The 61496-nt window shown below is 38.6% G+C and overlaps 4 protein-coding genes across 4 annotated transcripts in view; 2 read left to right on the top strand and 2 right to left on the bottom strand.

Moving 5' to 3' along the window:
* The window catches only part of LOC141655269 (RNA polymerase II C-terminal domain phosphatase-like 4), a 1227-nt gene extending 1085 nt beyond the window's left edge, over positions 1 to 142 (bottom strand). Inside the window, exon 1 of the mRNA XM_074462356.1 lies at positions 1 to 142. This exon is cut by the window's left edge and continues 1085 nt beyond it. Coding sequence (XP_074318457.1) covers positions 1 to 142 — 142 coding nt within the window.
* A 2781-nt stretch (positions 143 to 2923) lies between these two features.
* Positions 2924 to 4339, bottom strand: LOC141655268 (F-box protein CPR1-like). Its single transcript, XM_074462355.1, has one exon. The coding sequence runs from the start codon at positions 4337 to 4339 to the stop codon at positions 2924 to 2926; it is 1416 nt and encodes a 471-aa protein (XP_074318456.1).
* Positions 4340 to 29556: 25217 nt separating this feature from the next.
* LOC141656080 (TATA-box-binding protein 2-like) lies at positions 29557 to 30231 on the top strand. The gene has a single exon (XM_074463010.1). The coding sequence runs from the start codon at positions 29557 to 29559 to the stop codon at positions 30148 to 30150; it is 594 nt and encodes a 197-aa protein (XP_074319111.1). The 3' UTR covers positions 30151 to 30231.
* Positions 30232 to 31079: 848 nt separating this feature from the next.
* Positions 31080 to 61253, top strand: LOC141657320 (putative late blight resistance protein homolog R1A-3). The gene is made up of 3 exons (XM_074464499.1): positions 31080 to 31196; positions 56024 to 59390; positions 59679 to 61253. The coding sequence occupies exons 2-3, from the start codon at positions 57553 to 57555 to the stop codon at positions 60811 to 60813; spliced, it is 2973 nt and encodes a 990-aa protein (XP_074320600.1). The 5' UTR covers positions 31080 to 31196; positions 56024 to 57552; the 3' UTR covers positions 60814 to 61253.
* Positions 61254 to 61496: the final 243 nt, after the last annotated feature.

The raw sequence follows: 61496 nt of genomic DNA, 5'->3' as shown, positions 1-61496 counted from the left end.
AATCGTTGAGGATCCACAAATGCGGACACGGTCGAGGATCGCGGGGTTTCATTATTCTTCTCATTACCCTTTGATTTTGATGGTAATTAGAGCTATTAGCACCATAACCACAATCTTGATTTTGCAAAGCAATAGCCGCCATGTTCTCCAACTAAACTATCTTTAAGCTAACAAGTTTGACTGATGGAGATTAGTTAATACTTTTAGAGAGGGAGGATTTATTATCTTGAGAAAGTTAAAAATTATGAGACGTCGAATATGAGAAAACTAGTTCCTTTAATTTGGAGATGTTTATATACACAAATTAGAGGAGCAGTAAGAAGTTTCCGAGTAATTGTGGGTGAAGAAGTCGGAGTCGGAGTAGGAATAGGAGTTGTACAAAAAATTGGAAAGTCTTAAGGATTAGCTAAGAGGCGATTATGAAATTCCACTACTAGGTCTTTTACGACAAAGAAATTGATCAATAATAACTTTTATTTATGTTGTAACAGAGCCGTCCTGTTATCCAATAGTAAGTGAAATCCCTAAGACTTTCTTTACATTATTGACAACAACAAATTAAAGACAAATCCGTATATGATAACTAAGAAAAGCATCCAAACAAGCATACATAACTTGATCATCATCAAGCGCCTCTTTACTCCATTCACTCATTGTCACCTCCTTACGCTTCTCAACTTCCCACCCCAACACCGCCTTTGTCACCTCTTTTAACCCGGCATTCACCTTCACCACCCCCCTATCAGCCGCCATTCGACTAACATCAGCAGTTTTCGCCACGTGAAGCCCATAGTCCTTAGCCAGGAGCTTGGCATCCGACATGATTCCAACCCCGGAAAACGTCCAATTAGGGTCATCTAGGAAGTTTCGAAGCGAGTCTGGAATCGTATGGGAACGTTGTAGTTGGTATATGAGGCAATTGTGAGATACACATAGTTGGAGGATTGATACCGGTTTATGTGATTCAGTGTCTAGACCTACGATTGTGGGTTGATGAGTGGATTGAATGCGGTTGATCCAAGACGTGACTACGGTTGACGATGTCGTCACGGTTGTGTTTATGTTGTGGTCGAGATAGGTTACGTTGTAGGTGGTGGCTGTGGGGGTTGTGGCTAGTTTAACTATGCTTGTTTTTGGCGTAGTCGCCATAAGAGAACAACTTTTAAGAGTTTAAGAGTTTAGAGTTAGAGATCTTCGTATCGGATCTTATATGATTAGAAATTATTGCAAATCACGATTATTATAATAACAAGGGATGGAAACATGGAAAGTTTTTATGATGAATCATTGTATTTAATTAATTAAATTTCTATTGAATAGCATAGATAACATGCAATTTTTTTTTTGTAAAGCATGCTTTTTAGATTGTATTGTATGGACTACTTATTAATTAAAGGAATAGTTTCCTAAAATCCACTTTCAATTTAAGTTCTAAATCTACAATTCTTAATGGGTAGTATAATTAAGAAATTAAAAAAGTTAATATTTCGTTATAATAGGCAAGTAGTAAAAAAAAGGAAAAAAGACAACTATAAACTAAATTAATAATATGTTTAAAATACACCAATGGTGGAGTCTAGTAGTTAAAATTTAGGTGAAACCCCTAAGGGTCTCATGTTCAAGTCTCACAAAGAGCAATTTTATGGGGTAAAATGGCCTTAGGTTATGCCTTATAGTCTATAGACTTCAAGTTTGTCACCCCTTATATAGGGTGGTTAACCTGATGTACATAAGTAAAATGGTGTGAGATTATGCCTTATAAACTTCTTGCTTCAGACGACCACTTTTCGTCTAAATTTCAGACGAGCATATGTGACCATTTTATGGTTAAATGTACACAAGAATGATATAGTCAGAAAATGCTTACAAAATTTCATATTACTATATATATTTAGGACAATTAATTTGATCCGTGCGTCCATGCCCGTTAGCAAGCCGTGCTACACGTAAATATGTAACACATGCTTTGCTCATTATTCACGCTTTCGCATATCCTGGACAATTAATTTGTCAACGAGTTATTGTTAAGTAATATCCTATTATCTCTTTAAAAAGAGCCCGGTCCATTTTTATCTTTCACCTAAATTTGGGTGAGACGATCTCTTAATAAGTTACTAAAAGATAAATATTATTCTCTTCGTCTCGGTGAATGAGGCAATCTTAAAATAGAAAGGACAACAACTAACTGAGACATCATAATATGGAAATGGACAACAAATGATCGGGACAGAGGGAATATCTCTTTAAAAAGAGCATGTCGATCCTTATCTTAGACGATCTCTTAATAAGTTATTAAAAGATAAATCTTCCGTACCATTTATTAATTTTTTGCGTCCATTTTCTTGTTAATCATGAGAATAACGATTCTTTGATTTCGTATCAGGATGTACTCTTAAGTGCTATGTGAAAATAAGAAGATACTTTGTAGCAGACATAAATCGGACACGAAACCGATTAAATTAAGTATATACCTGTTGGAAGGACTAACTAATCGTGTGAATATGGTGAAAATCATGCTGGTATGACTAAGGCTTTGCTGAGAATAAACAACTAAAACAGACAACTCACCTTACTTCAAGAATTAAGCTTAATATAAAACGGTTTTTTCCCTAATCAACTAACATGCTTAAATACTTGATGTGTTGGTGCACATAATGCTCCAATTCAGAACAAGCAACTAATTATCAGCTAATTCATATGTAAACTTTGTAAAGTCTACTTGTTATAGTATAATAACTCGACAAGTTCTTAATAGATAGCACAAAAAACAAAGGATGAGCTTTCAAGGTTCAGAGACTTAAATTTCTATTAGGAAATATATTATACCTCCAAACCTCACCCTTTATTATTAATTATTAATTAATTATCTCGAAACCTTAAAACAGCCTTACCATGAGTTTTGATCTTGGCCATCACACTTCACTCATTTTAACTTCTTATTCTTGTTTTTGCTCTTCTTCTTCTCCATCTTCTCGATCTTCTTCAACTTCTTCTTCTCCGCTCTTTCCTTTTTCAAAAGCCACGATTCCTTTACCAGGCTCTCTTCAGTTTCATCAACTTCATCGCCTTTTACTTGTTTATCTTTCCCTCGTTCCAATCCACCCCTTTGTCGTTCTAGCATATCGCCTTTTCTTACAACTTCTTGTCTTTGCCTTGCACCCGGAACACTAATCAAGCCCCCTACAAATGCAACCCTAGCATCCGAAATCGCGACATCTTTCTCAATCTCAATTATCTCAATTATATTCCCCTCTTGATAATTATACCAAATTACCCCATACCCTTCATGTAACATTAAAACAAGAGGCTTATTTGTCAAATAATATAGTACCCTAAAATTGTTTACTATGAAATTCCTTTCAATTGGCAAAGTAAACAATTTTGTCCAAGAATTTTGTTTGCCATAATTCTTCAAAATCCAAAAAGATGGATACTTACAACCATGATCAATAACCAAAGCACTTAAACATCCTTTCAAAATACATGCATCAATAACCTCATAAACTTCTTGAATTTCATACCCTTCTTCCAATTCATACACTTCTTTTTCAACTTCAAACCCTAGTTCACAACATGGTAACTTTATTTCACCCCATTCCTCGTCATGAAGGTCGAAAGTGATAACGACATTTTTATCCCTTTCTCCAACAAAGTGTAGTGAATTGTTCAATTCACCACAAAATATCCATTGGTTTATGGATATAGGTGGTTCTACATACACGGGTGGTTCTAAACGTGCCCATGACCCGGTTTTTGAGTTATAAATCAATCCTTCGGGTTGCGGGTCACGGTCGGACGTTAGAATAAAGATGTAAAGTAGTTTATAAGCCTCACTTATATGATCATAACCAAATCCTGGAGTCATAAGACATCTCCTTTGTAAATAATCCAAATTATTTTGTCCTCCAAGTGTCCTACTAAACACATTCTGTGCAAACGGAAGGATTTTCGGGTAACGGGGCATATTCGGGTTAACAACAAAGTAATTGTTAAGAGTCTTACCACTTCCAATACAAAGTAATCCGTCGTGAGACCCGACAATTTTGGTACCCGTGTTGCTTGCGAATGGAGGCAAGACTAGGGGAGTAACGCGATGAGGAGACGTATCGTCTAGAAAATTGTCCATGATGTACAAGGACGATCCCGATGACACGAGTAACGAAAGATTCGACTCGTTTTTGTTGAAAAAATCATGATGAAATCGAACAAACTTGGGATTTTCAATGTGGGATCTCCAAGCCTTGCTTACACACTTACATCGACCGAGACATTTAGCAGGTAATCGAGTGAGAATGTCATTGACGATAACGTCGTGTGGGATGTCGTTTGTTGTCGCCATTGTTGTTGATTTTGTTAGGGTATTTCAGTCGCACTTGTGCGGCTTAACTATTGAGAGGAATCCATTGCGTTAAGGGTTTCAATGCTAGTGTTTTACATTACGTACTATATAGGAGTGTAGAAGTATATTATATGATACGGCAGCTTGTTATTTTATTTTATGTAATTATTACGATTTCTTATTTGTGAATTAAAAGACTTTTTTATAATAAAATATTGTGGAATAGTCTAGTGAAAAATCTTTTGGGCTAGATTTAATTTTAGAATGTGAAGTGAAAAGAATTTTCGTTATTGTTTTTTTCAAACAACTTTACAAAACATTTAGGAGTATTTTTTCATTGGTGAATTGTGTGTTAGTTGGAAATTACGTTAAACAATACAAAAGATATTATTTGTATTGCGTTTCTATATCTAGAATATTTTTTCCCTATTTTTTTATTGGAAACATTCTCATACTCAAATACTATTATGGTATGTTTGGAAACCTTGAATTCGAATTAAATTCCGTAATTGAGACATTTCAAATGTTTGGGAATCCCTAGAATTTGGAATTGGAATTGACTCAATTCCTTATCAATTCCAAGCTAGTTAAAATTTGGGGTTCTCAAATATCTACCATATAGTAGTCATTTCAATTCCAACACTTCTTACGTTTATTTTGTGACGGAAATTTCTTCGCCATATTTTTATTTATGATATTTTTTCCAATCGCAAATATTTTCCGAGACAATATTTTTTTTTTCAAATATAAAACATCCAATGACCTCGACCCATATCCGTCTCGCCCAAGTTCAGTTTCAATTCCAAATCCATGGGCTTCCCAAACGCAATATTGGTATTGGATTTGGAATTAAATTCAAACATTTGAATTACTATAATTGAAATCATGAAAATGAAATCAATTTCGCGTTTCCAAAAACTACCTGGTTAATATAAGATGTGAGAAGGCTGCGGAGGTAGGATGTTGTAATACTCGGATAATTTGGGACCCACAAAGGACCTAGGGACACGTGAGGGAACCCACATGTACTCGGAAGTAAAGGATGACTCCTCCTACGAGACCAAGTAAGACCTAAACTAGACCTAGTAGACTTCCAGTGGACCGAGTAGAACTCTAGGTGGACCAAGTGAGTTGGCATTTAGCCGAGTAAGGGTATACTCGACCGAGTGAGTGCCACTCGGTCGAGTGAACCGGTCACTCGGTCGAGTGGTGCTGAGTTGTACCCGAGAAAGGATATTTCGGGATTTCATCCTATCCCAACCCTATCCCCTTCATTCTTCTTCTTCTCCTTTCTTACTCTAAAAATACTCTCCCCTCTCTATAAAATGCTCCAAATGCCCTTCCCTTGGCCTTCAAGCTTGGATTAATGGAGGAACACCTCTCCTAATTCCCGATCTACCTTTGTAAGTAGAAATCTCACATTTTTCCTCTTCGCTTTATGAGCAATCTCGAGTTAGGGTTTACTAAGAAAGATTAATTAGTATTTAGTTATGTAAAGTGAGTAATTACTGACTAATAATAAGGGATTTTATGTTGTATTATAGTATAGAGTGGTTTGTAATAGTTATTACATGATTTATGTAGGATGAGATGGTTTTATGAGATGGATACTTGGTGATTTCGATTAGCTTGTGGATTATGCAAAAAAGTAGGTTATCCTACTCGGTTTCAATATTGTGTATGCATATTTAGGTCTCTTTCCTCACTAGTACATTCATAAGTCGATTAGTGTGTATGTGGGATTGAATTCATGAATTTGGTCATATGTTAAATGTTGTTCTTCCATTAATCCTATATGGTTGTGGTTTTATTGTATTTGAGGTCTTTGGTGGTGGTACTTGATTGTTGAGGAGACGTAAGACGGTTGGGAAACCGTCTTGTGCTCGGGCCGCCCCTTGGAACTTCCCACTCCAAGGGGGATGTTCACATTAATGACTTGAGTCATGAAGGGACTCGTGTGGTTGAGACACGACGTCTGGCAGGAGATCCGGATGGCTTCCGGACCCGGTACGTCGTCTAGCGTGTCCCAGTACCTTTGTGTGAAGTGTGGTTTCGTGGGCGTGTTCCTAGCACCGGTGGTTTTGGGTACGTCTGGGCGTGTCCCGGTACCGGATGGTGATTGCATAGTCGAGTCTCATTCACATAATTATGTCGCGTCTACACTTATCGAGTCATGTCTTATATTTGTGTATTGAAACTGACGTTTGTTGTGTCCGTGTAAATGTCACCTATTTTCGGGGTGGCCTGTGTCGATCCATATGATATTTCCGATCATATGGGGAGCAGTTGTTTACAAGTTAGCTTTTGTAGCATGCGGGATAAGGGACGAGCCGTGATGACATTCGAGTCGAGTATAGTTGATTAGACTAGTTTAGTAGTTATGAGTTGTATTATTCGTTTTATTTATTCATTTATGTCTATGTAATCCACTAAATACTTATTTATGCTAATTGATTCTCAATTGCGACTCCGATTTCACTATCTCGGGACGAAACCGAGAAGGTAACATCTCCCAATTACCTTGGCCGGGTAAGAAGGGAGTGTTACAATGTAGGGGTCTGTAGGGGTTTAGGGGATACTCCTGTTGGAGCTTGTGTCCTCCACAATTAGTGTGATAACATTTATAAATCTCTTATAGGTTCACAAGGGTATACTTTGTATTTTATCAGTTGATTAACGATTACCTAATAACGGTTGGCTTGCTAGAAAGTTTGACGTTATTATCATACTGATGGCGGTGATCAACTGGTCCCTAAAAGTCATACCTAAAGGATGTGTTTGAGAGATGTGATTATGGAAATGTAATCACATTGATGCCTTATATGACTAAAAGGTTAGTCCATGTATTTGACTAAACAGTTAGTCAATGTGTTGATGAGACGATTATTTAATACAATTAAATAATATTAGCTGAGACGAATTAACTGTCAAATTCGTAAATTGAATATAAACAATTATATTTAATTAATGTATATAATGTTAGCTTGAACGAATTAAGATGTTAATTCGTAATTAAATGTAATCGGTTATATTTAATTAGCTAATTATAAATATGCGATATTTATAGTTAAAGTATATATTATACGATATTGTCATAATAAATTATTACAGACCGGCATTAATAAATCGACTGCAAGCTGTTGTGTGTAGACTTATTAATACGGAATAAAATAAATGACAATTTATAAATTATACACTTTATATACATTTTGTAAACTACCAAAATAAGAAGATTTAATCTCATTATTTTTGGTAGGTGGAAAAACCGAAAATAAGAAGATAATTCCTCTTATTTTTCGGTTGGATGAGCCGAAAATTAGAAAAGAAAAATCTACCCTATTTCTCTCCTAATACACGGTTTTATAAGGGGAGAGGTAGATCATTTTCTAACCTAATTTTAACCTAGCATTCTCTCATCAAACAAAAACACAAAACCCTAAATTAATTAGTAAAATTTGGGGATCTCATTCTAGCAATTTGAGGGGCATTTCTCGGAGCATCTTGGGTGCAACTAATAGGCGAATATCATTTTGATATTGTTCTTAGGCCATTATTGCTAGGACCGAAAGTTGATTCTTCATCCTTATTCTATTTTGTTTATGAAATTCATTTATGACTAGTTTTCATAGATTATAATTTCGTTATAATCCTTATTTTTAAGGGAAGTATACCGATATTTCCTACAAGTGGTATCAGAGTCAAGGCCACGAAATTATTTTTAATGATTTGCATAAATGAATTTAAACAAAAATTTTAAAAAATTTCGGCCGAGTAAAATTTTTCTGCCGAGGAATTTTTTTTTTTGTGCCGGATTGTTTTTCGGTTTTTGATGTTTATATTTCCATTTTGATTCATTCATTTTGTTGTTTTAATAAGTTAAAATGATTATATGATGAATTTGTAGATGTTTGATTTAATGAGGATTAAATTAAAATGTAAATGGAAATTGTTTCATTGTTGATAAATTGTTTTTGCTATATAGTTTTGGCATAGAAGTTAATTTAATCATGTTCAAATCAATTGTGATGAATCATATATACGGATAATCGATTTTGTCATAATTTGGATATTCATTTTAAGAGGTTAAATTGAATTATGAAGTTTGAATCCATGTTTAAATTAATAGATGATGTTTATGTCAATCATGTTATATTAGCAACATTAAACTTTTTGTCCACATAATTTTTTTTTTTCGAGAAAAGTAAGCATAAAACGGCTGTTAGCCGTGAGCTTTTTTTTTAAAAAAAAAATTGTTTTTGTTTTTAGGTCAAAATTGCCGAGAGCACAAGGAAAAAAAACAAACTGTTTTTTTGGTTTTTGCTGTTTTGCCGAGAGCACAAGGAAGAAGAAAAAAAAATATTTTTCCTGTTTTTCCGTGAGCAGCTCTACAAAAAAAAAAAAAAATTGTTTCGGTTTTTTTGAAGAAATGCCGAGAAAAAAAAAAGGTTTCTGTTTTTGTTTTTTTTGTTGTAATTTGGCCAATGATAATTATGCATTACTTTTATAATGTATAATTGTTTGTTGTGAAAAAGTTCACAATTTTAAGATACCCAAATTATTTTAAAGAGCTTTAAAATATTGATGGATTAATTCATATTACAAGATTAATGTGAATTAAGATTAAAATTATTGTGAGGAATTGTCACATAATTTGATCATTTAAATAGGTGGTTTGGATGAATTACTCTACATAATTAAGGAATTATGTCTTGAATGTTTAATTTATTAGTTGATGCATTTTTATTTAGTTGAATGAATCGTTGAATGGTTTTATTTACGTATTTTTGCAATCAGTTGTAATTTGTAATACCTAGTGTGACCTTAGTTAAATTATGTTTTCGTAATGATGGAAACATAATTTTTAATGTAATTTGAGATCTCGTATCTCCGTTTGGTTTTCTTTTATATTATGGTTTTGAAATTAGAATGTAAATAGGTTTATTATGTATTTTTGAATTGTAATTTTTGAGAAGACTACAGAGGGAGATTGGATTGCTCACTCCCGCTACATGGACCAAGATGGAACATCAAGACAAGCTTCTCGGGTCCAAGGATGGATTCCAAAGTTGTATTTATGTTCATTTTGGTAGATAGGCCACACTAGGACTTTATTTTGTTTTACGTTTTACCATTCTTATTGCTTTTCATTCACATGATAGTTAGTGCATCATATTCCGCCTAAACCAAACCACCTACTAAAATGTATGAAAATTGACTCATATAGGTTGAATGTTAGTTTTCATAGACATACAGATGTCACACTTTTTAAAGCCATCACCTTAGTTTATTCATTCACGCATGCTAGATATTAGTTCACTTAAAATGAATTAAAATAAAGTTGATGGGATCTTCCTCTAAAACTGAAATTGAGACTAGTCTTTATAGGCCAAACAACTATGAATCCCTTCTTCGTCGGTAGGCATATAGGACCTTACTCTCCATATGACCCCTTCTACGTTGGGTAAGTAGTATGTGTTGACTTAGTTTACCTCAACATTATAATCCGAAGAGTTTCTCGTGATTATGATGGACTAAAGATAGAATTTACAGAAATTTATCGACCAAGAATTCTAACAGTAGAATTAGCCAAAAGGTTGGCTTATCAATTTACAGATAATTGAGTCTTGGGATCATTTATATAATTCTTGAGGGAGGTCAATTGTATAAATGCTTGAGTCTTCGCGTTATAACAGTATTGCATTAGACTTAAATCATAACGATGAGTATGCTTATTATATTTTATTCTTCTTTTTCGCAGTGTAGAATACGTTTATTTTGATAATACTGTTAAAACAAATGGCTGGAAATAACGAAATCCCAATGCCAAGTGTCACACTTGGACGCGAGTCCTGGCTGAAAGCTTTCATGGACCACATGAATCAGTTCACACGTCTGAAAAATGACGGGTCCAACTTTGCGGACTGGGAGGCATCATTGCGGAATGCTGCTATTGCTGACGGTAAGCTCAAGTACTTAACTGAGCTAATACTGGTAAACCCAGGCCCCAATGCAGGAGTTAACGAGTCACTTGCTTATAGTGACTTCGTCATGGAAGCGGGTGCGATAAAGAACGTACTCATCTTTGCAATGGAAACCAATTTGCAGAGACGCTTCATTGCCCAAGGTGCAAACAAGATTTTCACCACGCTCACTAAAGAGTTCTCAAAAGCACCGAGAATCGTTACTTATGAGCATACCTGTCGCTTCTTTGATGCGAAACTCCAGAAGGGCCAACCGGTTAGCCCACACATTCTTAACATGATTGAGAATGTCGAGAAATTGGAGGCACTTGATTGCAAAATCAGTGAGAGTATAGTCATTGACCGTATGCTTCATTCACTTCATGATGGTTTTGCCCTTTCCAGGGCAAATTACTACATGAATGACATGAAGAAAAGTCCTCATAAGCTACACTCACTTCTAGTACAGACCGAGAATGATATGAAATTGAGTGGGAGCATGAAGCAAGATGTTCTCATGATTTCCAACAAGAATAAGGGTAAGGGCAAAACTCTTGGCGACCTAACTGTAGGTAAGCCAAAGTTTAGGAAGCCAGGAAACGGTAAGAGTGGGCCTGGTGAGACTAGTGGATCACAAGGCAAGGCAAAGAGCAAGGGCGGTGACATTGAGTGCCACCATTGTCACAAGACTGGACATTGGAGGAGGAACTGTCCCGTGTACCGTGAGGACATAAAAGCAGGCAGCGTCACTCCTGTTGGTATGTCATCTTATATTCATATAATTGAGATTAACCATGCAAGTTTCGGAACTTGGGTACTTGATACTGGTTGTGGTTCTCATCTGTGTAATCATTTGCAGGGCCTAAAAAACATCACACCTCTCGGAAAGGGTGATGTGGACCTGCGAGTCGGGAATGGAGCTAGAGTTGCTGCAGTCTCAAAGGGAATATACGTAATCCAACTTCCTAGTGGTTTTGAGTTATATTTATATAACTGTTACTATGTACCCAGTTTGTCTAAGAACATTATTTTTGTTTCCCTACTTGATAAAGACGGTTTTCCATTTTCAATAAAGGATAATAGTTGTATTTTCTCTTTCAATGAAATAATTTATGGCAAAGTAGTTTCCATGAATGGAATTTACATCTTAGATCAAACTACAGATATATTACACGTGAATAATAAGAAATTAAAGGTTGGTGACAAAGATTAAACCTATCTATGGCATTGTCGAATGGGACACATAAATGAAAAACGTGTAAAGAAACTCGTCGAGAATGAGACTATTCCCGCATTCGATTTTTCTACATATGGAACATGTGAATCATGTCTCATTGGCAAAATGACTCGAATTTCCTTCAAAGGTGTTGGAATGCGCTCTAGTGACCTATTAGGACTCATACATACTGACGTATGTGGACCTATGTCAATTACCGCTAGAGATGGCTATAGATATTTTATCACTTTCACGGACGATTTGAGTAGATACGGATATGTCTACTTAATGAAGCATAAAAGTGAGTCCTTTGAGAAATTCAAGGAATACCATAATAAGGTTGAGAACCAACTGGGTAGAAAGGTTAAAGCAGTCCGTTCAGATCGGGGTGGCGAATATCTTTCAAATGAGTTTGATCAACACCTTAAAGACTGTAGAATCGTTTTACAGTTAACTCCACCTGGAACACCTCAATTAAATGGTGTGTCCGAACGGAGAAATCGAACTTTACTTGATATGGTTCGATCCATGATGAGTCACACGGTAGTACCTGATTCATTATGGGGTTTTGCTCTTTTGTCAGCTGCTCTTATACTTAACCGAAATCTGACTAAAGCTGTCGACAAGACTCCATATGAAATGTGGAAGGGAACGGTACCCAACTTGTCCTTTATTCGGGTTTGGGGTTGCGAGGCTTATGTCAAGTGGAGACACGAGGATAAGCTCGGCCCGCGATCGGTCAAGACATACTTTATTGGTTATCCAAAAGGAATGTTTGGTCATTACTTCTATTCGCCTACCGAACATCGAAGAAAAGTCCTCATAAGCTACACTCACTTCTCGTACAGACCGAGAAGGATATGAAATTGAGTGGGAGCATAAAGCAAGATGTTCTTATGATTTCCAACAAGAATAAGGGTAAGGGCAAAGCTCCTGGCGACCTAACTGTAGGTAAGCCAAAGTTTAAGAAGCCAGGAAACGGTAAGAGTGGGCCTGGTGAGACTAGTGGCTCACAAGGCAAGGCAAAGAGTAAGGGCGGTGACATTGAGTGCCACCATTGTCACAAGACTGGACATTGGAGGAGGAACTGTCCCGTGTACCGTGAGGACATAAAAGCAGGGAGAGTCACTCATGTTGGTATGTCATCTTATATTCATATAATTCAGATTAACCATGTAAGTTTCGGAACTTGGGTACTTGATACTGGTTGTGGTTCTCATCTGTGTAATCATTTGCAGGGCCTAAAAAACATCACACCTCTCGGAAAGGGTGATGTGGACCTGCGAGTCGGGAATGGAGCTAGAGTTGCTGCAGTCTCAAAGGGAACATACGTAATCCAACTCCCTAGTGGTTTTGAGTTATATTTATATAACTGTTACTATGTACCCAGTTTGTCTAAGAACATTATTTTTGTTTTCGTACTTGATAAAGACGGTTTTCCATTTTCAATAAAGGATAATAGCTGTATTTTCTCTTTCAATGAAATGATTTATGGCAAAATAGTTTCCATGAATGGAATTTACATCTTAGATCAAACTACAGATATATTACACGTGAATAATAAGAAATTAAAGGTTGGTGACAAAGATCAAACCTATCTATGGCATTGTCGAATGGGACACATAAATGAAAAACGTGTAAAGAAACTCGTCGAGAACGGGACTATTCCCGCATTCGATTTTTCTACATATGGCACATGTGAATCATGTCTCATTGGCAAAATGACTCGAATTTCCTTCAAAGGTGTTGGAATGCGCGCTAGTGACCTATTAGGACTCATACATACTGACGTATGTGGACCTATGTCAATTACCGCTTAGAGATGGCTATAGATATTTTATCACTTTCACGGACGATTTAAGTAGATACGGATATGTCTACTTAATGAAGCATAAAAGTTAGTCCTTTGAGAAATTCAAGGAATACCATAATAAGGTTGAGAACCAACTGGGTAGAAAGGTTAAAGCACTCCGTTCAGATCGGCGTGGCGAATATCTTTCAAATGAGTTTGATCAACACCTTAAAGATTGTGGAATCGTTTTACAGTTAACTCCACCTGGAACACCTCAATTAAATGGTGTGTCCGAACGGAGAAATTGAACTTTACTTGATATGGTTCGATCCATGATGAGTCACACGGTAGTACCTGATTCATTATGGGGTTTTGCTCTTTTGTCAGTGTAACACCCGCGAATTTCGCATTTTTGACATTTAAAATTTATTTAACCGTTCAATTACCTTATTTTATATTTTTAAATTATTTAATTTTATTAATTCACTCTAAGCAAGATTTTAATGAAAAGAATATTTTAAAGGTTAATTTGTATAAAATACGTATTTTTGGTCGGATAATAATAATGACCATGATAATGATAATAACAATGCCCGTCTTAATTTCCGTCTAACATAAGACCGTCACATTTCTCTTGATAAGACTAGAACTAATATGAACCAATCCGATCCCGACAACACGTACACACACTCAACAATTATCTTATTCTATGACTCACTCTCTCACCCTCACTCACAATTCCCAATCCCCTTTCTTTTTCGAAAACAAAATCAGCAAAGCGACAACAACCAGCAGACCTCAATACGCCATTTTTGTAGAGCTTCAACCCCAGATTTCGGCTCCATTTCTTCACCATTCCCCTTAATTTTTGTACCATTCTTCTCCTTATTTCCTCCTTCATCTTCCAAGATAAGAAAGACTCCTTTTTGTGTTGGTTTCGAATCTCGCCGTCTTATAAAAGTTTCGATTTTTGCCTCAATTTCTTCGTTTTCTCGCTCCTTGTTGAAGGTTTCGAAGACCCGATGGAAGACTCAAGCTTTGGAGACCGTTTATTCGAAGAACAAGGAGCGTTTAAGGTAACGGTGATAGGTTACTCGACAAAATGTCAAAACTCCGTCTTTTATGTCGTTTTATATACTCTGGTTTGGTAAAGGTCGTTCCTTTGTTTCTTTTTTTGCACTCATATGTTAAGTTCCATCTCATCTTTGCTTCAAATTCCGTCTTGACGCCAAACTGAAACGGGGTTGCTGGGTTTTGGGTTTTAGAACCGTGACAGTGATGAACAGGACCTTTTCGAGTATGGTTAGGACGATTTAAAAGGGGTAGTAACCATGGTTTTGTCGCGTTTTGCCTACGTCTTCATTTGGTCTTCTTTTCCATCTTAAAATTTGAGTCTTTGGGTCTGTCTGCTGCTCTGTCTTTTGCCGTGGAACGATGCGGTTGGATGGCGTTTATAGGCGGCCGTCAGACCGTGGTGAGCTGCCCAAGGTGGCTCCTTTGGGTCGTGGGTTGGGAGTTGTATTGACTCGGGTGTGGAGCCGTTTTACAGGCTGCTGGCAGCCGCATAATAGCTTTAGATGGACCGTTTTAGGCGGTCATGGGACGATAGTTAAGTGTTGAAATGGGATACCTTGGTTTTGATGGCTGGTTGGGGAGATTTTGGTAGTTGGTTGTGGGTGAATGGCGGCTGTTCTGGGGTGGTTTAGGTAGCTGTTGGTTGGGCCGTGATGTAAGTCCTTGAGTCGTGGCATTAGTTGCCCTTGGCGCAATATTGGCCCTTTGAAATTATTTGAATGTCCGTCTCATTCTTATACAAATACATGTATATTCACTTATGTGGGTTATTGTTGTTGGGCCGTGGCCTAGCAGCAGCCTAGCTGTGGCCTGCTGTGGCCTGGCCGTGGCCTGCAGTAGCCTGGCAGCAGCCTAGCAGTGGCCTGGCCGTGGCCTAGCTAGTCACGGGTTTGAGGCCATGTTTGGTTGATTGTTAAGTCGGGTTATTTGAAGTAATTAAATGTCCGTCTCGTATTTTATATAACGTAAATCGTTAATATCGTCTTTCACATGTTTAGTTGTTGGGCTCATTTGATTGTGTTAAATGGACTTTTTATGCCTTATTAGTTGGACTAGTCATGTTTTATGAGTTGGATTTGTTAGACTTCATCAATTGGGCTTGAAATGTTCACTTGTTTGGGCTTAAGATGGTTTACATGTTGGGCTCATGAATGAGCCATATGGGCTTAGTCACATTTTATTCCGTAATTTCTTATAACGTAATTCATTCATTATCATTTATTATATTCTATTTAACCGGCGTGTTAAATTAGAAAATGGAATATCTGTTAATTTAAGACAAGTATGAGTTATCTTTATCAAATAGTTATTTGTGAAGAGTCATATTCTAGATAAGGCCGTGTATTGTCCTGTTGTGAGAGTCTTGGTCCTATCGGATACTAGGGGTGAGCTATAAGCCCTCTAGTTGCGATATGATCGTCGGGATTGATGTTCCCATCCGTACTCATGGTGAGATGCAAGCCATGAGTATGAATGTGACATTAATGGTCCCGTGTCATATGATGTTTGCATGATCATTCTTACTCTTATTGTGACTCAAGTGTGACGTTTTACATTGTGTGACTACTTGACATTCCTTTTTACCCCTTTCGGACCTTTGGTTACGAGTGTGTGCCATGTTTCCGGATTGGGTTATCTTCCCTCTTTCGGACCTTTGGTTACGAGTGTGTGCCATGTTTCCGGATTGGGTTGTCTTTCCTCTTTCGGACCTTTGGTTACGGGTGTGTGCCATGTTTCCGAATTAGGATATCCTTCCGCCTTTCTTCGGACCTTTGGTTACGAGTGTGTGCCATGTTTCCGATTAGAGGTTACTAGACCTTTGGTTACGAGTGTGTGCCATGTTTCGAGTCTTGGAAACGATTGGTATATCGTTTGTCGAATCGGGTGACGTCCATCCCGAGAGTCTGGATCCAGGTTTAGACTAGGACCGTATTATGATCGTCGTCCTACCAAGAGGTTGGAGTCTAGATGGTTTGTCTTGTGAGTTCATACTAAGTATATGTCTTACACTTGTTGAGTCGTGTCAACATGAGTGGGTTGACTTGGTGATTCTATTTCCTTGATTGCATATACATCCTCATATACCATGCCTATTCTACTAAGAAAGTATTATACCTGTTGCACCATGATTGTTCATTATATCTCCTTATTCTTCATGGTTCACATATGTTGCATGATTAATATGTTTGATTAAGTATTGTTTGTTATCTGCTTTTTGACATATTGTGGCTGGGAGAACCTTGAGTTACTCCTCACTGACTGTGGCGTTCATGTTTACATGAATGACATGTGGTGAAGATGCTTACGTGGGGAAGACGTGCGGGCTAGCGAGAACTAAACCCCTGGACCTTAGTTTGCTAGTTAGAAACCCTTTATTTGTTTATTCGTGGGATATCTTTTCCCCGCTTTCTAGACTTGGGTTGTAATAACCTAAATTTGTCTATTATCGTATTTGTTTCTTTTCGTTTTTGGCACCCGCGTGTTAATCTTTAGCTCGTAATAAAAAGTTTTAAAAATATCACAAATTCCGCTTTAATTTATTAGTTATATTTTCCGCTTTATCGCGGGGTGTCACAGTTGGTATCAGAGCATATGTTGCTCTTGAATAATAAATGAGAGATGGGTAGACTTAAGGATCTAAGGTGGTAGTCTGTAGTGTGTTTGCTCTTTGTTAGGTTCTAACATGTTTGTTGATTGCCATTTTAATAATTGTTGTGCCCTTGGATCAATGACCGTAAGCCTACCAACGTGAAGATCAAGATTTGGTGCCTATTGCCAGAAATGGAAGATTTGTTCAACTTTGAAGAATGCTTCTACTTCCTCGAAGATGTTTCTCAATCTTTGTGTACCTTGCCTTATTCTTTAGTTCTTGATGCTTATTTCCTCTTCTTAACCTTCTTTTCTTTTCCGTGGAAGTTACTCTTGTACCCTCCTACCTTGTTCTTTGTTCTTTGCTAATTCTCCTTAACGCCCTTTTATAGTACTCTCTCTTTTGAGGGATGTTGACCTTGGTTGGAGATTTTGACTTTTGAGGAGATTGCTTGTGGTTGACCCTTAATCCTGGTTTTGAGAGAATTTGATGTTGGAAAGACTTAGGTAATGTGATGAGACATACTTGGGATTCTTATACCTAGTTCCTTGATAAAGTGATTCCGGTTGTTTAGTGGGATTATTTGTGTTGTCAAGTTTGAATTGCATTTGTTACTAAGGTTATAGAGCTTGGCTTTGTTGTTTATGTCTGGAACTTGAAAGGCTTGGGAAATATAGTGAGACGTGTCATGGGATACTAGTGCTTAGTACTTAACTTAAAATGGATGAAATTGGATGGTGGATTTGAGGATGTAGGATTGACTAACTAAGTCGAGTTCGTGATTGGCTTTCGTAGTCGCTTTGGATATGAGGACCTTGTGGAATATTTGAGGAACCTTTTCTGAGAATTTAGAACTTGAGATTAGGACCCTTGATTGAGGATTTTACCATTTTGGGAAACTTATAGATGACACCAGTTGGATATGAGTATAGCTTTGCTGGAAACCTTGACCTTGATCTTGTGGAAGTTGTTTGTGGATGTTGGAGGATTTGGAGTGATGAGATCACACTTATAGTGGAGTACCTTGTTTCAGGGAGTAGATTAGGATGAAGTAACATGAGTGTTTTGAGGAAATCCTTGGGAGTGCTATGTTTATAAGTTTTGTTGTTAGGAAGATTTCGGAACAGTTCTGGATGATTTTGTTGTTGAGATATGAGTACCTGGCGTTTCCTTCTTGTCTAATTCCCTTTCTTCTTTGGCCATAAGTGTTATCGTTCATACCTCTTTTCCTCGCTTCGTCTTGCTCCCCCCTAAAATTTGATGCTAGTGACCTATGAAAACTTTACCCTTGACATTCTTATTGTTTTGAGTTCAATTCTTACCCTATGAAGTTCATCATAGCTCTTTTTGTCGGTTAAGTTAGGACTCGTTAGCGTACACAGTATTTATCTTTGTCTAAATTGCTTTTCATTTCATACAATTTCTAAACATTTCGAGCTACCATTTTTGTTTCGTTGTCAAAAGTTTATGTTACTTTTACAAAACCCTACCTAATTTAAAGGTTTGAAAATAAAAACTTGGTTTAATTCCCTACTTGCTCTTTAAATATAAACTTATCTATCATGATTTTGATTACTAAACCCGAGATTTCTTAGAATTTTATCAAATTTATGTTAACTTTGATCTAATTATGACTTCTTTGTCAAAGTTTAAGATTTCATTTTCAGAAATTCGACCCCCTTTTGAGTTTAAAAGTGAAACTTCTATTTCCATTTCTGGCTCTTACAAGAGAAATTTGAGTAAATTACCTTTCTCTTTTGATTTTAACGTTGATCGGATGATAGAACTCGTTATTGGAGACGTTTGATAACTTGTTCTACGCTTGTCGGCGAATGATTTTGTTTTAAATTTGTCTTTGACTTGGAGAGTAAGTGTTCTTGTGTGCACGACAAGAGCAATTTCGTTCCATGAATGAGACTTACACTTTTGAAAACTCATCATTAATGTTTATGAAAGTATTTTGATTTTCGATTTATACAAATGAATTGCCTTTTGACCTTATCATTGATTTGGAATGTGATGTTCTTGAATACGTAACGAGAACACTTTCGTTCCTTTGATGAGAATCTGGTTCTGTCGAAAAATTTTATTTGAAACTTTTGAAAGAATTTTAATTCTTACTATTTGTAACCTTATTAAATGCTTTGGTTACCGATTCCAAAATTCCAGTTTTATTTTATGTAACCTTTCATTTCTACTTTCAAGTTTCGAGGACGAAACTTTTTAAAAGGTGGGGTGATTGTAACACCCGCGAATTTCGCATTTTTGACATTTAAAATTTATTTAACCGTTCAATTACCTTATTTTATATTTTTAAATTATTTAATTTTATTAATTCACTCTAAGCAAGATTTTAATGAAAAGAATATTTTAAAGGTTAATTTGTATAAAATACGTATTTTTGGTCGGATAATAATAATGACCATGATAATGATAATAACAATGCCCGTCTTAATTTCCGTCTAACATAAGACCGTCACATTTCTCTTGATAAGACTAGAACTAATATGAACCAATCCGATCCCGACAACACGTACACACACTCAACAATTATCTTATTCTATGACTCACTCTCTCACCCTCACTCACAATTCCCAACCACCCAACCCCCTTTCTTTTTCAAAAACAAAATCAGCAAAGCAACAACAACCAGCAGACCTCAATACGCCATTTTTGTAGAGCTTCAACCCCAGATTTCGGCTCCATTTCTTCACCATTCGCCTTAATTTTTGTACCATTCTTCTCCTTATTTCCTCTTTCATCTTCCAAGGTAAGAAAGACTCCTTTTTGTGTTGGTTTCGAATCTCGCCGTCTTATAAAAGTTTCGATTTTTGCCTCAATTTCTTTGTTTTCTCGCTCCTTGTTGAAGGTTTCGAAGACCCGATGGAAGACTCAAGCTTTGGAGACCGTTTATTCGAAGAATAAGGAGCGTTTAAGGTAACGGTGATAGGTTACTCGACAAAATGTCAAAACTCCGTCTTTTATGTCGTTTTATATACTCTGGTTTGGTAAAGGTCGTTCCTTTGTTACTTTTTTTGCACTCATATGTTAAGTTCCATCTCATCTTTGCTTCAAATTCCGTCTTGACGCCAAACTGAAACGGGGTTCCTGGGTTTTGGGTTTTAGAACCGTGACAGTGATGAACAGGACCTTTTCGAGTATGGTTAGGACGATTTAAAAGGGGTAGTAACCATGGTTTTGTCGCGTTTTGCCTACGTCTTCATTTGGTCTTCTTTTCCATCTTAAAATTTGAGTCTTTGGGTCTGTCTGCTGCTCTGTCTTTTGCCGTGGAACGATGCGGTTGGATGGCGTTTATAGGCGGCCGTCAGACCGTGGTGAGCCTGCCCAAGGTGGCTCCTTTGGGTCGTGGGTTGGGAGTTGTATTGACTCGGGTGTGGATCCGTTTTACAGGCTGCTGGCAGCCGCATAATGGCTTTAGATGGACCGTTTTAGGCGGTCATGGGACGATAGTTAAGTGTTGAAATGGGATACGTTGGTTTTGATGGCTGGTTGGGGAGATTTTGGTAGTTGGTTGTGGGTGAATGGCGGCTGTTCTGGGGTGGTTTAGGTAGCTGTTGGTTGGGCCGTGATTTAAGTCTTTGAGTCGTGGCATTAGTTGCCCTTGGCGCAATATTGGCCCTTTGAAATTATTTGAATGTCCGTCTCATTCTTATACAAATACATGTATATTCACTTATGTGGGTTATTGTTGTTGGGCCGTGGCCTGGCAGCAGCCTAGCTGTGGTCTGCTGTGGCCTGGCCGTGGCCTGCAGCAGCCTAGCAGTGGCCTGGCAGTGGCCTGGCCGTGGCCTAGCTAGTCACGGGTTTGAGGCCATGTTTGGTTGATTGTGAAGTCGGGTTATTTGAAGTAATTAAATGTCCGTCTCGTATTTTATATAACGTAAATCGTTAATATCGTCTTTCACATGTTTAGTTGTTGGGCTCATTTGATTGTGTTAAATGGACTTTTTATGCCTTATTAGTTGGACTAGTCATGTTTTATGAGTTGGATTTGTTAGACTTCATCAATTGGGCTTGAAATGTTCACTTGTTTGGGCTTAGGATGGTTCACATGTTGGGCTCATGAATGAGCCATATGGGCTTAGTCACATTTTATTCCGTAATTTCTTATAACGTAATTCATTCATTATCATTTATTATATTTTATTTAACCGGCGTGTTTAATTAGAAAATGGAATATCTGTTTATTTAAGACAAGTATGAGTTATCTTTATCAAATAGTTATTTGTGAAAAGTCATATTCTGGATAAGGCCGTGTATTGTCCTGTTGTGAGAGTCTTGGTCCTATCGGATACTAGAGGTGAGCTATAAGCCCTCTAGTTGCGATATGATCGCCGGGATTGATCTTCCCATCCGTACTCATGGTGAGATGCAAGCCATGAGTATGAATGTGACATTAATGGTCCCGTGTCATATGATGTTTGCATGATCATTCTTACTCTTATTGTGACTCAAGTGTGACGTTTTACATTGTGTGACTACTTGACATTCCTTTTTACCCCTTTCGGACCTTTGGTTACGAGTGTGTGCCATGTTTCCGGATTGGGTTATCTTCCCTCTTTCGGACCTTTGGTTACGAGTGTGTGCCATGTTTCCGGATTGGGTTGTCTTTCCTCTTTCGGACCTTTGGTTACGGGTGTGTGCCATGTTTCCGAATTAGGATATCCTTCCGCCTTTCTTCGGACCTTTGGTTACGAGTGTGTGCCATGTTTCCGATTAGAGGTTACTCGACCTTTGGTTACGAGTGTGTGCCATGTTTTGAGTCTTGGAAACGATTGGTGTATCGTTTGTCGAATCGGGTGACGTCCATCCCGAGAGTCTGGATCCAGGTTTAGACTAGGACCGTATTATGATCGTCGTCCTACCAAGAGGTTGGAGTCTAGATGGTTTGTCTTGTGAGTTCATACTAAGTATATGTCTTACACTTGTTGAGTCGTGTCAACATGAGTGGGTTGACTTGGTGATTCTATTTCCTTGATTGCATATACATCCTCATATACCATGCCTATTCTACTAAGAAAGTATTATACCTGTTGCACCATGATTTTTCATTATATCTCCTTATTCTTCATGGTTCACATATGTTGCATGATTAATATGTTTGATTAAGTATTGTTTGTTATCTGCTTTTTGACATATTGTGGTGGGAGAACTTGAGTTACTCCCCACCGATCGTGGCGTTCATGTTTACATGAATGACATGTGGTGAAGATGCTTACGTGGGGAAGACGTGCGGGCTAGCGAGAACTAAACCCCTGGACCTTAGTTTGCTAGTTAGAAACCCTTTATTTGTTTATTCGTGGGATATCTTTTCCCCGCTTTCTAGACTTGGGTTGTAATAACCTAAATTTGTCTATTATCGTATTTGTTTCTTTTCGTTTTTGGCACCCGCGTGTTAATCTTTAGCTCGTAATAAAAAGTTTTAAAAATATCACAAATTCCGCTTTAATTTATTAGTTATATTTTCCGCTTTATTGCGGGGTGTCACAGTCAGCTGCTCTTATACTTAACCGAAGTCCGACTAAAGCTGTCGACAAGACTGCATATGAAATGTGGAAGGGAACGGTACCCAACTTGTCCTTTATTCGGGTTTGGGGCTGCGAGGCTTATGTCAAGTGGAGACACGAGGATAAGCTCGGCCCGCTATCGGTCAAGACATACTTTATTGGTTATCCAAAAGGAATGTTTGGTCATTACTTCTATTCGGCTACCGAACATCGAGTTTTTGTTGCGGCTAGTGCGACGTTCTTAGAGAAAGAATTTCTCGAGAACAAGACAAGTAATAGAACCTTCGAGCTGTCGGAGATTCCAGAACTAACAACCGAGGAACAGATGGAGGAAGTTGTTCCTCCAACTGATGATACGGTTAATATTCCTCAGAAACCTAGGAGGTCGGGTAGAGTCTCTAATCCTCCAGACAGATACATTGGTATGGTCGAGGAGAATGACGTTTTGCTCCTAGAGGGTAATGAACCCGCTACCTATAAATGTGCCATGACCTGTTCCGACTCAAAGCTATGGCTTGAAGCCATGCAATCCGAGATGGACTCCATGTATGAGATTGACGTATGGGATCTAGTTGATTTACCTAATAAGGTAAAACCTCTACAGTGCAAATGGCTTTACAAAATAAAGCGTTTTGTAGACGTGCAACCAGATACCTATAAGGCACGACTAGTGGCAAAAGGTTTCACTCAAATGCACGGATTGCATTATGATGAAATTTTTGTACCCGTAGTTATGCTGCGTTCCATTCGGATTATCTTAGCGATTGCTGTTTTTCATGACTATGAAATTTGGCAAATGGATGTGAAAACCGCCTTCTTAAACAGTTATTTGGAGGAGGAGTTGTATATGGTGCAACCCAAAGGTTTCATAGATCCTGAAAATCCTAAGAAAGCGTGCAAGCTTAAGCGTTCCATTTATGGACTTAAGCAAGCTTCTCGGAGTTGGAATCATCGTTTCGACCAGGTGATAAAAGAGTATGGTTCACTCGATCGGTCGAGGAACCATGCTTATATATCAAGTCGAGTGGGAGCAAGATTGTTTTCTTGATACTATATGTCGATGACATACTCTTGATTCAGAATGACATTCCTCTCTTATCTTCGGTTAAAGGATGGTTGAAGAACCATTTCCAGATGAAAGATCTGGGTGAGGCACAACGCATATTGGGAATCCGTATCTATCGAGATAGATCACGATGGACGTTATCACTGAGTCAGGAGTCTTATTTGGATAAGATTCTTGAAAGGTTCAACATGACCAACTCCAAGAAGAGGAACCTTCCAATGACGTCTGGGATGCAGTTGAGCAAGTCTCAGTCACCCACGAAACTTGAAGGGATTGAGCGCATGAGTCGTGTTCCTTATGCATCTGCAATAGGATCAATCATGTATGCCATGATATGCACACATCCAGACGTGGTATATGCATTGAGTATGACGAGTCGGTACCAAAATAATCCAGGTGAAATACACTGGATAGCTGTTAAAAACATCCTTAAGTACCTACGGAGGACTAAGGATAGGGTATTGACTTATGGAGGAGATACTAAGCTATGCGCAATCGGTTACTCAGATGCTCGCTTCCGAACGGATCGAGATGATTCAAAATCTCAGTCCGGGTTCGTCTTCACTCTTAATGGTGTTGCGGTCAGCTGGAAGAGTTCCAAACAGGATGTTGTAGCAGATTCTACCACTGAATCCAAGTACTATGCCGCTTCGGAAGCAGCAAAAGAAGCTATATGGATGCGTCACTTCTTACAAGGACTTACGATAGTTCCTAGTTCGAATGACTCGATCACTATCTATTGTGACAATAGAGGTGCCATCTTCCAGGCTAAGGAGCCAAAGTCTAGCAACAAGTCTAGACATGTACATCGGAAAGCTCACCTGATCCGTGATTACGTGGATCAAGAAGAGATAGTGATTGACAAGATAGCTTCGGATGACAACATCGCGGATCCTCTCACTAAACCGTTGAATTATGATAAGCATGAAGGGCACGTTGTTTCCATGGGAATTAAACGTGTTCCTGAGTTGTAGTAGTTGATTATGGATTCGATACATTATCCTTTTCATATACTATTTATAACTTCATCGTTTTATTTCATATTTTGTTTTTCATGTGGATTGTACCGACAACATTGAACGCCACAAAGTGAACTGAATTACATTATATTTGTTTTGGTCCGTAATCACCTACATGAGCTGATAACTCTGGCTATTATATTGTACAGTCGATTGGTGGTGGGTTCAACGAGCCATAAGTCAAACAGTTGGCTGATCGATCACAGATGCGAGTTATAACGATACCTCGTAGGACAATAAATTGTGACAACGTAATGGAGTCCTAAATGTTTAAAAACATTCGGTGCCAGGTCGTGGATTGGACGTCCATTGTGTTCCTAGAGTCGATTCTTTTGACTATCGACTGTCTCTTGAGATTAAGGCAGTTTTTGGGTGACTTTGGTTTCTTTCTCATGGTCTGCCGTAACAGGAGGCTAAGCAGATTTTTTCTGGGTCATTTCATACTGTGCTTATATCTGCAGGATTCGAGTTGAAGTAAATATCCAACCTTTATCAGGTTTAGTTATTTCTCAGGGCCACTCGAGGAGTTGTAACTGATATGCATGGCCATGCTCGAATGATGATTCGTTTATCAGTTAAGTTACTCTCTAGTCGGGGAAACCACTCTTGATATTGATCACTTGTAAAATACGACCTTTGTGAATACAGATTTTGCAAATTGTTTTACATTGAGTGGGAGAAATTTTAGGATATGAGAATCGGTTATCGCACATACACTTGTGAGGACAAGTGGGAGATTGTTGGAGCTTGTGTCCTCCACAATTAGTGTGATAACATTTATAAATCTCTTATAGGTTCACAAGGGTATACTTTGTATTTTATCAGTTGATTAACGATTACCTAATAACGGTTGGCTTGCTAGAAAGTTTGACGTTATTATCATACTGATGGCGGTGATCAACTGGTCCCTAAAAGTCACACCTAAAGGATGTCTTTGAGAGATGTGATTATGGAAATGTAATCACATTGATGCCTTATATGACTAAAAGGTTAGTCCATGTATTTGACTAAACAGTTAGTCAATGTGTTGATGAGACGATTATTTAATACAATTAAATAATATTAGCTGAGACGAATTAACTGTCAAATTCGTAAATTGAATATAAACAGTTATATTTAATTAATGTATATAATGTTAGCTTAAACGAATTAAGATGTTAATTCGTAATTAAACGTAATCGGTTATATTTAATTAGATAATTATAAATACGCGATATTTATAGTTAAAGTATATATTATACGATATTGTCATAATAAATTATTACAGACCGGCATTAATAAATCGACTGCAAGCTGTTGTGTGTAGACTTATTAATATGGAATAAAATAAATGACAATTTATAAATTATACACTTTATATACATTTTGTAAACTACCAAAATAAGAAGATTTAATCTCATTATTTTTGGTAGGTGGAAAAAACGAAAATAAGAAGATAATTCCTCTTATTTTTCGGTTGGATGAGCCGAAAATTAGGAAAGAAAAATCTACCCTATTTCTCTCCTAATACACGGTTTTATAAGGGGAGAGGTAGATCATTTTCTAACCTAATTTTAACCTAGCATTCTCTCATCAAACAAAAACACAAAACCCTAAATTAGTTAGTAAAATTTGGGGATCTCATTCTAGCAATTTGAGGGGCATTTCTCGGAGCATCTTGGGTGCAACTAATAGGCGAATATCATTTTGATATTGTTCTTATGCCATTATTGCTAGGACCGAAGGTTGATTCTTCATCCCTATTCTATTTTGTTTATGCAATTCATTTATGACTAGTTTTCATAGATTATAATTTCGTTATAATCCTTATTTTTAAGGGAAGTATACCGATATTTCCTACAACTCCCTCCATTCAACTCCACACTACCATTATCTATTTTGTACACTATTCATAATTAAGCATTCAATTTGATTTTTCTCCCAATATATAAGTGAAAATATATTCATGTGGGATCTTATTTTATTCGTCGTTACGAGTACATTAAAAATATCTAACTATTATATTTTTTGCAAATACGTAGCTAACGATATTTAGCGCGTAAAAGACGCGTTGGCAAACGTGAAAAAAGAAAGTGGTAGTGTGGAGTTGAATGGAGGGAGTATATAATATGTGAAAGTACTCCGTATAAATATACTATTAGGGTTTGAGGTGTTACTAGTTCTTCACTCATAAATATAGTCATAGTTAAGGAATATCACGGATAAAAGAAACAATAATTCTTATATAAAATAAAACCATTTTACGTAAGTATTAGTGTAAAATTAGGTGTTTATTTAACTCAAAACCTCCACTAAAATAACTTACACCAATCACCATTTTTCAGGGAACGTGCTAAATCCTGCCTATAATTTTACTAAATCTCGCGCATTTTGTCGTCTTATTCCAAATTTACCCCTCTCATTTTTTTTCACTGTCAAAGAAAGAGAGACGAACTAAAAACCCAAAAAATAAGATCCCCAAAAGTTCCCCAATGGACCACCGGTATGCAATGGCGAAAGTGGTACAATATATAAAACCCAAAATTCAGGCGAACAAGGTAGCGCAATTGCTAAATCCCGCACACTAATTTACTAAATCCTACACATTTCCACTATTATTCCGTTATTGCCCTTCTTATAAAAAAAGTTAAAAATAAATAAAAAATAAAAAAAAAACCCTTCAAGTCCTCACCATCCCCGTCCATCCATTCCCCAGCCCTCACCACTCATCCCCCAGCCCTCACCACCTATCTCCCAACCTCGACGACCACCCTGCGTTGTGGACCACACATCTCGAGTTAGAATCGTCATAAAACTTCATCCCTTCATCCGCTCTGTTTTATCAACAATTAGGGTTCAATTGAGTAATTGGGTTGTTGAAGGGGTGGTTGTGGAGTCGTCTGGCAAGAGTAGGATGCTTGGAGGGGCGGCGTCGAGTCGTAGTGTCAGGCATGTGTCGCCGAGTATGGTTGCTGGAGGTTGTATGCGCGGGGAGGGGGTTGTCGACGCGGCGATGGTAGCAAGGAAGGGTGGTCAGCAGGGGTCGGGCTGTGTAGGAAAGAAGTTTTTGCTTAAATGGGGTTGAAACCCAAACTATTTAACAAAATGGTATCGGTTTCAAACTATTTACCAAAAATGGGTCCACGTCATCATTTCCGGATTTCTCTTTTTTTTTCTGAAAAATTAAACAAGTCGTTATCCAGGATAGCGACAACTTGCTTGCCATATTGAGGTGCTTGACAAGCTACTTTCTTCCCTGTCGTTCTCCTTGTTCCGACCACCAAATAACGAAATACCACCACCATTCTCTTCTTTTCACTTCCCTTATCGTACTCACATCTTTGTTTGAGTTATCAGCTCAATAATTTGTGCTAAAAATGACCCGCAATATCACCGTCCAATAACGATTTCGGTTTCGCGACAATCGATTCTATTTTAGCTACCCAAAACCCGAATTGAGTTTACACAGAATATCAAATCTGTGTCTCAATTGATTTGATCTCATTTAGAGAGAACCTTTGCAAGCTAATGATACATGTTGCTACAAATTACAAATCTTTCCTCTGTAATACCTGGTACTGTTCTACGACAGTAAACGCTCAGTCATGACAGAGATATATTTTTCACATGTAAGAACCAACATCTTTCACAAGCTTATTTAAGTACACAATCAATCAAGCAAATTACCAGCAACAACCACAAAACAACGACGATAACAAAAAAAAAAAAAAAAAAAAAGAGAGAGAGAGACACTTACAGAGTGGTCCAATCAGTGGTATCCTCATTAACAAGGAGAGTCCAACATCATTGAAGCTTTTCTTTGTTCAGAAGGGAATGTGCATTCTGTTATGAAGGATAAGAAGCTTGAGGAGGATTTACAGTTACATCGGGTTTGCATACATTCTCACTAATTTAAACATCTATTTTTATGATGTTACATCTTATATGCTGGTATTAGCAAGTTATATCAAGAGAGTTCGTTTAAAGCATTCCAGATCATCATTACCAATGGCCTCAATTACATAAAAAAGGAGTTCATACGATACAAATAATCATTAAGACAATATGAATGGATTGTTGCGAAACCGAAATCGTTAGTGGACGGTGATATTGCGGGTCATTTTTAGCGCAAACCAGTGAGCTAATAACTCAAATAAAGATGTGTGTACAATAAGGGAAGTGAGAATAAGAGAATGGTGGTGGTAGTTCGTCATTTGGTGGTCGGAATAAGGAGAATGACGAGGACGAAAGTAGTTTGTCAAACACCTCAATATGGCAAGCAAGTTGTCGCTGTCCTGGATAGCGACTTGTTTAATTTTTCAGGAAAAAAAAAAAAAAAAAAAAAAAAAAAAAAAAAGAGAAATCCGGAAATGATGACGTGGACCCATTTTTGGTAAATAGTTTGAAACTGACACCATTTTGTTAAATAGTTTGGGTTTCAACCCCATTTAAGCAAAAACTTCGTATAGGAAAGGTCGGCGTGAGGATGAGGTTGTGGAGGGGTGGTGGCAGCGCTGGGAGGGTGGTGGGGAAGGAGTTGGTCGGCGCCGATGACTGTTGTGGTTTATTTATGTTTTTCAATTTTTTTGTTCCCCTTTTTTTTCTCTCTCTCTTGTTTGGGATTGAAAAATAAGAGGGGCACGTCCTTAGAATTATGTAAGTCCTTAGAATTATGTAAGATAGTGTGCGGGATTTAGCAAGTCATTAGAATTATAGACCATTCCTAAAATATTTAATGAAACTAAATCATAATACGGAAATATCTAGCAATATCGAAATAAAATAAAATAAAACTAAATTACTTTCCTAACTAAAAGTCTGTTAAAAATCACGACTATAAATACAATCTTCATGCGTTGACTCATAATATCAGTCAATTACCACAATAACTCTCCTTAAGCCTTACATCTTCAACCTGTAAATAAAAACTCTATAAAACCCTAATCCCAAATTTCAATTAAAAATAATTCAAAAGAAAAAATAATTAAATTTAATGGAAGAACAAGGAAGAATCCCAGACATGTCAAAACATCCATCAGGAATCATCCCAACAATCCAAAACGTAGTATCAACCGTAAACTTGAACTGCGAGTTAAACCTAAAAGCTATTGCATTACATGCACGTAACGCCGAATACAACCCGAAGCGGTTTTCCGCGGTGATAATGCGTATAAGAGAACCTAAAACCACGGCCTTAATCTTTAAATCAGGGAAATTGGTATGCACGGGTGCGAAAAGTGAGGCTCAGTCGAAACTGGCAGCGCGTAAGTACGCTAGAATAGTTCAAAAATTAGGATATTCAGTGAAGTTTTCGGATTTTAAGATTCAGAATATAGTAGGTTCTTGTGATGTGAAATTTCCAATCAAATTGGAATTGCTTAAAGCATATCACGAAACATTTGCGAGATATGATCCTGAGATATTTCCAGGGATGATTTTTCGGATGGTGAAGCCGAAGATTGTGTTACTTATATTCGTTTCGGGGAAGGTTGTGCTTACTGGTGCTCAAGATAAAGAGCAGATTTATGTTGCGTTTGAGAATATTTATCCGGTCTTGAATCAGTTCCAGAAAAAGGTGTCGATTTGAGACGAAAAGAAGAACAATTCTTCGAGACATTAATCAGAGATGAATGCTAGTAATATTGTTATTATATATAAGAATTCGTTGTTTTGGGAAATTGATAATTGAATTGAGTTTTTGAATGATAATTGACTTTGGTGGCTTTTGGTATTATATGATTGTTGAAGACTTGGTTTAGGGTTGGACTTGATTCGTGGATTGTAGACTGAAATTTAAAATTTGATAGATTGGATACTACACAAACTCTAATATAAGACGGTTTTACAATAAGTTAGGGTGTGGTTTTAGTTATAAATAAATAAAAGTCGATTTGGGTCTTAGACATCTAGACCTAATAGGATTGGAAATTTAAAAAAAAAAAAAGTTGATAAAGAAATAAAAATTAGAGTAAGAATTAGGAAACAAAGTTAGGAAAACATTCGAAGTAAAGTTTTGGTAACATAAACTCCGATCTTTGTCAAATGTTTCGTCAAAGAATGTCGAGCCTCACAGGCGATCTTCAAACTCTGTGAATTTGGTAATAATTGCCTACAATTCAAAATTAAATTTACCCAATCCGAAGCACCAAACCAAAGGCCTTCAAGTTTAGCCCGTCTCTTCTAAAATTAAGGCGTTCTTTTGGACATACTCAGCGCAACTCTTAATAAATTAACTTTTGCTCGATTAGTATTTTATGACTTTTTTTTGGTTCAATTATTGTAAAGATGTATTCGATACATGATCTATTAAAACACACTATAAAATAGCGTATATTTCTAATTCATTGCCAAAAGCCATGTACTCCAATAATGGGTCACATGCTCCCTTTCTAGTCTACTTTAGTCTTCTTAAAAATACTCCTAGATGTTCAGATCCCGCATCTTGGTGACTTTGGAAGTAGCAAAAGTCAACTACCTTTCATCGTTATATACAGCAAATTTCATACTATGCTTTTTGTAAACTGAAAAGAGCACAAGGTAAAAAACAAAAAAATTAAAAGAAGAAGTGGAATCACATCTTGTTCATAATTCTGAATTCTGAATTACATTGCGCTACTTCCCTCAGTTCCTCACGTAAGTAGTTAATTTATATTTGCTTATTTTTAGTTTTATTGTTAGTCTTGTTTAAAAAGAATTTTATACTCCTCCGATTTAACATATTGTTTACATTTGATTAATAATTCTCACAAAATAATAAAAGTGAAATTTCTGTTGAGACTGAGAGACTAGAGGGATAAAGTTAATAATTTACCATTTTTTTAAATCCTCCCAAAATAGAAGCTATCTTATATATATATATAAAACTGGGTTGAAACGCTGTGGATGCGCCACGTAGCGTATTCAACCTTAATTACAAGTATTAAATACGACAAATAATTAAATATGAGCATAATAAATGTAGCCTAAATCTCAACAAAGTATTAATTAAATATTATTTATTAAGTTACATTAAATAATTACGGCACTTTTGTAAATTTATTAAAAGAAATATTTATATAAAAATTATGAAATATAAATCATTACGATTAATGCGAAAAAGGCTTTCAAATGCGTATAATTTCCGTTATATTTATTGGTATAATTTGATCTTATATTTTTGGGTTGAGAAAATATAGATTTAACATGTGATATTTATCTTTCTTTCATTCGTCCTTAAATTACCTAAATGTTTAATGCTATATGGACATTTTAACCAATGTGATTATGTTATCTCCATTTTTCCAAGATAATAAGACATGAATTTAGCCATTAGTCAAAGATACATATTCTTAGTATGTATGCAATTCTCTATGTCCTTTTCATTTCCAAACTAAATCAAATAAATAATATTTCCAAGATTAAGGACTCCGTAAAACGAAAGCATAAGTATTTTTTGGACTCCATAGATTCATAGTATTCAAGGCATCATATTAGCATACTGCTTTGACGCTTTGTACACATTCAATGTTCGATGCACGGCTTCCCAAATCATTCACCCTATAAATGTATATAGAATTCTTTTCACCTTTCACAACGTCTTACAACGTAACACTTTACTTAAAACTGAATTCTTTACATTTTCAAGAGATAATCTACGTAAAAAAGTTAAATTTTCCAACTGCTATATTTACAAACATAAAACATATATCTATATCCGAAAGATAAGTGGAAGGTGAATGCTCAAGTATCAATATTTTGGGATGTTGAACGAAGGGATAAGATTGACATTTATGTCCAATGGAAATAAGGTTGCAGACTTGCAGTGCAGCTAGGAATCATATAAAAGAAAGAAAAAAGAGGAGTATTTAACAAAAAAAATCCATGTTCTTGAAGAAAAATGATTTCATAAGTTTTATATAGGGGTTGTCATGGAATATTATGGCAACCAACCTTCCTTGAATCACGATAGTGTGAGTATTTGATACGGAAGGCTATGTGCTATAACAACAAGTGAAAGGAGTTCTGGAGCGATTTGCGATTGTGATTGGCGAGAACAGTTAAGAGGCACAGTCGCACAGATCAATTTGTTTTCTAGGGTTTTAGAATTTTTTTGGAAGAAGATCGATGTTGTAGCATCGGGGTAATGTGTTTGTTGTTATTGCTCCAGTGGTATCTATATATTGGTTACTGGTTAGTTCATAGTTTGCTATTAGTATCATAGCATAAGTTGGTTTGAATTTATATTTTATTATGAGGAAAAATCCTTTATAAATCATAAGAAATAAGTTACTCTGTAGTATAAAGCAAGAAGCCAACAACGTTCATGTAAAAATGTTGGTTGAAATAAAGGTGCTACCAACATGACATTATTAAGTAGTTAAATTGTTAAGTTTTGATTTTTTTTCCCATAGAAATAAATGTAAACCAATAACATGCATGTATAAATGTTCGCTTGAAGTGTCCGTTTAAATTGTGTACATATATAGAATGTTCCTTGGAAGATGATGCGATGCACTAGCACTTAATCACGAATTGCGATAATATGATAATTCAACAACTACTACGTTTACGAAATAATAAGAAATGGAAAGAAATTAAAAAAACTTACTACCAACTAATCTTATACGGAGTATAACTAAGTTTTAAAGTTTGTAAATATAAAGATACAATACTCTTTCTGTTCTAATCAATTTTAGTTGGTTGCCTGAAACTCCTTTCACATAAAAAAAATGATAACTCGATTGCGAGGACGAATTATATAATAACGAGTAAACACCCTTTAACATTCTCCAACTCACATTAAACTTCATCAAGATTAGCGCAAAATAATTAAGGGAAAATAATTAAACAAAGGAAATAAAGGGTGACACGTTGTAGAACAACAAGGAGGGGTGATGATCTTAATTAACTTTTGGTATATCAATAAGTCAATAACAAAACATGGACAATGGGAAATATTAAGTAAAAATGAAGTTTGATGAGTTCTCCAATATAGAAAAATATGAAATTTAGTCTAAGCCGAAGGAAATACGTTTTAGCATTTCAATAACTAAATATAAAAACCGGCCGTACGAAGCACGGGATTCTACCTAGTTAATAATAAAAGGGTGCTGATTTTCGCAGTACACATTTTACTCATCACAGTACACTGTTGACAATTATACCCCTCTCATTTCTTCTTCCATTTTCCCTCTCTAACTTCTCTCTAATTTCAAACTTCCATCTAATCCCAAACTCCTCTCTCTAATTTACAATTTACATAGTATTGCATCACTGTGTACTACGGTACATTAACCTACAACATTGTTTTTTTTTTTTAATGTCATATGTTAATAATTCATCAGAGAAATGAAAATTCAACAAAGCTAAGCTACTGGCCGACCAATTGCCACATTAATATACTGCATCTGCATCATTGTAAATTGTATTATGTTAATAAACCAATTATACGTACAATACTACACTAATTCAACAAGAAGTAAGACGCTTGATCTGCTACTCTAATTCAACAAGATATGTACTACTCTATTAATCACCAACGGCGGTCAACTGTGCCGACCAATACTCGCTGACCGCCACTACCGTCGCCGGCCGTTGTTAATCTTCCCGCACCTCTCCCTACTGCACGCAAGTGCCTCTCTCCCGCTCCCTTCTCACCGGTTTGTCAAACGGAATCCGACAACAAACCTGCTTCCTTCTCGCCTGCAACACCCCACTATACTAATAACCCACCATCCCACATCAATTAACAATAATTAATTTCAATATAAACTCTAACTAAAAAAATACAAAACAATAACAAAAGGTCAATTTGATTACTAACAATGGATTTGTGAATTAAATACATGTTCTATATTCGAATAATCATTCATAATTGAATAATTTGGAGGGGTTTGGAGAAAGTGAACAATAGAGAGAAGGTAAAGAAAATTAGGTTTGATGTTTTTTAGTCAAGGGTAGATAATGGAAAGTTTGGTACAAAATGTACTGAAATGAGTAAAATGTGTACTGCGAAAATTCTGTAAAATAGATATAAATCACAAAGAAGTTTTAGAGCGTCTTAAAAGTAAATGGAGACCCACTACACTAAAAAAAAATTGGGGTCCCAAACATGTATGTACACTGTACGTCCAGATTTGTATTGAATTTCATCAATAAAGCTTGTAAATTTGGGGGCCAAAACCGAAGGCCTAATTCCACCGTCCGTGGTTACCCATGATCTTAGACGCCCCTAAGAATCTTATCTTGATAAAAGCAAAAGACAATACTCATCAGAGAACGCGCCACGTCATTAATACATCCTTTTTTTTTCAAAAATCGAGATTATGGTGGGACCCATGTGTGTGCAACGTATTTAATTTCTGAGATATCCGTCTTTCAAAGCATGCGCTTAAATCCGTCTCGCAACAAATTATATAAAGTCATCTTACAAAATAAAAACATGAATAATAATATAATAAAACAAAAATAACAATCTCAGAAATTAGAAATTACAAAACTTTACAAAATAAAAACAGGCTTAGATTTCTTTAAAAAAAAAATATAATATAATGAAAAAACAAAAAAAAAATGACAGATCTTCGAATTAAAAAAGAAAATTAAAAATAATATCCGACTTGGTTTGTTATTAAGTTAGGGGGGTAAATTTTACTTTAAACAAAAATGTTTAAAGAAAACTAAAAATAATATCAGTCGTATTTCTTTAAAGATTAAATGTTTCAGTATTTATTTAAAGAAATACTAGCAAATACTCCGTAAGTTTTAAAGATAATATCAGTCGTATTTCTTTAAAGATTAAATTACTAACAAGTTTAGATTTTAATAAAAATGAAAATTAAAAATAATAATAATATAAAAACCAAAATTGACAGATCTATAATAAAAATCAAGAGAGTTTACGGCAGCAGAGAAGTAGCATATGGGCGAAAACGGCGGACGATGATGGTCGGAGTAAGGCGGACGGTGATGGTCGGAGTAAGTCCAATGATAAAGATTTGATATATAAGTGTAGAATATAAGATGAATTGGAAGAGGAAATACAATGAATGTTTCACTTAGAAGTATTTATTATTTATTAGTAGGGAAAAAAGAAGTAAATTTTAGGGAAAAAAAGAATAGCTTGGTATTTGCCTGTTTGGTGTGCATATGCAGCGAGAAAGAAGTAAATTTTAGTAGTGGGTAGGGTTTAGTTATCTTCTTATTTTTTTCTTTTGTTTAAAGTAAAACTTACTCTCTATTAATTTGGATTTGTAAAGGGTAGTTTTATGGGCTTAGGCCTTAGATTATACAGAATATGTGGGTAATTTTGTTATTGATTTACACGTTTTTCTATTAGAGCAGTCCAAATTGTCGGTCTTTTCGAATTCTCACTAGATACTATCCATATTAAGGATCATATTATATACCAAATTACATGATAAATTACGTATGAAATGCCAAAATTTTTGTCTTTATTACTACCATGTGATAATATTTGACCCGTTTTAAGATTTAAGACGGATACTCCGTCTTAAGTAAAACTGATTGTCTCAACATGTAAAAGTGATTTCATACTAATATACATTTTATCATATTGACTTATATATTTTGACGAGTATTGAAGAGTTAAGTGAATACGAGTAGCTCGAAATGTTAGAGTGAAATTAGTTGTTAGCATGTATAAATTTCAGTCGGGTCAGTTGAGCGGGCTACACGATCGGAGTAGCATTGTATTCAAATACTACGGGGCGGGTGTGTTTCAAGTTTAGAAAATACGGAGTCAAATTTATACGGGTTACAATAGACGCGGGTTTAGTAACACATTTACATGGATCGAGTAACACATTTACAAAATTATCGTATTCGTTATTATTTGTTCTTTACGTAACAATGATTTTACAACAATCGTTTTGGAAGGGTATGAATTGCTTTGTCAAAATGATCGCTTAGGCCAGTCATATTAAATCTCTTAATTGCAAATGTGATATTTAGTTCAACTATTAGATCTTAAATACGATCAGTTTTATTGAAGACGGCCACTATTCGTCACAAGATGAAGACGGATAGTGACCCTCTCACAAAATGCAAGTGGTGGGCAAGTGGAGGTATTCATTTCCCCCACTTGCACTATCCATTTACATTTTGTGAGAGAGACACTATCCTTTAGCTTTAGCTTGATGACGGATAGTGTCCGTCTTCAATGAGAATTTGTGTCTTAAATATGATTTTCTAAACTTAATCATAATATTTTACACATATTTTATATCACAAATTCTCATTATAGACGGGAGACATACGTCTATAGTTATAGACGGACCAAATATCCACCCACTTTAAGCTTAAAACAAGCAATAACTTGCATGGTAGGGCCCAAAAATATCAATACTTTAAGCATATTTGACCCGTCTATCACTTTAGACAGCTATATCCGTCTATAGTGAGACTAATCTTATCTTTATTAATTCAGAAGACAATGCTGAATGGAGAATGCGCCACGTCATTTGCACAACTTTTTTTTTTTAAATTCAGGTTATGTTGGGTCCCGTTAGTGTGCAAATAATTTATTTCTTAAAATCGTCTGCCAATACAACCATGCGACAATTTATGTCTTAAAAATATTTATGAAATAATTACATACAATCGGAATAAATGAAATTAATTGCATATAATCAGAATGAATTACAAATCTTATCTTGATAAAAGCAAAAGACAATACTCATCAGAGAACGCGCCACGTCATTAATACATCCTTTTTTTTTTCAAAAATCGAGATTATGGTGGGACCCATGTGTGTGCAACGTATTTAATTTCTGAGATATCCGTCTTTCAAAGCATGCGCTTAAATCCGTCTCGCAACAAATTATATAAAGTCATCTTACAAAATAAAAACATGAATAATAATATAATAAAACAAAAATAACAATCTCAGAAATTAGAAATTACAAAACTTTACAAAATAAAAACAGGCTTAGATTTCTTTAAAAAAAAAAATATAATATAATGAAAAAACAAAAAAAAAATGACAGATCTTCGAATTAAAAAAGAAAATTAAAAATAATATCCGACTTGGTTTGTTATTAAGTTAGGGGGGTAAATTTTACTTTAAACAAAAATGTTTAAAGAAAACTAAAAATAATATCAGTCGTATTTCTTTAAAGATTAAATGTTTCAGTATTTATTTAAAGAAATACTAGCAAATACTCCGTAAGTTTTAAAGATAATATCAGTCGTATTTCTTTAAAGATTAAATTACTAACAAGTTTAGATTTTAATAAAAATGAAAATTAAAAATAATAATAATATAAAAACCAAAATTGACAGATCTATAATAAAAATCAAGAGAGTTTACGGCAGCAGAGAAGTAGCATATGGGCGAAAACGGCGGACGATGATGGTCGGAGTAAGGCGGACGGTGATGGTCGGAGTAAGTCCAATGATAAAGATTTGATATATAAGTGTAGAATATAAGATGAATTGGAAGAGGAAATACAATGAATGTTTCACTTAGAAGTATTTATTATTTATTAGTAGGGAAAAAAGAAGTAAATTTTAGGGAAAAAAAGAATAGCTTGGTATTTGCCTGTTTGGTGTGCATATGCGTGAGAAAGAAGTAAATTTTAGTAGTGGGTAGGGTTTAGTTATCTTCTTATTTTTTTCTTTTGTTTAAAGTAAAACTTACTCTCTATTAATTTGGATTTGTAAAGGGTAGTTTTATGGGCTTAGGCCTTAGATTATACAGAATATGTGGGTAATTTTGTTATTGATTTACACGTTTTTCTATTAGAGCAGTCCAAATTGTCGGTCTTTTCGAATTCTCACTAGATACTATCCATATTAAGGATCATATTATATACCAAATTACATGATAAATTACGTATGAAATGCCAAAATTTTTGTCTTTATTACTACCATGTGATAATATTTGACCCGTTTTAAGATTTAAGACGGATACTCCGTCTTAAGTAAAACTGATTGTCTCAACATGTAAAAGTGATTTCATACTAATATACATTTTATCATATTGACTTATATATTTTGACGAGTATTGAAGAGTTAAGTGAATACGAGTAGCTCGAAATGTTAGAGTGAAATTAGTTGTTAGCATGTATAAATTTCAGTCGGGTCAGTTGAGCGGGCTACACGATCGGAGTAGCATTGTATTCAAATACTACGGGGCGGGTGTGTTTCAAGTTTAGAAAATACAGGTCAAATTTATACGGGTTACAATAGACGCGGGTTTAGTAACACATTTACATGGATCGAGTAACACATTTACAAAATTATCGTATTCGTTATTATTTGTTCTTTACGTAACAATGATTTTACAACAATCGTTTTGGAAGGGTATGAATTGCTTTGTCAAAATGATCGCTTAGGCCAGTCATATTAAATCTCTTAATTGCAAATGTGATATTTAGTTCAACTATTAGATCTTAAATACAGTCCGTTTTATTGAAGACGGCCACTATTCGTCACAAGATGAAGACGGATAGTGACCCTCTCACAAAATGCAAGTGGTGGGCAAGTGGAGGTATTCATTTCCCCCACTTGCACTATCCATTTACATTTTGTGAGAGAGACACTATCCGGCTTTAGCTTGTGACGGATAGTGTCCGTCTTCAATGAGAATTTGTGTCTTAAATATGATTTTCTAAACTTAATCATAATATTTTACACATATTTTATATCACAAATTCTCATTATAGACGGGAGACATACGTCTATAGTTATAGACGGACCAAATATCCACCCACTTTAAGCTTAAAACAAGCAATAACTTGCATGGTAGGGCCCAAAAATATCAATACTTTAAGCATATTTGACCCGTCTATCACTTTAGACAGCTATATCCGTCTATAGTGAGACTAATCTTATCTTTATTAATTCAGAAGACAATGCTGAATGGAGAATGCGCCACGTCATTTGCACAACTTTTTTTTTTTAAATTCAGGTTATGTTGGGTCCCGTTAGTGTGCAAATAATTTATTTCTTAAAATCGTCTGCCAATACAACCATGCGACAATTTATGTCTTAAAAATATTTATGAAATAATTACATACAATCGGAATAAATGAAATTAATTGCATATAATCAGAATGAATTACAAATCGGAATAAATTAAATAAATTACATTTAATCGGAACGAATTACATAATTAATAATAAAATTACATAATTACGAGAATGAATTACATTTAATTACGGGAATAAATTACATATAATGGGAATATATTACAGAAATTAATGAAATTAATTATTACAAACAATGCGAATAAATTAAATAACTTAAATAATTTTTAAAACTAGATAGTACGATGTTGTTGAGCGCTTAGTGAGAGATCTATGTGTCGAATATGGTGAAGTTAATCCGTCTGTAACTGGAAATGAACATTCACCCGATAGTTGTGGTTTTAACGCATCTTATTTACGTGGAGAATGTTCATTTCTAGTTAGATCACCGATCTACATTAACATGTAGATCACTGATATTAAACTATTAGATAATTACAATAGAAATTTAAAAATAAAACATTCATCAAAAAACATTCATATCGTCCTAAATACAAACCCGTGCAATTTTGCACGGGTTTAAAACTAGTATCATGTTGTTATCGAACTACGAGTTTTACAAATTACTTGTGCATGATCAAATGTTTATCCTTTCTTTTTTTTTTTTTTTTTTAGACAACAAATGTTTATCCTTTCAAATTGACGAATATTGTAAATTGGTAAGAGTGAGCAAAAATGCACAATACTACGGAGCATAATTTTGTGATACATATGTATTCGAATATTCGTATATGCGATCTGAATTTCAGTATTTATGATATATGATTTTTTATAAATCTATTTGTTCCGGGTGTAATTCCAGAGCAAGTATAGTTACCACCCGTGGCTTGTTGAATGATGTCTTGAGTTGGATTCTCCCTTGGTCTTAATCGTTCCTCTCGGCCTCTCCTGCAACAATGAACGAACTGAGGGCTTGGCTTTGAGCCAAGCGTACCCACTCCGACGCCCAAGTCAGTAAACTTAGATGTATAAGTTGTATGCTAATTGGCTAGGGATATATTGTAGAGAGATAAGGAAGATTATACCAGATGAATAGTGTATTTAGGTCAAGTTGTGTATTTCTGGATTGGATCGGATCATTTCCTCAATGAAGGTTGAGGAGTATTTATAGACTTCACCTTTTGTCACGTAGTGGCCAAGTGGCCAAGTGGCTAGCAGGTGGAAAGACTGATCTACCCCTCGGCCGAGGGACCTATGGCTGGCCGGCGGGCGCTGGTGACCCGCCGCCGAGGGGTCTTGGATATGAGTACGCGGATATGTGTCCCGGCTGGCAGGTTGTCATGCCGGGACCCGGTTGGCAGCCGATGGGCCGACGGCTAGGGCTGTCTAAGTCGTTGACTTGCTGTGGACATCTTTGACCTTGCTCAATATGTTGACTTGGTCAGCGGTGCAGAATATGCCCCATCAATTTGCCCCCAGCGTAGTCTATGCCGTGGTATGGGCTTCGATGTACGTCTGAGCGTATATTCTGCGCAAGTAGTTTGTAGGAAATTTTCCTGCATTGGCTTCTTTCGCGGCGGGGCGCCGCTCGCTAGTCTTTCTTAGGCCGTACCATATCCCCCCTCCACATGGATGTGTATTGGGCATCCGATGTGGAAAAGAAAGGGACGCTGGCCGAGACCGGGGTTGAGACTGCCGGTTATTTTTGATTGCCCCCGGCCGGCGGTGTCTGGCTTGGTCGATCATGTGGCCGGCGGAGAGCAGATGCATGGGAATTTGTTGAGGAAGGTGAATAGGCGGAGAGATTTGAATAGGCGTGTTGAAGACGTTTGGTCACTGTTGCATTGATTGACACAACTGTTGCAACGATTGACATCCCGTGGTTGCATGTCCGACACGTGTCTGCATGCTGATTGGTTGACGCTTCATGGGCTGTTCTTTGATTGGTCCTGCTTCATGGGCTTTTCCCTATAAATAGGGCAGTTGCTCCGTGAAATTGGTCACCAATTTCATTCTCCAAAATTTTTCTTCTCTAAACTTTCAAGGGCTTCTGTCTTCTAACATTCGGAGTTGTTATTCCGGCGAGTGTTTTTCTTCAAGGTAAACAAACAAACTTCTTCTTTTTATTTTGTTAAATAATTGTTGCTATTATGTCTCTAGCATCGGCGCCGGGACTAGTACTTACACGGAGGATTCCCCGTTGCGTCTTGATGGGGAGGAGATACTAGACGCCATTCCGATAAGGTTTGGGGGCCCTAGGTCTCCTTCTCCCGTAGTCGATCCACCAATTTTGGAGGGACGGGAGGACGAGGGTGAGGATGCTGATGAGGATGAGGGGACCCCTTCCGGTGGTGGGAGGCTGTCTGTCCCGGATCATGGCGAGCCCCGTACGATGGTCTTGAACGTGGTTGGTTCCATAAGTTCAGTTGTTCGGCGAGACATTTTTTGAGGCCATTTCTCGTTCGGTGAGGGATATAAGATCGTTATTCCTAAAGAGGGTCAGGCGGTCTGTTGCCCTCCACCGGGTCACACCGGCGTGTACATCGGCATCCGGAGTATGGGTGCGGTTTCCTCGAATAGATACGTCGTTGCCATTATCGAGCTATGAACGTCGCGGTGGCCCAACTACATCCGGCCATGAGGACGATAGTTGGCTTTGTGTGGCTCTGTCTCTTTAGGGGGGAGATCCCGACGGTCAACTTATTCCGCCGACTTCACAGTCTTCGACCGTCAATTGCTGGTAAGGTGGGGTGGTACAGCGTACAGACGGAGCCAGGCTATGTCTCCGTGAACAAGCTTACTTCCTGCAAAGACTGGCAACGGCGGTGGGTTTATGTCCAAGTGCCGGAGGATTACCCATTGCCCCGGTCTTTCCAGAGCCCTGTTTACTTGCGGTGTGAGAACCGGGAAGAGTATGAGGAGTGTACCTCCCGGGGTAAGGTGAAAATGGACGCTTCGAAGGTTCCTCTTACTGAGGATGAGGAGCGGGCGATGCAAATTGCTCGATCCGAGAAGGGATGGCGCCCCGACTCGATTATTCTTCAAGATGAGCCGCTCTGTCACGTCGGCCTCATACCAGGCCCTCGCCGGGGGTGAGTGGGGTCGGTGTGAGGCCTATTTTTTGCCTGTTATGCTCCTGTTTTTTAGAGCTATGTTCTATTCCTGTCGTGTAATTCTTGTTTGGTTTTCTTTTTGCAGACCGGTTTGGCCAGGATCTGTCCGAGAGTACCTTGAAGCGGTTAGGCCTTGATAAGGACGGGAAGGTCGTTGTGCGGCATCCTACGGCTGAATTGCGCGATCGCAGACCGTCTCCCAACGAGCTCATGGATAAGCAGTTAAAAGGGGTGGATCCGGTGGCGGCTCAGGCAAGGGTTCTCGGAGGCCGTCTGTGATGCAGAGGTGAGGGAGGGTGGCGTGCTAAAGGCACTTGAAAATGTAGAGCCCTCTTCCGAGCCGGCCACCGGAGAAGCTGCGCTGCGATGGAGGACAGCGAGCGAGCATAGGGAGACGGGCGGTCGTCACGGACTCACCCGGCGTCTCGGATAGCTTTAGGCGTTCGGGGCCAACTATTGAGCCTTCTCTCCCGCCATCTTTTGGCGCTTCAAATCCTAAGTCCAGTAACCTTTTGTTTTCCTTTGTTTCCTTGCTTTTTGTAAAGCTTTGGTAGGTAGAGTTTAAGCTATCCTCATGGGGACGGCCGTCGTCTGTACTCTCCTTGCAATCATTTTTAACAATTTTATCTTTTGGTCCTTGGCTTTGGCCGGGACTTTGATCATCATCCTTCATTTGTCTCTTTGCGTTATTTAATTGAGTGCCTTTGTTTTTACCGTCGGCATGGCCGAGGCAGTTAGTACGCGCATCACAACTGTGTTAACGCCTTTAGCATTTCTAGCGTACCGGTCATTGTGTCCCCGTCGCTCTCGGCTAGGGCCGAGGTAATCGGGGTTATGGCTCGATAGCATTCAGAATCGTAGGCATATTGACCGCGGACTCGCGTCTCAACCGCACCGAGTATACGTTTCTTCTAGCATATCGGTCGTTGTGTCCCGTCGCTCTCGGCTTTGGCCGAGGTAATCGGGGTTACGGCTCGATAGCGCTTATCGATCATTGTGTCCCCGTCGCTCTCGGCTAGGGCCGAGGTGTCGGGGTTATGGCTCGATAGCATTCGTAGAATCGTAGGCATATTGACCGCGGACTCGCGTCTCAACCGCACCGAGTATACGTTTCTTCTAGCATATCGGTCGTTGTGTCCCCGTCGCTCTCGGCTTTGGCCGAGGTAATCGGGGTTACGGCTCGATAGCGCTTATCGGTCATTGTGTCCCCGTCGCTCTCGGCTAGGGCCGAGGTAATCGGGGTTATGGCTCGATAGCGATTCTTCTAGTGTACCGGTCATTGTGTCCCCGTCGCTCTGGGCCGAGGCCGAGGTAATCGGGGTTAATGGCTCGGTAGCGATTCTTCTCTTTGAGTGACAAACACTTCGACGGAAAAGTTGGGTGATTCATTCGTTTGCTATGATCATGCGTTGGGGTGTCCACAATGGGTTTGGACACTTCCGCCGCTATACAAAGTATTTCCTCAAGTTGTCGGTGTTCCAATGGCTCATCAAAGGCACACCTCCCATGTCTGCCGTCCCCGGTATGTGCCCGGTCTCATCTCTTCAATCACCTTGTAGGGACCCTCCCGATTGGCCGTCGGTTTACCATGAATATTTCCTTTGTTGGTGGCGGCCGACTTCCTTAGGACTAGGTCTCCCACTTTTAAATCCCTCTTGTGGACTCTTCTGTTGTAGGCTCTTTTCATCCGGCTCGATATACCGCCAAGTTGAGGCGTGCGTATCTCGGCTTTCTTCGACCAGGTCTAAGGAAGCTTTCTGTGCCATCCTCGTTTTCAACCGGCGGAAGGTAGCCGTTCGAATGTTGGCACCGTTGCTTCAATCGGTAGGGACCGCCGGGAACCGTAGACTAGGTGGAAAGGGTGTACCCGTTGCTTCTTTCTCCGTGGTTCGAAGGGACCATAGGACGCCGGGTAGTTCATCGGCCCACCTTCCCTTAAGGTCTTCGATTTGTCTTCTTTGACCGTTGAGGATCGTTTTGTTGGCCGCCTCCGCCCGTCCCGTTGCTCGTGGGTGGCGAGACGGAGGAGTATGCAAACTTGATACCAAGCTCTTCTAACCAATTCATTATCATGTCACTCCAGAACTCTCGGCCGTGGTCAAATACTATAACTTGGGGTAATCTGAAACGAGTTATAACATTTTCCCAGATTACCTTTCGACGGCCCGGCATTTGTGGTCTTCGCGCAGCATCGCTACGGCTTCAACCCATTTGGTGAAGTAATCAACAATGACGATCAAGAACTTCCTTCCTCGGAGGCTGTTGGGAATGGTCCTAGCATGTCCATTCCCCACTGTGCGAAGGGAAGAGGGCTGAGCACCGGTTGTAGGTCCCTGGAGGGAGCGTGTACACGGGGCATGCATCCGACGATTCGTGCACTTCTTGGTCTTTGTTCCGGAATCTTGAAGCATGGTGGGCGTAGTAGCCGGCTCGTAGAGCTTTGTGGGCTAGCGTTCTTGCCCCCATGTGGTGTCCACAGATGCCTTCGTGAATCTCTGTCACAAGATTAGCTCTGCGTCGCCGGACCGACACACTTCAAAAGTGGTCTTATTACGGACCTTCCGTACGAGTTCTCCTTCGAACACTAAGTACCGGCGCGATCCGTTTCATTTTGGCCGAGGATTGCGGCCCTCCTAATTCACCCGTAAGTTTGTATTTCATTATCGGAGTCATCCACGTTGTCTCGGCCTCTACGTTGCCCACCATGCCGTCGGTCTCGGTGATGCTCTTCGCATTCCGGATATCTACCAAAGACGGTTGGTGGCGTTCTTGATGGTTGGCGGCAAGTTTGGAGAGAGCGTCGGCCGGTTGTTCTCGGATGCGGGAACGCATTGGATTCGGAAAGACTTCAATTTCGCTATGTCGGCCTTTACCCTTTCTAGGTACCTTACCATTCCGTCGTCCCGAGCCTCAAACTCCCTCTGATTTGGTTAGTAACCAACGGTGAGTCCATCTTCAACACAATGTGCTCGCTCCGGCAGACCCTAGCTAGCTCGACCCCGGTTATCACCGCCTCGTATTCGGATTCGTTGTTCGAGGCCGAGAAGGTGAATTTCAAGGCGTACTCGAACTCGTCCCCGTTTGGGCTGATGATGAGGATGCCGGCTCGAGTGTTCGTCGTGGAGGAGCCGTCGGTGTAGACCTCCCATACGCCTGGGTTTGGCTCTTCTTGATACGTGCATTCGGCCAGGAAATCTGCAAGTGCTTGCCCCTTTATCGAAGGTCTTGGTTTGTACTGAATGCCGAAGCCGAGAGTTCCACCGCCCACTTGATGAGCCTCGCCGGATTGCTCGAATTTTTCCAAAGCTTTCTCTAACGGCTGATCGGTTAGGACCGTCACGGGGTGCGCGTCGAAGTAGGGTTTTAACTTCCTCGTGGCAACGACGACGGCCAAGGTCGCTTTTTCGATTAGTGGGTAATTTCTCTCGGCGGGCAACAGTGTATGGCTGACAAAGTAGATTGGGTGTTCTTTGTTTGTCTTCTTCCCTTATGATCACCGACCGACCGTGGCCGAGGCAATCGCTATGTATAGGTATAGCGTCTCCCCCAAAGATCGGTCCGGGACAGAGTTGGGAGAGTCCGAAGATGAGCTTTCGATTTTGAAAGCCGTGCTGTTCCTCCCCCAGTGAAGTCTTTATTCCCTTTCAAAACTTTGAAGAATGGGGTGCTCTTGTCGGTGAACGAGAGATGAAACGGGCGAGAGCCGCCATTCTTCCCAAAGCATCATAACCTCTTTTCGATTCCTTGGCTCCGGAGGTCTAAGATTGCTTGGACTTTGTCCGGATTTGCATCGATGCCTCTGTCATCGACAAGTACACCGAGAAATTTACCTCGCCGGGACACCGAAGTTGCATTTCATTGGGTTGAGCTTCATCTTGTACTTCCTTAGTGAACAAAATGTTTCGTGTAAATCGGCCAGTGCTGTTGTCGGACTTGCTTTTTACAATAGCATCGTCGACGTAGGCCTCAATGTTTCGCCCTTTTTGATTTTGGAACACTTTGTCCACCAGCCTTGTATACGTTTAGGCGTTTTTAAACCGAACGGCATCATTTTGTACATGTATGTGCCGTTAGCGGTGATGAATGCGCATTTGGGCATGTCTTCCTCGGCCATGAATACCTGGTGATACCCTGAGAAGGCGTCTAGCGGGCTCTCAAGATGGTGTAGCTCGCCGTGGCATCGATTAAGTTGTCTATCCGTGATGAGGGTAACAATCTTTGGGGCATGCTTTATTAAGTTGGGTAAAGTCTACACACATTCTCCATGCCCCCGATGACTTCTTTACCATCACAACATTGGCTAACCACTCCGGGTAGGTGCAAGGCATAATAAAGCCCGCCGTAAGTAGTTTGTCTACCTCGGCTTTGATGGCCTCGTCTTTCTCTACCGAGGAGTTCCTCATTCTTTGCTTGACAGGGCGGCGGTGGGGAGTACGTTCACTTGTGAATAATCACCTCCCGGCCACACCGGCATCTCGCCGCCGAGTAGGCGAAGACGTCTTTGTTTTTCCTTAGCAGTCCAGGAGTTTGGCTCAATTTTGGCTCCGAGGTTGGTACCGATGGTTACGGTGCGGCCCGGGTCAATCTCCACCTCTTCGGTCTCTGCTCCTTCGACCATGCTAATGGTTCGGTCGTGCTCGGGCACGGGAGCGTCTTTGATCCGGAAGGATTTTAATTTTGAAGCGCCGGCTCTCACCCTCTCTAGATACCTCGTCGTCTTATAGTTCCGAGCCTTGTATTCTCCTTTGATCTGGTTGGTCAATGAGAGCGAACTCATTTTTACCACGACGTGTTCCGCCGCCCGACGGCTCGCTAGCCCGACTCGGTTATCATTGCCTCGTACTTGCATTCGTTGTCTGAGGTCGAGGAGGTGAGCTCCAAGGCGTGCTCAAACACATCTCCGTTCGGGCTAATGATAACGACGCTGGCTTTCGAGCTATCCGTCGTGGAAGGGCCGTTAGTGTGTATCTCCCATACGCCGGGATCCTTCTCGTTCTTCGAGGTGAGTTTATGAGCCTCCCCCCGGTCCGAGACGTATATTAATGTCAAGGCCCGGACGGATATTACGGCTTGGGTTTCACTCAAAGTGACCCGGCCTATGAGAACGTCGTGGGCAGATGTGCCGTTGATGACTATAAAATCAGACATAACGTTCCTGGCTGCAGTTCCCTCGCCGAACCTTACCGGCAGTCTGACCGACCCCAGGGGTACCAGGCCGACCCCAGAAAAGCTGTACAGCGGGTTGGTGCAGGGGTTCAAATCTTCGACTCTCAGACCGAGGCTGAGAAAGCATTCTCTGTACATAATGTTCGTGTAGGCGCCTGTGTCGATTAGGCACCTCTTCACCAAATGGTTGGCTATGTCCAGGTGGACTGTGAGTGGGTCGCTGTGAGGAGCAATGACTCCCTCGTAGTCCGCTTTGTCCGATAGTCATATTGGGGATTTTGGGAGCGGGGTGGGCGTGTTGGGCACAAAGTTGACGGCCCGACATGGCTCATTCGATTCTTGCCGTTTGTGTCCATGAGCGGACCATCGTTCTGTTGCCTCGACGACAACATGGATTACTCTATCCGTTCAAAGACGGTTTTTCGCTGACCCGCCGCATTCGGTTTCTGGCCTTTGGCGACATACTTGCCGAGGCTCCCCTTCCGGATCAGCTCTTCAATGGCGTCCTTCAGATGTCGGCAGTCGTTGGTTAAGTGTCCGGTGTGGCCGTGGTACTCACAGTATTGGCTCGTGTCACCGTCACTCCTCGGCCTAGGGGGCCTTTCCCCTTCGGCCTTCGCTCTTGCTCGCAGCGAATACCTCGGCGCCGACACGACTAGGGGTGTGATCGCCGCACCGTTTTTGTAGTACGCTCCCGAACTCCCCGGCGCCCGTCGAGTCCCGTCTCTGGCGATTTGTCGACCATGACCTATTATTGTCACGGCGTCTTTCATCGGGGTTGCCCTCCCGGCGGCTCTTCTTTTTCGAGTGCTCGGCCTCGTTGGGGCCCAACCACGTCTTGTGATAGTCTTCTACTTTGATGGCCTGGTCGGCCATTTTCCTGGCGGCATCCAAGCCAGTGCCTCCGCACTTGATGAGCTCATTTTTCAAATCTTCCCTTGGGAGGCCCTTCATCAGCGCGAAGGCCGCCGATTCGGGATTAATCTCTCGAATCTGTTGGACCTTTCCGTCGAACCTCTTCATGTAGCTTCGTAGAGACTCGCCCCCCTCCTGTTTGATAGTTAGGAGGTCCGATGTCTCCACGGCCCTTCTCTTGTTGCAAGAGTACTGGGCTAAAAAGGCGTCCCTTAGGTCGGCGTAGTAGTACACCGAGCCGTCGGGAAGCCCCTTGTACCAACTTTGAGCCATCCCATGCAACGTTGTTGGGAAAACTCGGCACCACACTTCATCGGGCTGCTCCCATACCGACATGTGAGACTCGAAAGCCTCAGCGTGGTCGGCTGGATCGCCTTCCCCTTTGTATGATATGGGCGGCAACTTGAGCTTAGTTGGCACCTGGACTTCTAGGACGTAGGCGCTGAGGGGCTGTCTGATCACATGCCGGATGGCACGTGGCGATCGGCTCCTCGCATTCCTAACCCGGCTCCTCTCCTCGTAGCGGGAGGGGCTCCTTCTTCGACTTGGACTTCTTCTCCAACTCTGCTGAGTCGGACTCCTCTGGCTCCTTTGGGGTATGCCTCGTTCGTGTTGCGGGGACGCTGTCCTCCCACGAGTACGGGAAGGACTTAGGTCTACCACGCCCACTTTGGGCTCTCCCGGCGACTTTGCTGGGTCAGCTTCTCCTAGTGCTCCGCTCAAATTTCTCGGAGTCACATTTTGGGCCCTGGTCTCCTGGACAGTTTCCGCCGCTCTTGTCGGCGTGACAGTGTGAGCAGACGTATTACTAATTAGGTCCAGGACCATTTTCAGCTTTGCTATGTCAACCACATGCCCCATGATGGTGACTGGTTGGGCAAGCGGCGGCGAAACGGTATTATCGGCATCCCGAACTCCGGTTGGATTACCCGCCGGTGGAGGGCCGCACGACTCTGCACTGTTGAAGGTATCATCTTGGTGGAACGCGGTTTCGTCGGTCACGACTGCGTCTTGTTGTTTCGACATCTTCTTAGCTTTTTGGGTGGGTTTTTGTGTGTTTTTTTTTTGTTTTGGGAATGAATGTGACTAGCTTCTAGTGTCTTCCCCACAGACGGCGCCAATTGTTCCGGGTGTAATTCCAGAGCAAGTATAGTTACCACCTGTGGCTTGTTGAATGATGTCTTGAGTTGGATTCTCCCTTGGTCTTAATCGTTCCTCTCGGCCTCTCCGGCAACAATGAACGAGGCGAGGGCTTGGCTTTGAGCCAAGCGTACCCACTCCGACGCCAAGTCAGTAAACTTAGATGTATAAGTTGTATGCTAATTGGCTAGGGATATATTGTAGAGAGATAAGGAAGATTATACCAGATGAATAGTGTATTTAGGTCAAGTTGTGTATTTCTGGATTGGATCGGATCCTTTCCTCAATGAAGGTTGAGGAGTATTTATAGACTTCACCTTTTGTCACGTAGTGGCCAAGTGGCCAAGTGGCTAGCGGTGGAAAGATCGATCTACCCTCGGCCGAGGGACCTATGGCTGGCCGTGCGGGCGCTGGTGACCCGCCGCCGAGGGGTCTTGGATATGAGTACGCGGATATGTGTCCCTACTGGCGAGGTTGTCATGCCGGGACCGGGTGAGCCGATGGGCCGCATCGGCTAGGCTGTCTAAGTCGTTGACTTGCTGTGGACATCTTTGACCTTGCTCAATATGTTGACTTGGTCAGCGGTGCAGAATATGCCCCATCACTATTGGTTCTGGGTAGGTAAAGAAACGAAACCACGCACACGGTTTTTAGCCCAATTTGAGCATTGAAAATAATAGATATTAAAAAATTGAAAATACTTGGGGCGTTTGGTTGGGGGGAATAAGGAAAGGGAAAGAGAATAAAAATGGTTTATTCCTTTTGTTGTTGTTTGTTTGACACAAAGAAAGGGTAACCCATACCCCCCCTTACCCCCAAAACCATTCTCATCCTTACCCCTCTCCCCCTTGGGTAAGCCCATAACCCCATAATCCCTTCTTCCTCCTACTCCCTATTTTCACCACTCCCACCAACACCCACCACACCCTCTCACACCGTCAACCACTGCCACCTACACCCTACACCCACCACACCGACACAACCACCACCAGGGACGCCGACACAACCACCACCAGCGACGCCGACTGTCCACGCTACCCCATATCCTCAACTACTAAACACCACACCAACACCTTCAGTAACTCTCCCACCCCACCAACCACCACCAACACCTTCCTCGGCCACACAACTGCAACCGCCCGACGCCGGCCACACCAGATCTGGTGTTTTAATCGGTGGGGAGGGGTTTTCGAAGGGTTGTGGTGGATTTTTTAGAATGAATAAGGTGTTTGGGGTCGGGATTGTGGTGTTTGTTGAGGGCGTGAGGCGCGGTGATTAGGTTCGCCGTGGGGTACCGTGAGGAAGATCGTCGGCCCGCTACTTGTGGTGGTGTCGGTGTAGATAATGGTGGCAGGTGGTGGGTAATGGTAGTGGAGGTGGTGGATGTTGGCTTTTAATTCCCTTTTCCTCTAATTGTCAACCAAACACCCAAGTATAATATGAGTGATCTCATTCATTTCCCTCTCTTACCCTTTCTTGATTTCATTCTCATACCCTTTCCCGTACCAAACGCCCCCAATACTAACAAGGGAACAATTACAATACTTGAAATGTTCGAAAATTGAAGAGTAGCAGCAATCAAACCCTCACGAATGTGTGGATATGAAATTAATTTCATTTCCTTGATTGTCGAATCCAATACTATAAAGTATAAACATGTTTGGAGATCGGGTGCAATTCAGTTTCGAACTATAATTTCAAATTTTCAATGATGTTTGTGGAACCCATGTAATTAGAAAGGAGTGAGTCGGGAACCGGTGTGGTCCACCCCTGACCTGTTTAACAAATCTAGGATAAGAGATCGGATAATGAGAATTTGAGTAAAAAAACATATCTTTTTTTTCGAACCTTTTCAATCACACAGAACTAGATCCGTATATGCGGATACCGTGTACATGGCACACGGAAAACAAATGATATCAAATCCGTATACCGAATTTGGTAAGTTTTGCAACAGATAAGGTTTCAAAATTGTATCAATATAGGATTTTGCTTTCACAAATTCTTGTTTCAGACGGACACTTTTGGTCTTATTTGTCAGACGGATAAAATGTTGCCATTTTTTAAGAAAATGTAATCAATTAATTCACAAAATGTTATGACTAGAGGTGTCATTTTTTACCCTGAAAATGATGTGAACAATAATGGTAACATGTTATCAAAAAACTAACATTTTATTGTAAAATGATGACATGTTACCCGTCTTATTTCAGACCAAAAGCAATGGTCTTAAGAAAAACGAACCGTTTTGGTTTATAGTACTTCCGTCTCCTTTCTGTTTTAATAACTAAAACTAGGTCTGAGAAAAACGGATATTTGGCCTAGATTTCAAAACCGGATCGAATCATATCAATATACGATGTTGCTTTATAGTACTTGTGTCCCCTTTTTGTTTTATATAACTAAAATTAGGTCTGAGCAAAACCGGATATCTGCCAGATTTCAAAATCGGATCGGATATCCAGTTTTAAAATTATGAATTTTGAGGATTCAGGTCCGGTCCGAATAAGTCGGATATGCAGAAATTCGGAATCCAAAAATCTGGATTCCAGATTTCGAAAACCGGATCCGATCCGGTTTTTTTAATGCGCCTCAATCTAGTTTTGTTTGTCTCAAAAAATAATTAAGTCCATTCCTGCGATAATTTACTAGTCTTAAAACTGCAAAATTTACATGATAGCACTAATTTACAATAGCTTAAAGTTAGATTTTAAAAAAATTACATCATACTATTAAGCAAATGAAATCATCTCGACTGAAAATCAACTAATTTTTTGGGGAAATAAATTATAAAATCAACTGAAAATACATCAAATAAAAATTATAAAATAAGAGAAAGAAATTGCCTCAACGAATAATGATGACTAATGAGCTGGAGAATGGCGAGATGAGTTTGAAAGAGACGATAGAGATTAATAGATTGGAGAGGCGAGATAAGAGTTAGGGTTTAGGTTTGTTAGTTTGTATCTACTGACTTGTATAATGTATCTATTTCAATCAATCAATCAATCAATCAATACTATATATTAAATCCAGAAACCAAGGGACTTTGATGTAATTAAAGAAAGTTATACAAATTAATTATACTATATAGTTTTAAATTACTAGCACCGTGTGATGCACCCGATTAAGGGATCTCAATGCAAATATTATATAGTTTGGGTTAAAATTAAATTGTATAGATGCTTGATAATTTTCCTAAACATTTGTAAACTAAAACATGGTTAATTTCCTTAAAATAAAATAATTAATTAAGATGGTCAATTTCCTTAAAATAAAATAAATAATTATATCAATTTTCCTAAATATTTATAGAAGACTAGAAGATGGTCAATTTCCTTAAAACAAAATAATTAATTAGTATAAACATGCACACTTATGGTATTAATTATTATTATTATAAAATTATATATTAAATTTAAAATTTATGTAATTTTATTAAAATTTATAGTTTATTAGATGTAGATGGTAATTATTTAACATACAAATACAAAAATATATTATAAGTAGGTTATAACTAATTCAAGTTAGATTTCATAACATATAATATATTAATATTGCATGATTCTTAAAATTGCATTTCTAAGTAGTAAAAGTAGTTTCGTCAGTAAAGAAAAGAACTGTAATAACATTAGATATAGTTTTATGATAACAATCACTCATTTTAATAGTAAAGGTAACAATATTACCAGCGATATTATTGAAAGTGGTAGAAACAACAACGAGAGTAGTGAAATAATCAATATTAATGCGGCAATAGTGAAAGTAACAATAATTACGGCGGGAGTAGTGAAATTATCAATATTAATGCGGCAGTAGTGACAGTAACAATAATTACGGCGGGAGTAGTGAAAGTAAAAGTGATTATGGGCAAGTAGTAAAATGTTATTACTATTGTTTCATTAAAAAAAATATTAATAACGAGAGTAGTGAATTTGTCTCAAAATTTATTTCATCGTAATTTTAGGATATGTCATTTAAAAATATATTAATGATAAATTTAAGGGTTATGCAACTTTAAGTAATTTTATTTAATGAAAAAAAAAATTAATGGTAAGTAGAGGTAGCCCGGGCGAAGCCGGGCACCAATACTAGTTATACTTAATATTGTATAATGTGGGTCGTGGTTTGTCTTTAAGTTTTTCCTTTATTTTTATTTTTTTTAAGTTTTTTAAAATTCGGATCGATTCGGATATCTGGTTTTAAGTTTTCTCAATCCACATCCGATCCAGTTTAATCGGAAAAAATCGGATCGGATATCCAATTTAAATGGTATCCAAATATTCGGATTTTTTAGTTCGGATTTCGGACCGAATTCGGATAAAAATTCGTATCGAAATTTTTTGCTCAGCCCTAACTAAAACTAATGAAAAGGAAATTGAATGGGATAAGTGATGGGGCTGCAGGCATGAACTGCACGATGAGTCTGCAATGCACAAATCATAATTTAAAACAAAATAAATGGATTGGTATTACACTACTTTAGAATCCGTGCAATAAATGCACGGTATATATATAATTTTTTTAATAAGATATTTAAATAACATTGGTATCTCATTAATTGTTTATCTTTCTTGTTATTTTAATTTTTCTGAGAAAAAAAAAATAAAACTGAAAATTAATCCAAGAGAATTGAGTAATATGTTGAAATATATTTTTTTTTTAAAAATATTTTTTTATACCATAAAGCCTAGTGATTCTAATTTATAAATTTTCTCAATTTTTTTGTCATGAAAGTAATAAAAATGATTTATAATTTTATTTATACGTGTTATTCTCATTATACGTGTTATTCTCAAATAATAACATCAATAAAAAATTTAGCAGTTTATTGGTTTTATATCATTTATATTTCTCTTAATTAAAAAATTATAGTTAGAATTTAGTGAAAATTATATAATTTGATAAAAAAAACATTAATATTAATGAAAAGAATAATATAATGAAATACATTATAGTTATTAACTCTAGGTTGGTTATAAAAAAAAGATAATGCTTGTTTGATCAATCAATTGGTAAAATGCCAAATTACCACCACGTATTTGTTCTTTTTACAAATAACCTCCAATATTCATGGTATAATCCTCAAACATCACCGTATTTTTATCCCAAAACTTGTTTTTCATATTTTTCGACTTGTTAAATTAATAAACTACCACCTAATTGAATTTTTCATATTTTATACCTTGGTAGTTGAGTTTTTCATATTTTATACCGTGAATTTAGTTAGTAGTTCTTTATTGGATATTTAACACGGGACGTGCTAAATCCCGACATTATTTTACTCAATCCCGCACTTTCTTCCCTCTTATTCCAAGAATACCACTCTCATTTCTCCCCTCCCTAAGAAAATAAGAGAGAGAAACATGAGAAATGGAAAAACCCCAAATATCTATTTCAGTGGCACCCGCCCCCGCATCCCTCAACCGGCAACCTCCCTCACCACCAGTCCCAGCGCCGCTGACCACACCCCATCCACGCAACGACCATCCCTTCTGACCCCTCTCCTCGCGCCGGCAGCCCCCCTCTCCGTAGCCGACCATCCCGGAGTCGGCAGCCACCATCCCTGCCAATTACTCTTCTGCATCTTGAAGTCTAACCTTTTCAAATTCAATGGCTGGTCATGATGTCATGCTGCAATTTTTCGCAACGCACATTTGAAGGGAGACAAAATTAAATCACTGAATTCAATTTCTCAATTTGACTTTTGTAAATTCAATTGTTTTCTCAAACCCTAATTGTTAAAAAACCATTTTTTTAATAAAAAAAATCAACTAAATCGACTAAAAGACAGGTCTTAATAAAATTATTGATAAAACGACGAAATTACGTTTAATATGTGTGAATTACGATCCATAATAGTCGAACGATGAAGGGATTGATTAGGTTTGGAGAGAGAAGTCTTTTTAATTTTTTTTTTTTTTTTTACCGAAGGGCAATTATTGGAAAATTATGTCTAGAATTTAGCAAAATATTTATTTTCATTTCATTCATCAGCGCATACAACTCTAAATCACAAGCAATTGTCAAGTAGAGTACAATAAGATGTAGATTAAAAATTCGGTAAAATTAGAGTACGGAGTAGTATAATTTAATCTAAGATAAATGAGATTAATGAAATACTGAGCATATATTTGTATTTATTGAATATTGGTTTCAGGAACAGGCGTTGTCCCAATCACCTGTCCTGTGTGTAGTACTAGTAGGTGAAGAAACGGCTGGGAGACATGAGCTTATATGAGACAGTTCTGCGGGAATTAAGCGTAGTTGAAAGGCAGTCAATGTCAATCTTAGAAAGAAACAAGTGTCAGCAATTAAGGCACAAATTGATGTTCATCTTACCATTTTTGAATTCTCGCTTGAGTGGATATTGGAAAGGGGCTCCTACTACTCAGGAGGAGCTTAACCAATTGCTCTTGGAGAAACGGGGATATTACCCTAAATTCCTGACTAATTTTGTTGATTATTGGTTGCGGAGAGTAATGTGTTCAATGTCCTTGCGCACTTGTGAGTCAAGGAATTGGTGTCTCTGGCACAGTGCCATTGATTTCTATTCATGTTCTCTCATGGAAGAGGAATACGAGGGCATTTTATCCTCGGCAATGCCTCCAAGGCCAGAGTCTACGCAACAGGAGGATTACGATTGGATAAGATTTACCGAGGCAGTCCTAGTAAATCTTGATTATGTTCATTCTGAACCACTCCTCGAATATCTGGCCTATGGCAAGTGCTTTCTCAGCTTAAGTAATGTTATCAAGGGACAAATTAGAGCCATCTCAGAAAGACTAGGAGGTCTCACAAGTTTTCGCAAGTCTATGGCTAAGTGGAATTTTTTTTTTTTTTTTTTGACAACAGCTAAGTGGAATTTTGAGGATGTAGAATATGTGAAGGTAGAAATACTTGATTTTTATCCGAGTATTGAAAATTTGCCTCGGAGAGCCACCCATATCTTTGCGCGATATATATTATTCAAAGGAAAAATGTGCGAGGATGAATTTTCTACCTTGGAGAAGATGGTTAATGTTGCCCAGTTTCAAGCAAAGGACATCTACCTTCAAGTACTGCGAGCTTTGAAGCTAAGCTATGAAGATTATCGCATTATCAAGTGTGAAATCCTCCTCCCGTTTATTGACGACCTACAAAACACCCTGAAGACTTTTATGGATGATCATCCTTCTTCACACAAGTTTTCGGAGGTCAAGGAGATTGTGCTAGAGCTGGAGTTCATCAGAAGTATGATCAATCATACTTCAGACCAATCATTGGAGAGTTGGATAGCATATGCTATTGCAACACATATTGATGTCTTAGCTGCTCAGGCTGCTGCTGCTTCACATGTTAGTTGTTCATCTGGCGGGATTTCAAGTATCGTATTTTGTGCTGAACAAAAGATTTCGGACATAAGAAACAATATCAGGACCGCTTGCAGGAATTACAATATGGTTTCCGGTTGTATTGGTAGTTTATTGAGCTATATACGAGTTGTTGATGAAAACAATGTCTTAAGGTTGACCTCAACTGCCACTCACTTAACGAGGCTTGACTTGCTGCACACATTCTTGACGAATACAGAATACTTGCTCTGTCTAAGTCCGGGATCTCCGGTCACTCTGGTTCAAAAATTTGAACTCGAACAAATTGAATTTCCCAACTATTTGTATTGATTTCCTGAAAGGTATTACAGCAAATATGGCACAACCTAATGAATTACTGTTGGTTTTAATCCAATCACTAGTACAAATGCCAGATGCTAACCTCCTTCTGTTTCAACTTCGCGAATCTATTTTGCCAACGGAGAACGACCAGCTATTTGCAAAGATGATGTATTCTGGAGGGAGTAATCTGAGTCATTTGATCGATTCTGATGCCATTAGTAATCTCATAAGGGATGTTGATGTTGGGGGCATTGAAGCAGCGCATATTTACATTTTGTTTTTCAGCGAGTTAAATGATGGCGTGTCATCCAGTACGTTGGAAACAGTTGAGGGGTTCAAGGCGTCAGTTAGACAAGCTTATGCTGAGTACGTAAAGTTGTCACATATGGAGCTGCCCAAGTCTGAGTTAGGATTTTTCGATATGATATTGACTCTGGAAGAGTTGAAGGAAAGCGATGCTTATTTATCAGTAAGTACTGCTCAACAAATTGGGGTACTCCACGACTACTTACTCATCTGCAGTTCTTTTCTTCAAGGTTATGCAATCAGGGACAACGAATCAGAAGAAATCAAGGGTCTCTGGTCATCGATTATCAATTTATGTCGCCAAATGAATAACATTCTCGACACATTTGAGGAGTTTCCTGACTGGTTTTTGAAAGTGCGGCTCTTTAGCGTCATAGAAGATGCTAAGCTGATCACTGAAGAGATTCTCAGGAATGACACAGTCAAGATTGGTGTTGAGCGGTCCAATGATAGTGCCCAAAGTCAAACAGAAAATTTCCAAGATGATGATCCACAATCAAAAGACGAAGATCAGAATCTTGTTTTTGATGAGGAAGATAATCTGAAAAGACAACTTACCACAGGGTCAAAGAAATTGGAGAAAATCGCAATAGTTGGGATGCCTGGTTTAGGCAAGACGACTCTAGCCATGAATCTATACAAAGGTTGTGCCAATTCATTCTATGCTCAAGCTTGGTGTTATGTAGGACAAGAGTTTCAAAGGAAAAAGCTTCTCCGGGATATTACAAGCCAAATAAGTGGACGGCCTAGCTATGAGTTCAATGACATGGGGGTGGAGGATATGGCTCAAGAGTTGAAGCAGAGTCTACTTAAGAAAAAGAACTATCTCATAGTCTTAGACGATGTATGGAATAGTAATGCTTGGGAAGCTCTTCAGATGTGTTTCTCACCAGGCAAAGGTGGAAGTAGAATACTAATAACAAGCAGGTGTAAGACCGTTGGAGAGAATATTTGTCGTAAGACCGTTGGAGAGAAAGATTGTGGTTACAGAAATGTTCTACAACTCAATCTCTTTTCCGAAGAGAAAAGCTGGTATTTATTGGAGAAGAAAGTATTTGGTGTAAAGAAGTGTCCTCCGAATTTAAGGCAAGTCGGAAGAGGTATCGCAGAAAAATGTGGAGGGCTGCCACTTTCAATTGTTGTGATAGCTGGTGCTCTTAAAAATAAAGACCAGACCGAAAAAAGTTGGAATCAGGTGGCAGAAAGTTTAGACTCTTACCTTGTTGCTGGGGATTTGGGTACACTAGAGCTAAGTTACAGGCACCTATCAGTTGGCATGAAACAATGCTTTCTGTACTGCTCAACATTCTTGAAAGGAAAAGAGATACCGAGATCAAAACTAGTGCGCTTATGGCTTGCAGAAAGATTTGTAGAGGAACCCGAACAGCAGGAAAGCTTGGAATGTGCAGCAGAAAAGTACTTGTTAGATCTGGTGGATAGAAGTCTACTCATGGTTGCAAAAACAGGCTCTGACAATCGAATTCAAACCTGCAGGATCCATGATTTGTTGCGAGATTTTTGCGTACAAAAGGCAAACGAGGAAAAGCTTATGATCACGATTCACGGGTATGACTTACTCCTCTACTTTCATTCTTGTACTTTCATTCAAGTCGTAGGATTGTATGATCGTGTTGTGATTCTTCTATTTGTAGTTCTATGTAAACAGACATAATCGTAAGATCTTGCATGCTTAAAATTTACAATAAGATAGAAGTCGGGATCCTCAAAATAATATTTGGTTAATCTAAATTACTAGTATGTAACAGTTGTCTTCATTTCAAGTTCATGGAAACATTTAATTCCTACATCAGATTCTCTACAGTTTTTCTACTACTTATGTCTTTCACTTTCTAGGTGGAAGAATCCTCCGAGTATTCAACAGCGCAGTCGCCTATGCTTTTATTCGTGGGATGAGTTTGGGAAATTTAAATGTGAGGAGGAGTCAACGTTGTTCAAAGCCCGTTCCTTGACATTCTTGACAACTGGGTGTACATTTTTTCCGGAAACGTATCCAAACAGCTTGCCCTTATCTTTTGAGGATTTCAAATCACTTACTTTGCTGGACTTAGAGAACATTGATGCAGGCAGTAAAATTTGTCCTAATGTAGCAGGACTGAAATTGTTGAGGTATTTGGCACTAAGGGATGGGATAAAAAGTATCCCGTCATCAATTGGCGAGCTCTTAAACCTCGAAACACTAATTGTCATAGGAACGCGTGGTGAGGTAGATGTTCCTGATACAATTTTCAATCTCAGCAAGTTAAGGCATCTGGTAGTGAATAAACGTGCACGAGTTAATATCAAGAATAACAACCCCAACTGTTTAAGCAATCTCCAGACTTTTTCAACACCAGTTCTTTCAAAGAGCACTGCTGACCACATAATTGCAAGGATGCCTAATCTTAGAAAGCTAAGATGCATACTTATGGACGCGTCTTTCAACTTTTCTATCCTAAAGCGTCTTAGTTATCTTGAATCTTTGAGAGCATTCTACCATGGCGGTGGTCGATTCCAAAGCCAGCTTAGCTTTCCTTCAAACCTGTCTAAGTTAACAGTTTCTAAATTTTGTTTGCCCTGGTCAGAAATCGAAAATATTGCAGCTTTGCTCCCTCAGCTCAAGATCCTCAAGCTATTGTTCAAAGCATTTAAAGGAGACAAGTGGAACACAACTGCAACCTTCGACAATTTGAAATACTTGAGAATGGAGGAGCTTGATATCAAAAACTGGGAAGCATCAGAAGATAAGTTTCCTAGGCTAGAGCGATTGATTGTACGAAGATGCAAGCAGCTCCATCAAATTCCGGATGATTTCGCCAACATTGTAGACTTGAGGTGCATTGAAACTCACGGGTGTGACGAGTCTGTGGCGAAGTCAGTTCCCAAAATCAAGAGGAAGCAGATTAGTGAAGGGAACATGAATTTCGAGACCATTATAATTCCCACTGTACACCACCTTGACGATGAGGATGAGGATGAATTCAGTGAGTAAATAAGCTCCTATTATTCTGTTTTCTGAAGTTACACAAGGCTTTGTGTTCAGTAAACAGGCTGTGCTCACATCATTTTTGGTTAAGACTTCTTCGCTGGTGTCTGTCAATTTTTACAAACGCGAGGGCAGAACACGTTTGAGAATAATTTTTGTTTTTGGTACAAACACAATTGATAAATTGGAACATTTTTTTTTTTTTTTTTTTTTTTTTTTTTTTTTTTTTTTTTTTGTGGTTCAAAAATCAAATGAGCGTACTATGTCGCGGATCAGACTCGAACCCCCAACTTCGTGGTTGGGATAAGCTCTTACCACTTGAGCTAACCTTGGTTCTAAGAAATTGGAAATTTGGAACATGGAACATGTTAAATACAAATTCTTTGTATGAGATAAACTGATTACCTTTGCAATAAGAAAACGTACAAAAGTAGTTACCTTTTTTATATCTACTCCGAATACTGGTATATACTAGTTGGTTGCACGACGCGTATCGCGCGCCATTTCCCAAATTATTTTAATCGTTTACGTTTCAAATACATAATAGCAAATTTTGATTTGGTTTGGTTTTCTATACATTTTGATTGGCGATCACAATGAAATTCATGTCGTTATAATTCTTTGGAAATTTGAATCGATTGCAGACAAGATCACATTTGTAAATATTTCGTATCTAACTTTGTTGGGAG

Source organism: Silene latifolia, chromosome 5 (assembly GCF_048544455.1).
Source record: "Silene latifolia isolate original U9 population chromosome 5, ASM4854445v1, whole genome shotgun sequence".
Taxonomy (NCBI): Eukaryota; Viridiplantae; Streptophyta; class Magnoliopsida; order Caryophyllales; family Caryophyllaceae; genus Silene; species Silene latifolia.
This window is presented reverse-complemented; position numbering and strand designations above follow the sequence as displayed.

Bases quoted from the DNA above. Each gene is read 5' to 3' on its own strand.
- LOC141655268 (XM_074462355.1), bottom strand. From the start codon at position 4,339: ATGGCGACAACAAACGACATCCCACACGACGTTATCGTCAATGACATT.
- LOC141656080 (XM_074463010.1), top strand. From the start codon at position 29,557: ATGGAAGAACAAGGAAGAATCCCAGACATGTCAAAACATCCATCAGGA.
- LOC141657320 (XM_074464499.1), top strand. From the start codon at position 57,553: ATGGCACAACCTAATGAATTACTGTTGGTTTTAATCCAATCACTAGTA. The intron at 59,391-59,678 runs GTATGACTTACT...TTCACTTTCTAG, and splicing joins CTTATGATCACGATTCACGG to GTGGAAGAATCCTCCGAGTA.